Here is a 72,089-nt window from a genome sequence, read left to right on the forward strand (position 1 = left end):
CTCTTGTGCGCATGTATGCAAAATGCGATATGATGGAAGATGCTAATAATTTATTTAAGACAATTTCAAACAATAATATGATCACCTGGAACTCAATTATGTCCTGTATGCACAAAACGGACATGCCTATGAGGCTCTGAAAACTGTTTTATCATATTGAGATTAATATATTTGAGGCCAGATGCTGTCACACTAGTGACTGTCCTCTCAGTTTGTGCTTGTGTGGCTCCTCTTCATATCTGCTATGTTCTTTATCTACTAGTTCTCGAATGTTATGCTCCAGCAGGGATATTCTATAATTCAAGTGTCCTAGTATTATTACTCGGCTGCAATAATTTAATATCATAATTAATACCTCAGGAACGAGTCATTTTTAAAGTTATCACACCTCTGAATGTTTGTGATGGGTGTATATTCTATATTTATGGCATATTTGAAATAAGTTTTGACTTGAATTGGGTTACCGGAATATGCTCTGAATCACAAAATTCTAGAAATTTTCCAACTTCCGGTGAAATTCTTTCATAAACTTGTTTTAATTAATTCAACCAAAACTAGTTAAATGTAGAATCCTTATTTTTGATTGGATAAGGTCGAATTTAAGTTTTCGGAGGTTCTTCAAAAAAAATTCAGAAAATTCAAATTTTAGAGCGGGATTTTTAAATTTTAAGCGAAAATTTTACTTTCGACTGTCTTAGATCGAATTTGGACGGTCGAATTTAAGCGGTTGTATTCATCGGGTCGTAATTAGCCGGTCAAATTTAGTTAAATACGACTAAACTCCTAAATTCAAATCCTTTTGTGACAACTGATTCAAAATCGGTCGAATTTAAAGCGTAGTCAAATTAAGCTAAATTTGACAGTTTTTTCGGTCGAATTTAGCCTTTTTTCATGTGGTGTCTACTCTTCAAATTTATTTAAATATTTAATAACTAAAAATAATTAGAAAATACATTACATAAATAAATTTTAATGTTGATTAAATTCTAATCTTATAAATCTTCCAAGACAAAAATTTTAAAATTGAATATTATTACCGTTGGTTACTAATATTAAAAGACTTAGTCCAATCTGAATCGTGACATAATACTTTACTAATAATAATATATTTAATCTATTCTTATATAAAAAATTTAGCGTAAATTTGAGAATTCTTAAAAGTGTTTTTGGAAAGATATTTTATCCTTTTTCATAGCAATTACAATAAACCTATTTACTATGAGAACCTGAAACTTGGCCGCTACCAGACATGCCTAATCCAACTTCCAGTGCAGCCCTTATATCTCTCAGTTTGCAACTGCTCTTGAAGTCTCGAAACCTACAATGAGAAAGATCAAAAGTCAGTTGACGACACAATAATCCAGGTAATTAAGTCAAAATGCCAACTCCAAGAAACTGTGTAACGGGAAAGGAATCAGGATACAAGACGGATTGACAGGCACATCTTAAATGTTTTAATATGTTGATACTAATGCTTTCATGCTTGCTACCAAGTAGTTAGGTGAAAAATCACATCTCTGTAAAGCTCAGGATGAAGAAAGAGCATAAATCTCACGATGCATGTGTTGATTTGCAGATTTCTAATGATGACCTAATTCAAGATGTACGTGGAGAATGCAGATTATGGGTCTTAGTTGTTGTAAGTGATAAGGTTTGGTGTAATTCTATTTGACTGGGTAAACAAGTTTATCTCCAAAACAAACTCTATCTTGATAAACCTATTTGAACTATTCTAATCTTATCATTTCTAAGGTTTATCTTTTACAACCAACTAACGGGTTGTTTTACAAAGACTTATTCAAATATTTTCAAACAAATAGATTATCCAATCTTATCTCTTCTTTGTTTTGAAAATCAAACCCGTTAGATTTGTGTGTATAAATACACATCTTGTTTTCAAATTCAACAAGAGTGCTTATTCCACGTTCTATCTTTATTCTCTGAAAAACTCTTCTTATTTCATTCTCTTGAATATTCTATCAAAGAAGAAGACACATCTCATATTTTCAGATTACACCTAATGATTCCATGTTCTATCTTTATAATCTGAAACACCATTCTTGTTTTATATCTCTTGAATATCCAGTCAAACAAGAAGCCTAGTTTGAGTTGTAATCAATCTGTTTTTACTTGTACTCGTGTATTCATATCAACTTTGTGCCGGGTTGTGGCAAGCTTGATTTCAAAGTATAGCAAGGTAGCTAGAAGGCTAAGGAATAGCAGTGGGCTAGGTAGCAAGGTAGCTTGGGAAAGGGTTTCTTTTAGGTGCTATATTTGTAATCAAGGAAAAGACTGTAAGTTCTTTTATTAAAGTTGATATAATACATTCTCTATGCTAGTTGGCATGGGGACTTGGATGTAGGCCATAGACTAGGTGTAGGGGCCGAACCAAGTGAAAACTCTTGGTGTTCTGCATTGTTTAATTTCTTTATTACTGCATTTATATTTCAGTAATTTATTTTCTGTAGTTAAAAGAGACTGTCCCATACCCTGTCTCATTTGTAAAGGGACTGTCCCATTTGCATAAGAGACTGTCCCATTTGCCTTGACAGTTAGAATATTATATTATCTATCGAGCCATCGAATTTCATTTGGTATCAGAGCAGGTGCATTTAATTCTCTTTTTAGTGTTTATTTTGCTAGCGATCCATGGCTCAACCAGATAGGTATTCAAACAATTATCCACCACTGCTTCATGGTGCTGAAAACTACAATGACTGGAAGTTTCAGATGAAAATTTTTCTCCAACGTGATGCATTTGAATGGGATGCTGTAGAAAATGGTTTCACAATTCCTATGAAAGAAGGGAAGCCAAAATCTCTCAAGGATCTTTCTCCCGAAGAAGTGAACGCAATGAATTCCAATGCTAAAGCTATGAACTCACTTCTCAATGGCATGGTAGCTACAGAATTAAGAAAAGTATCAGCATGTACTACTGCCAAGCAGATCTGGGATACGATCAAAGTCAGCCACGAAGGCATGTCTAAGGTACGTGAAGTAAAATTAAGTATGCTAATGAGTGACTATGAAGGTTTCAGGTTGGAAAAAGATGAAAGTGTGCGAGATGCTCAAGGGAGGTTTCTGACATTGATGAACTCTATCTCACTTCTGGAAAGGATCATTCCTCAATCTGAGATTAATAGGAAAATCCTCAGAGCAATGCCAAAGAAGTTTGCTCCAAAAGTTACCATTCTGCAGGATTCTACGCTGCTTTCGACTATGGATACTCTAACACTGTTCAGTGAATTGGAAGAATTTGAAAATTAGCTACGCAGATATGATGAAGAAGATGAAGCTCATCGTAAGAAAACTTTTGCACTTAATGCAGATGCAGACGAGTCTCCTGACGATTCTGATGAAGAGATTGCTCTTCTAACAAAGAAGTTTCATAAATTTCTTGCCAAATGGAATGCCTCCAAATGACCTATGAAGTCACAGTTTCCAAAGAAAGACTTCAAATCTAATCCGAGCAAGGAGGTTAAAACGAATCAAAGCAAAGATACTTGTTTTGAGTGTGGAAAGAAAGGGCACTTCAAAAAGGACTGCTACAAGCTGAAGAACAAAAAGAAGGCATTAATTACTTGGAGTGATGATGAATCTGACGTGGAGATCGATTCAGACGATGAAGTTGCTCAACTTTGTTTTGCAGGACTAGAGGACAACTCCAGTGATAATGATGAGGTACAGAATATTAAGTATAATTCAAATATATATCCATCTATTTTAAATTTGCAGGTCCAGGTTAAGAAGTTGAAAGAAAAGAATGCTTATTTAAAGCAAGCTTTAAGTGAAGTTCTTAGTGAAATGGATGACCCCATGAAGGAAGAAGCCCTAGTTGCTGAGAACAAATCATTGCTTGAAAAGGTTTCAAAATTTACTGAAGAAAATCAATATCTCAAAAATGAAATTGAGATGAAGGATGTATGCCTTGAAGCCTTGAAGAAAGAATCAATATCTGTTGATCCAGAAACCGTTAAAGAAGACAGTGCTCCTGATCCCCTGGTTCCTGAATTAAAGCAGAAAGTCGAACAGCTTGAAAAGGATCTAGCTAAATGTTTCCATGGAGAAGGAACTTTGAATGCTCTTCTTGGAGAACAAAAATCTTCTCTTGATAAAGGAGGTTTAGGATGTGAATCAATCAAGAAACGTGCATTTCAAGGAGAGTATAAGCGAGCTCCTATGAAATATAAGATGTCTTATGAGAAATGTCGAGATTGTGGTAAAGCTAGCCACCCTACATCTGAATCTAGATTATGTGGTATCAAGGGCCACTCCTCTAACTCATCTTATAAATCGTCTGCTAGATATAAATCTGCTAATACTTCTGTTAATATCGTTCAGATGTGGATTAAGAAATGAGATAGACATTTATATAAGATTTGTGATACTAACCAACCAGGACCCAAGGTTAAGTGGGTACCTAAGAGATAAAGCAATTCTTGCAGGTTTGTTTGAAGGTCCATGTTCCGCGAAATAAATGGATCATCGACAGTGGTTGTTCACGTGACATAACAGGTGATAAATCCAAGTTTCTATCTCTAGTTGCCAAGGAAGGTGGCTTAGTTACTCTTGGAGATTCAAACACCGTCAGAATTATTGGAAAAGGTACCATTGGTAATGACAGGTTTGCTATTTCTAATGTTTGTTTAGTTGATGGTTTGAAATATAATCTTATTAGTGTAAGTCAACTCACTGATGCTGGTCATAAGGTTAAGTTCGATAAGGATGTATGTTATATTGGTACTAAGACTAACGAGTTTGCTTTAGTTGCCAAAAGAAAAGGAAATATTTTCGTGTTAGATTTTGATGAACAGCAGGAGAAAATTTGTCTTGCTACTGTTCAAGATCAGCAGTATCTTTGGCATCGACGTCTAGGCCATGTTCACATGGATCTTCTTCGGAAGATATCTTCTCATGATGAGGCCATGATGAGGACACTTCCTAAGCATCTCCTTGTAGCGCTCCCAAGCTTCACTTAGCGATTCTCCCATTTGCTGCGCAAATTGAGTAATAGCATTCCTGAGTGCAGCTGTCTTCGCCATAGGGAAGAATTTAGTAAGAAACTTCTAAGCAAGATCTTCCCAAGTAGTAATCGAACCAGCTGGTAGAGAGTGTAACCAGCTCTTAGCCTTGTCCTTCAGAGAGAATGGGAATAGTCTCAGCTTCATAGCATCTTCGGAAACACCGTTGAACTTGAATGTGTCGCAGATCTCAATGAAATCCCTAATGTGCGTATTGGGATCTTCCATTGGAGAACCCCCAAACTGGACTGAAGTCTGTACCCATTGAATTATGCCAGGCTTGATCTCAAAGGTATTAGCTGTGATAGCTGGCCTGACAATGCTAGATTGAATGTCATTGATCTTGGGTTGAGAAAAATCCATCAAGGCTTTCGTTCGTGCTGCTGGATCTCCCATTGTAATGAGTACCTGAAACACAAACAAATAAACCGTGAAAGTAAAAGAATCCGAGTCAGTGAACTTTAACGACCACTGATGACAAGCACATAAACTAAAAATTAACACCAAGTCCCCGGCAGCGGCGCCAAAAACTTGTTAGGGCGAAAACACGCGCTAATATTCACGCAAGTATACGCGTTCGCAAGTAGTATAAGATATAAATCAGATTCGTTCCCACAGAGACTAGTTTAGGTTAAGTTCAATTGATGCACCTATGCAACAATGTATGGTTATCCCTCAATGCTAAGACAAATAACAAATTAGGTTTTTATTAAACTAAGAGATTATATTAAATAATATTAACTAAGAGAATTGAAGTTGAATTACTATATATGACAAACATGGGATTCTAACTTCATTAAATACTTCATTCAATAGCCTTCTCGTTCTTAACCTTAGCATGTGATGGTGAGGACACTAATCAGATAACACGAAACTGATAAACGCCAACTTTTGTTGCACGAGTACCATTCTACCAGACATCCACAAAAGAGATAGAAGCTGAATAGGCACCAATTATATTGAGACCCTATATGTCTATAGAATTTGACAACATAATGGTTTAAGAACAAGTTATCTATCTTGATTACCTAGGGCAAGTAAAATGGTTAGAGTTACCTACGAATCATGCATACACATACATGAACCTATGCTAGCATGGCAAGTTCTAAACCTCTATATTCACTGTCGCTTCAATAGAGATTAACACGCTATCTTATATGTTAGCTACGCACATAAGACGAATAAGCACAACCAATACTAGGATATCAATCAATCACCACACACCAAGATATCGAAACAATTAATTATTGAAATCCATAAGTAAATCCGCTAGAATCCCATGACAACGATTAGCCCATAATCGAACTCATCGTCACCATGGGTTCCAATGAAAGCATGGTATAAACAAGGTCTTAATAAACTAAATAATAATCAAAGTACGAATAAACGAGATCTAGGTTCAACAAGAACGAAAATGAGCATCCAAAGTTACAACTAATTCAAAAAATCATAAGTTGAAAACAAGATCTTCTTTTTGGAGTTGTTCTGTGCTTCTAGGTCTTCTCCTTGGTATCCCAATCTTCCCGGATGATGAAAACCCTTTTTTTTAAGTATATATACGCTCCTAGTGGACCTGGACCCTTAAAATCGTCAAATTCTACTCAAAAAATGCTTTTTCAGCGAAATCAGCGACCAGCCGCGCCCCGAGCGGCCGCTCAACTCTCCTGAGCGGGCGCTCAGCTCTCTGAGCGGGCGCTCAGCTCTGCTGACTGGGAAAAATATTCTGATGAATCTTGTTTTGGCCATAACTTGAGTTCTACTCGTCAGAATTAGGCGATTCAACTGCCCACGCGAAGCTATTGAGATTCTCTACAACTTGACAATGGCCTTGGCTTCCAATTTTGATCACTTTTAATCATATTTCCTATAAAAGCTCTTTTCTTCATTTAACTGATACCTGAAATGCAATAACACAAAAACACATCAAAATACCAACAACTTGAGTCCAAAACACCAATTTATGCTTGTAATAAAGCATTCCAAGTGGATATAAAATCCACTTATCATACCCCCAAACTTGAATCGATGCTTGTCCTCAAGCATAAACAGACTCAAAACTATAAAACAAACCTAATGCATGAATGCAACTAAATGACAATGCAATCGATCCCCTCAGAATAACCATAACCAAATGAATAAGCCAATGCCTCTAAAAATGCAATGACTTTAAACAGAGTTCGAATAAATCCCACAAACCAAATCACAAACCAGAAACGTGTGTGTGTGGATGCTTAACAGATATACTCTCGATACTAGATCAATAACCATAACTTATCTATCATTGAAACAATCAAAGTTTATAAACAGAATAGACAATAAACGCATTATGACTCACAACACCTCCTTTATACTAGAGTTATACAAGGATTCACACTATTATTGAACACATAGCAAAGATGCTTATTTGATCGTGCAATGAATGAGGTCCCAAAAGACTTATACAATAATACCCATGTAGCGAGCGTTAGGTTAGCGCATCCCAGACTATAAAAGCCTTAGGTCACTAGGCACAAAGTCCCCTAGAACTTAATAACTCGAGTATTAAAGAGCTCACTCTTGATCAATTGTGCATAAACACATACTTTTTTTCTTTCTTTTTTTTCTTTTTTTTCTTTTTTTTCTTTTTTTTTCTTTTTTTTTCAACAATTTCTGAATGAGTGTGTTTCGCTCCATCTCATTCAACCCTAGACTACTCATAAAAATATGAGCCGGCTACTAGCCATTTGACACCTAGCCTTACAACAACTAGCAATGAAATCCAAGTTTTTCTCCAGATAAAAAAGAATCAGTGTTTTTACGTCACTACGAGAATATCACAAATTCTAAATATAACCAAGTGATTAAATCTCAAAAACAAACAAGTAAGATCATGATCTAGATCAAAAGCAACCCTATAAGACTTTGTGAAAATATTTGTTTCTGGCATGCAAATCAATTCATTAGGACTTAAACATCCCTCTATTTGTCATCACGACACTCAAATCAACATCAACTTATCAAATATCATAGTCCATCTTAAGGGATCATGCTAAATATGCATGCAAATGCAACTATATGAAATTGCATAAAAACAAACAAGTATGTCCTAAATGAACAGTCATACAAAAATATGAATGAACTATAACTAAACATGCAACATGAATCTATATGAATCTATATGGACACACACTACAAATCCTTACATTATCACCCCCAAACTTAAAATTTTCAATGTCCTCATTGAAGGCAATAATAAGGATTTCAGGCATACCTAGTCGTCGGAAAGATCACCCTCTTCGGGTGGAGGATCAGGTGGCCAATCAACCTCGCCACTAGTGTCTCGGAAAATAGTACCGAAAGCGTGTGTCAAATCTTCAGCAAAATGACGGTGAATATCGTGCATGGCCTCCATACGCCTAATTACTCGCCTGTACTGCTCGTCACCAACACCAGTCCTATCAACTACCTGCTGCACATAAGAAGAACCCTCTATAGGAACTGGAGGATCCGTTCGGCTACCCTCTACATTATCAAAGATATATCCCAACCCCTTGTCAGGGGGTGCACCTAAGAATGAATAACTCAAGTGATTTGGCAGTGGGTTGAGCTCAAGTGTAGGAGCATCTTCAATAGACGACTCGAGACGATCCTGAGAAATTTTCAGCTCTGCTAACCCAAGAGAATCGAATGGTACATCCAACTTCCTCTTCCACAGAGGTGCATTCAAAACCTGAATTTGCTCTACTTTAAAGCACTCCTCTTTAGCTGTGGGTAATTTTATTTCCTTGAACACATTGAAAGTGACCTTCTGATCATGAACCTTCATCGTAAGCTCTCCTTTTTGCACATTGATCATAGTTCGGCCTGTAGCCAAGAATGGTCTTCCCAAGATAATGGGAATCTTCTTATCTTTCTCGAAATCAAGAATTACAAAGTCAGCAGGGAAGAAGAGTTTATCCACCTTGACCAAGACATCCTCCACTATACCTCGTGGATAAGCGATGGAACGGTCAGCTAGTTGCAATGACATGTATGTTGGTTTCGGCTCAGGCAGACCAAGCTTCTTGAAGATAGATAAGGGCATCAGATTGATGCTAGCTCCTAAATCACATAAACACTTGTTGAACGACAAGTTTCCGATGGTGCAAGGAATAGTGAAGCTTCCAGGATCTTTAAGCTTCGGAGGCAACTTCTGTTGCAGCACAGCACTGCATTCCTCCGTTAGAGCAACGATCTCTAAGTCATCGAGCTTCACTTTCCGAGAGAGAATACCTTTCATAAACCTCGCATAGCTAGGCATCTGTTCAAGAGCTTCAGCGAAAGGTATGTTGATATGAAGTTTCTTGAACACCTCCAGAAACTTCTCAAACTGCTTATCCGGATTTTTCTTCTGCAGCCTCTTTGGAAAAGGAGGTGGAGGATAGATCTGTTTCTCCCCTGTATTACCCTCAGGAGGAGTGTGTTCCACAGTAGTCTTCCTTGGTTCCACCTCTACTTCCTTCGGCACATCTTCTTCAGCCAAAACTGTATTTTCTGAATCTTGAGATTTTTCAGGCTCTTCGTCTTGCTGAATTTGGGGGCTTGCGACCTTTCCAGACCTTAAGGTGATGGCGTTCACATGTTCTTCAACTTCCCTCTTTCCTGGATTGGCTTCTGTATCACTAGGAAGCGTTCCTGGTGGTCGATTCAATAAGGCATTAGCAATTTGCCCTATTTGGTTCTCCAGAGTCTTGATAGAAACAGCTTGGCTTTGGCATATAAGAGCCTGGTTTTTGCATATAAGCCTCAACTCCTCTAATTCAGATTTTTCATTCGAAGATAGACCTGCATCATGAGTTTGTTGTTGAAGTTGGAGTTGTTGCTGAAAACCAAGAGAGTTGAACAGCTTATTTCCAAACGTCTGGAACGGCTGTTGCATCACATTCTGATTGTTGCTCCAGCTGAAGTTAGGATGATTTCAGTTGTCAGGATGATAAGTGGCAGGAACTGGCTGTTGCGATCTCTGAAAGTTGCTCACAAACTGAGCTGAGTCGCTAAATATAGCGCATTGTTCTGTCGCATGCGGACCTGCACACAGCTCACAAACACTAATTATCTGCTTAACACCATAGTTATCCAGAGAATCGATCTTCATAGACAACGCCTTTAGTTGAGCAGTGATAGCCGTAGCTGTATCCACCTCAAGTACTCATGCTACCTTGCCCTGTGGATATCTCTGGGTTGGATACTGATATTCATTAGCAGCCATCAGTTCAATTAAATCATAAGCTTCCTTATAGCTCTTTGCCCATAATGCTCCGCCTGATGCTGCATCGAGCATGGGTCTGGACTGTGCTCCCAACCCATTGTAAAAACAAGTGATGATCATCCAATCAGGAATTCCATGATGAGGACACTTCCTAAGCATCTCCTTGTAGCGCTCCCAAGCTTCACTTAGCGATTCTCCCGTTTGCTGCGCAAATTGAGTAATAGCATTCCTGAGTGCAGCTGTCTTCGCCATAGGGAAGAATTTAGTAAGAAACTTCTAAGCAAGATCTTCCCAAGTAGTAATCGAACCAGCTGGTAGAGAGTGTAACCAGCTCTTAGCCTTGTCCTTCAAAGAGAATGGGAATAGTCTCAGCTTCATAGCATCTTCGGAAACACCGTTGAACTTGAATGTGTCGCAGATCTCAATGAAATCCCTAATGTGCGTATTGGGATCTTCCATTGGAGAACCCCCAAACTGGACTGAAGTCTGTACCCATTGAATTATGCCAGGCTTGATCTCAAAGGTATTAGCTGTGATAGCTGGCCTGACAATGCTAGATTGAATGTCATTGATCTTGGGTTGAGAAAAATCCATCAAGGCTTTCGTTCGTGCTGCTGGATCTCCCATTGTAATGAGTACCTGAAACACAAACAAATAAACCGTGAAAGTAAAAGAATCTGAGTCAGTGAACTTTAACGACCACTGATGACAAGCACATAAACTAAAAATTAACACCAAGTCCCCGGCAGCGGCGCCAAAAACTTTTTAGGGCGAAAACACGCGCTAATATTCACGCAAGTATACGCGTTCGCAAGTAGTATAAGATATAAATCAGATTCGTTCCCACAGAGACTGGTTTAGGTTAAGTTCAATTTATGCACCTATGCAACAATGTATGGTTATCCCTCAATGCTAAGACAAATAACAAATTGGGTTTTTATTAAACTAAGAGATTATATTAAATAACATTAACTAAGAGAATTGAAGTTGAATTACTATATATGACAAACATGGGATTCTAACTTCATTAAATACTTCATTCAATAGCCTTCTCGTTCTTAACCTTAGCATGTAATGATGAGGACACTAATCAGATAACACGAAACTGATAAACGCCAACTTTCGTTGCACGAGTACCATTCTACCAGACATCCACAAAAGAGATAGAAGCTGAATAGGCACCAATTATATTGAGACCCTATATGTCTATAGAATTTGACAACATAATGGTTTAAGAACAAGTTATCTATCTTGATTACCTAGGGCAAGTAAAATGGTTAGAGTTACCTACGAATCATGCATACACATACATGAACCTATGCTAGCATGGCAAGTTCTAAACCTCTATATTCACTGTCGCTTCAATAGAGATTAACACGCTATCTTATATGTAGCTACGCACATAAGACGAATAAGCACAACCAATACTAGGATATCAATCAATCACCACACACCAAGATATCGAAACAATTAATTATTGAAATCCATAAGTAAATCCGCTAGAATCCCATGACAACGATTAGCCCATAATCGAACTCATCGTCACCATGGGTTCCAATGAAAGCATTGTATAAACAAGGTCTTAATAAACTAAATAATAATTAAAGTACGAATAAACGAGATCTAGGTTCAACAAGAACGAAAACGAGCATCCAAAGTTACAACTAATTCAAAGAATCACAAGTTGAAAACAAGATCTTCTTTTTGGAGTTGTTTTGTGCTTCTAGGTCTTCTCCTTGGTATCCCAATCTTCCCGGATGATGAAAACCCTTTTTTTAAGTATATATACGCCCCTAGTGGACCTGGACCCTTAAAATCGTCAAATTCTACTCAAAAAAGGCTTTTTCAGCGAAATCAGCGACCAGCTGCGCCCTGAGCGGCCGCTCAGCTCTCCTGAGCGGGCGCTCAGCTCTCTGAGCGGGCGCTCAGCTCTGCTGACTGGGAAAAATATTGTGATGAATCTTGTTTTGGCCATAACTTGAGTTCTACTCGTCGGAATTAGGCGATTCAACTGCCCACGCGAAGCTATTGAGATTCTCTACAACTTGACAATGGCCTTGGATTCCAATTCTGATCACTTTTAATCATATTTCCTTTAAAAGCTCTTTTCTTCATTAACTGATACCTGAAATACAATAACACAAAAACATATCTAAATACCAACAACTTGAGTCCAAAACACCAATTTAAGCTTGTAATAAAGCATTCCAAGTGGATATAAAATCCACTTATCAAGGATGAACAAGGTACACCTGTAGATGTCACTAAATTTCGAGGTATGATTGATTCATTGTTATATTTAACTGCCTCACGACCTGACATTATGTATAGTGTATGCTTGTGTGCTCGTTTTCAATCTCAACCTAAAGAATCTCACTTGAATGTCGTTAAACGTATTTATAAATATTTGAAAGATACGAGTGACTTGGGATTATTTTATCCAAGTTCCTCTTCCTTTGACTTAATCGGTTTTTCAGATGCTGACTATGCAGGGTCACAGGTTGATAGAAAAAGCACAAGTGGTGCTTGTGAATTTTTAGGAGATTGTTTAGTTGCATGGCATAGTAAAAAGCAAACTTCAGTAGCTCTCTCTACAGCTGAAGGAGAGTTCATTGCAGCTGGAAGTTGCTGTGCTCAAATTTTGTGGATGCAACAAATATTGCAGGATTTTGGTATTTCTTACTCAAATATTCTTATTTATTGTGATAATACCTCTGCAATTAATATCTCTAAAAATCCTGTTATGCATTCTCGTACTAAACATATTGATGTTCGTCACCATTTTCTACGAGATAATGTTTCTAAAGGTAATATTGAGCTTATTTATATTTCTACTGAGAAATAGCGTGCAGATATCTTCACTAAGTCCTTAGCTGAAGATAGATTTTGTTTGATGCGTCGAGAACTTGGTATGTGCTCCTTGTGTGATTAATTCTTTTGTCCCTTTTATGATGTTGAGGGGGAGAAAGAGTTATTTTTCGATTTTGATATTTTTCGATTTTGATTATGTACTAATTTCATTTGATTCTATACTTATTGTTATATCTGTTGCATAACGATATAATCTGCATATGCTATTTTCTTGTTACTAACATCTTGAACAGAGCTTAAAGTATTTTTGATAGGGGAAGCAATTGTTCTCTTTGTCATCATCATAAAAGGGGGAGAATGTTGATTTGCAGATTTCTGATGATGACCTAATTCAAGATGTACGTGGAGAATGCAGATTATGGGTCTTAGTTGTTGTAAGTGATAGGGTTTGGTGTAATTCTATTTGACTGGGTAAACAAGTTTATCTCCAAAACAAACTCTATCTTGATAAACCTATTTGAACTATTCTAATCTTATCATTTCTAATGTTTATCTTTTACAACCAACTAACGGGTTGTTTTACAAAGACTTATTCAAATATTTTCAAACAAATAGATTATCCAATCTTATCTCTTCTTTGTTTTGAAAATCAAACCCGTTAGATTTGTGTGTATAAATACACATCTTGTTTTTCAGATTCAACAAGAGTGCTTATTCCATGTTCTATCTTTATTCTCTAAAAACTCTTCTTATTTCATTCTCTTGAATATTCTATCAAAGAAGAAGACACATCTCATATTTTCAGATTACACCTAATGATTCCATGTTCTATCTTTATAATCTGAAACACCATTCTTGTTTTATATCTCTTGAATATCCAGTCAAACAAGAAGCCTAGTTTGAGTTGTAATCAATCTGTTTTTACTTGTACTCGTGTATTCATATCAACTTTGTGCCGGGTTGTGGCAAGCTTGATTTCAAAGTATAGCAAGGTAGCTAGAAGGCTAAGGAATAGCAGTGGGGTAGGTAGCAAGGTAGCTTGGGAAAGGGTTTCTTTCAGGTGCTATATTTGTAATCAAGGAAAAGACTGTAAGTTCTTTTATTAAAGTTGATATAATACATTCTCTATGCTAGTTGGCATGGGGACTTGGATGTAGGCCATAGACTAGGTGTAGGGGTCGAACCAAGTGAAAACTCTTGGTGTTCTGCATTGTTTAATTTCTTTATTACTGCATTTATATTTCAGTAATTTATTTTCTGCAGTTAAAAGAGACTGTCACATACACTGTCTCATTTGTAAAGGGACTGTCCCATTTGCATAAGAGACTGTCCCATTTGCCTTGACAGTTAGAATATTATATTATCTATCGAGCCATCGAATTTCAGTATGAACAACTAAATCTTTCATGGATTTACACTTTCGACATGTTTATAGCTGGTATCCGGCATGTAGATAGCTGGGTGCCGCTTATCCAATCTCATTTTATGTCATTGGTGTTTCTGTTTTTCTGAATATTGGGTTAATCATAGTTTTTATGGATATGGTCAATTGCGATATTGTTATTTTCAGAGATGTTTGTGCAATTTGGATGGCTTGGGATGTTTTTGATTTTGTTTTTATTTTGAAGAATTTTAAAATTTTATGTGTTAAATAATAGAAAATAAATCATCTAATTGTTTTTAGTATGATATTTATTTTACCACGTGTTGTATCAACGGTTGGGGTTTGTCCGGGCTGCACTATATTTAATTTAATGAAAAGTGAAAACTTTCTATATTTTGTCAAAAAACTTGAAAGGTATATTGAATATGTTATGAAATGAAACACAGTCAGATTTTTATGAAACAGTTGGTAAGATTGAGAAATTACATTTCATAATTTGGATATTAGTAAATTTAAAAAGTTGATTCAAAGAAAAAAAAAGATGCCTTTTAAATTTGGGGTCCCCTAGAAAAAAATCAGAAGAGCCTGTTTGCAAACTTCAGAGTGTCCATCGTTCATAGTATACTAGTTTTAAACCCTGATCTTAATATTTTAATATGAAGTAAATATTTAATTCAAATGTAGTTATTAGATTTGAACTTAGAAATATTTAAGGACTTTGATTATTTAGTATAAAAGATGCTAACGTGTTATTAAAATAAAATATATGAATAATTAACATATATCAAAAAAATAATTAAAAGTACAAATATCAATTAAACATTTAACTTAAATTCTTTAAAATTATGTTTATATGAATAATTAATATGAATGATAATGTAAAACAAAGAATCAAGGAAGCATATTTTTTTGTAACTGGTGGGTGTGTGCAAGGCAACACAGTGTATATGTGTATGAGAGTATGAACGAGAGAGTACCGCTTGACCTTTTTTTTTGCTTCGGGCCAGGCCAATGATCATCATGCGAGACTTGGTGTTTTTGTTATGGCCGTGGGACTGCATTGTTCGGCCGAACTGAACCGGAACTAAATCCTGGCTCGCTAGATGAGTCCTGGATCATTTGTATCCTAACATATTTTCAGATGCCTTGGAATAACTTTTCTTTTTTCAACTTTACTTTAGAGAGATGGCTTGGAATATATTTTTCAAACTTTGTTTTACTTTTGGTTTGTTAAGTGTGTGGTTTGAATCCAGTACTTATGTTTCAGTTTGACAATGTCTAGTTTGACAATGTCGGAAGACACACACTCAGATCGACTCTTCATCCCAAACCCAGCTCTCAATTCATTCAACTCAATCACCACACCTCAGTTTTAACTTAAGGCTTCACTCAACAAGGCCCGTCTTGATTTCTTCTTCTTCCAGGTTCTCCTATGGGTAGTTATTATTATAAAATTTAACATTTTCATCATGATTTATTAAATACACTTATGGGTGCTTTGTTCAACAGAATCTATCTGTCATAAATTATCAAACAAAATTTATATGTACGAAAATTCTGTGATATGGGCAGAAAGAATGTAAATCATATATGTCCTTCAAAAAATTTCAGGATCTTGTGTCTGTGCTACCTTTTGCATAATCACTATCTCACTATCCCCTCACTTGATTCAACTATCTAAATTCACCTTCATTGTTTGTATTATAGCTCATTCCAACCCTGTGATGAGTATTATAGGTCTGAAAGCCTGTGCTCCAAGGATTTTTTATTCGGTGATAAGGCTTTTGTTTTCATTTTCTAGATGTTTCGAGGCGTAAGAGGATTCTACCTGCTCCCCGTTCTGGTATATCTGCCTGCTTTTATAGATATAACTGTCTATTTTTGTTGAGTTTGTTTTTATTCTGTTTTGTGTATTTGTCTATAATTTTAGTTACTATTAATTGTGTGTTTGCTGTGCTGCTATTTTATATTGATCCAGCGGTGTCAATTTGTTTTGCTTGGGTTGATAGTTGTGTTTCGTATTCTGATAACAATTTTGTTATTTCCTAAATGATTTTTTAATTAATTAAATGAATAATTAATCACGTCTCTCGGAGTAAGATGAAGGTGGATGGTGTTTAGTTTGTCTGATATGACTATTACTTTCTTTCGGAGTTGCTGTCTTTCCTGTTAAGAGATTATTGAGAAGACCTTCCTTTAAGAGCTAAACGGAACAAGGAGTTCCGTGTTTATGGGAAGTGTATCACTCATTCATTTATTGTTATTGTTTGAAAGTGTTTATTAATAGGCCGATTGTTCATAATCGCGTCGAAAAAGAAATCTTAATTAATAGGAACATTCTTTGTTGACGTGTAAAACTTTATGACGATATTGTCTTAATACTGATAAAATTCGCTTAGAGTTGGCCCCTCTTATCCAATGTTTTTGGCCGTATCATGTAGGAAATTTGGGTTTCCACGGATATATTTACAACTGGACACCTTTACAGTGCACAGGAAGTATATCGGTGATGTTTTTTCAGTTATCATCGTTCTCATTTGTGTTATTAATGTTATGTCTGAAAACTTATTAACAGAAAGCAAAGAAGATGTTTAGCAATACCATTTAATTGTGCGATATCTTCCGATATCCAAACTGACAATATAGTCTATTTCTATGTTAGGGGAAGCAATGGCAGTAGCTGTGCAACCTCTGATGGTAGATGTTATAAAGAAGAAACCACCTACAAATCACAGACGAGTTGTTGTGACTGGGATGGGTGTGGAGACTTCGATGGGTCATGACCCAGATGTATTCTATAACAATCTGCTTGAGGGTGTCAGGGGCATCAGTGAGATTGAGGGTTTTGATTGTTTCAACTATCCTACTGTATGTATATTTTAAACTCACCTTTTTCGTTAATAGCTTAATGATTTGCATTCTGACCATAGTATTTTAACTGCATAAAATTGTAAATTGTGTTGTGTTTGTAAATTTTGGTTTATAGCAAGTATGATATGTTGGGTTTTTTCGTAGGAACTGACCGAATCAAGGACTGAGCTTATAAGTAGGATTCGGAGCTTCAAACTGGTGAATTCTCAGAAGTTGGTTAATTTTAAGAATCGATCGACTGTTGCTGCCTCCGAACACCTTTTCTCCATCTCAGACTCACGTTCTTCCCTACCATCAATCTCTTCTCCACGGTATGTTACCTTTCTTTATTTTTTTGGTACCTTTACTATTTTCTTGGTATTGTGGTTTTTGCATTTTGATGGGGCTTTTGAAAAATGGGTGTTTTATTAGGGTTGATTTGATGAGAATTTTTGTTTATTTTTATTGTTTTGCAAGTATGTTTATGTAGTTTATGTGCAATGCCAACATAACTTGGTGGTTGATATAGCCCACTAGAACAAATTGTAGGCCTTCATTTGCTTAGATAGCCTTATAAGTAGCAAAAATCTGACACTATCACTGTTAGCAGAGGCAAGTGAGTATAGAAGTGAAGTAAGATAATCCTAACATATTGTTTAAAAACGGTTGTGAGGCTCCTGGTAGTTTATAAGTTTTGTTTTCTTAATCTAGATTTAAAGAAGGGAAGTTATGAGTTATTGTTAAGACTCTGCTTTCATTAGCTGACTACTGGTAATAATACATAAGTGCAAAAAACATTATGCAGTATAGCTCAATTTCAACCTAAGTACAAAATTAAAACAAGGACAATCATGAGAGTGATCATAAGCTCTGCATACTTCTGGGACGTACCAGCCAATCAATTCCTCTCCAAGCATCTCTTACTTTGATTTAGAGTAGTATACTGAGCATTTCAGAGACATGCCTATGTCCTACAATGGTTTTCATATTATGCTTTTCATATTTTGTACTCTCAGTTACTCAAGTGTAGAAATATTGGTTATTTCCTGGAGAATCAAACCACCAATACGATTTCCCAAAAGTGATCTGCGGAAAGAAGAGTTCTAAACAACTACTCTTACATTTTACTCTTGGAATTTAATTTAGGATATGTTGAGAGAAGGGGGGGGGGTGCTTTAATGCAGTAGTGAAGAGCTCGATTTCTTTTGCATAAGACGTATTAAATCAGTGTTTGTAAATTGATATTTCGGCACAATGACAGTTTTAATCTTTAAATGCCTGTATATTGCCATTTGACCAAACAGGTTCATGCTAAATGCTGAAGACATGATAGGCCGCTTATACAACATATGGGCATTCCAATTCAAGTGAAAGAAAGATACTTATATTGCAACCAGATTAGTCAGGTTTTCAAATTCATCAGGTAATGCTTCGGTCAGATAGAAACCCTTCAATTCGCTGCACATACGTATACAGTAAACCTTAGACTGAATAAACACTGAAATATTCTACAACCGCTATGTGCGCAAGCAATAAGCAATTAAATTATATGGAAAGGGTACTTGTGCTGAAGATTATTTTATAGTTAAATCTAAAAATTGACTTGAATCTGATTAATATTTGTCAAATTGGCACATGAAATGAAAGCATAACTAGATACCTAAACAAGCTTTTGGTTCCAGAAATTAGCTCTATGGCAATAATGTGTTAATTATATAACCAAAACACTTCACTGTAAAGGTTACACCTTTGCTACCAAGAAGAAATACAGAAGCTTTTACTATATTTAAAAATAAATAGGAGGAGAATAAAATTTATGAGTAGACTAATACCCTGATTTTGAATAACCCGGCTGTTTCAAATACATGCCCTGCTTCATATTAGTTTTCCACAAAGGCTCCCCAAGCCACCATTTGGTGTCAAACTCTTGATGCTTGAAAGTGTCAACAGTTTTTGGATCAATAAGTTATTAGCGACAATTCCATGATAAGATGGATACAAGCCAAATACAATTGAGTTATGATTTGGAAATGTTGATGTTGGGAAACTGGAATTAGCCATGTTTTGGCTTCTGTCCCTTCACGAATCAGACGTTTGATATTGGACTTGGTTTCTTGTGTTGGTACCCAAATCAAAAGCCATCGCGATAAAGAAAGATGACAACTGGGTGAGGAAATTTGTTGAGTGGCCGCAGGGGCGGATTTAGGAATTAAATCTTGGGTGGACATCGACTATATTTTGTGAATACCTCCTTATATTTTTGAATTCTCGTGGGGACACTTTGGCAAATTTTCAAAAACTTTAATGGTGAAAAAACTTAAAATTATATTATACATCATGATACATGCACAGAGTGCTCTTGGCAAATTAGGCTTTTGGTGGTTTCTATGCTTTGTAGTGGGATGAATTTCCGTTAAATAGTGGGAGGTTTGGATGTTTCTCCATTCAAAAATAAGATTTTTTTGGCTTATTTCTTAGTACTGTATTATATGAAATGAGATATTTGACGAAGGTTAGCTAGGAAAAAAAAGCCACCGGATTACCTTTATTACAACTTGCATATATATGTCAATAGATTAGCTTTATGTTTATTTTGATTATAGGCCATGTATATACATTAAAATTTCATCCATTCGGTTTTATTGTTCCTGTATATTATTATGAAACCAGTGAAAATGATGTTTTTACAGTGTCAAAAAAGAAAATCTTTTTTGCACCGCGGAAATACACACAACAATAGGTTTTGTTGTGGTGCCAGCATCGTAAGCTGCCTTTGTCACTTGTGCTTTCGTGTGATCTCCCAGTGTGAGGTTGAATACTGCACACATGCATTTTGTTAAACACTAACATATCATGAATTTAACAATTTTAGTAAAAAAGAGACCAACTATCATGCAAATGTTATCTGTATCGTGCAAAATATATCCATGATGTCCTCTAGCATGTTTCCCATGTTACAAGAATTCGAAGGGAAATTAACGTAGAACTAAAGCACATTATACTAATCAAGGTAAATGATGTTCTTACACTTGAGATTATCTTCCTAAAATCTCAATCTGCATATTAAATAACTTTAATTTATGCACAAAAACCAAGATAAAGCACCAATGCCTTCCTACAATCATATAATCTACATATGTAATAACTTTAATTTATGAACAAAAAATAAGAAACACCACCACAGAAAAAACAACAAAAAATATTCGCAAAAAATTGAAGTTATAGAAAAAACAAGAAAAAAAACCCCCAAATATTCAACAAAATCTACAAAATTATTGACTAAAATGTAAATAATAACACATAACTAAATTGTATAAGAGTAAAAAAATTGAATAACAAACTTACTCAAAACTCATATAAAAGATAATGAATGCTTAATAAATTAAGCTAGTTACTAGTTAGCCCGTGCATCGCACTAGTTATAAGCTAGTTTGGTTAACTTAGAGAATTGAATAATTGATAGGCTTTTTGTAATACATATGTGTTTTTGCTTGTTACATATATGGGATAATAACGGATATCAGTTGTTTTTTTTTTATTCTTTGTGTATTTTGATTCTTAGGATTTGCAAGGGTGGAGGTTGAAGATGGACACTCAAGTTAAGAATCATCGGACTGTATGTACTATCCGGTGAATCTAAGTTATCTTAGAGTACACATTAGTTCTCATTAAGTAAATTATGTTTTGTAGTACATAATTGAATAGTTTAGTACTCGAAATATATGTGTATTCCTGTTTATTTATCCACAGGGATGTGCTTTGTGATGTGTCTACATGGAAAATTATAGGTACACAAGATTGTGGAGTTTAATTTTCCAAAACTGAAAGAAATGGTGAAAGTTAAGGCTGGAAACACGTTCGTCGATGCATATGAAAGCATTGACGAAAGGTAACATTGATGTCTATCAGATATGATATGGTATGATATGATAGTCTTGTACTTTCCATCTTACTCAGTGACAGCTTAGCATTATCATTGCAAATGACATCAGGAGATGATATTTCTCGTTGTCTCCAGGATCATAATATCCTCCTGCAAGCCCTTATAATTTTATTTGAACCTCCTACTATTGCCTCTACAATTGTGTTTGGATTCGGCTCACGACTCCGAAACCACGTCCATATGCCTTTACACGAGTATGTCTTGTTGTCATTAGGAATGGATGTTCCACGGTGATGAACATATTTGGAGTAGTTGTTTCATTATCCAACTACATAGCTCATATTTATTGGATTTGCTCCAAGAATGTAATTTACCTATCATTGAAAAGTAGAAAATTGTTGGATGCATCTCGTATGGTATTGAAGATCGAATTTTGATAAAAGTTTGCAGAAGTCATATATTTAATTTGTGAGGAAGCCGGACTATGCAGATCATTAGCTAAGATAAAATCAGATCCACAATACCAACCTAGAGCTCCCACGGTATTTAGATAATCCGTAAAAAGTGATACTAAAAAAGCTGCATTTGCCACATACTGGAGTGGATGCCCACGTCCATGATTTTATTGAACTAGGCCCCCTGATTTTCAGACAATGGTTAAATTAATATTTGATACATGTATTAATGCGTAGTTTAATTGATGCCTTATTTAATGAACACTATTATGTTTGCTTAAAGTTTATTTTCTAAGCGCGTATTGTAAATGTGTAGTGTCTTTAGTTTGTGCTAATAATTAACTGGAAAATCTAAAAGCTGCCTCGAGTCCAGTTGTAGACATATTAGTGTTGAAGATAAGAGCACCCGGTAAGACCACAAATATTGTGATAGTTTCCGAGCATAGCCTCGTAGGAGTAACGAGGATTCAAGAAAATGTGCGGCCTAGTTACAAGCATTTGCAGCTTCCGGTAGATTTGTTGTTATTCCAACTCAAAACCCTCGACTCAGATACATAGAAAAGTTATGCGGCGGTTCTTGATCAGTTGCAAGCCCTAAATAACTTCATTTCCCCACGGCATAGTAAAGTTCGGTTGCTCCACAATTGTACTCATCATAGAAGTCACTGGAATTAGAATGTTCAATCATTGGGTCTGTGGAGTTATATATCTTGCGTTTGTTTTGCTCTGGGGGAATAGGAATTCGAAGACTGTAGTTGGCCCTTTTGATCAGTTTTTTAGAGTAGGCATTGTTGTCACGGAAAATTATTGACAATGACAACAATGTGCATTAATAGTTTTCTGTGACAACAGTGCATACTAAAAAAAAGTGGTCAAATGGGCGACTACAATCTTTGAATTCGCCCGAGACCAAAGCAAACGCAAGACATACAGCTTTAAAGACTCAATGATTGAATATTATAAGTCAAATGGCTTTTACGATGATTACATTTGCGGAGCAAATTGGCTTTACTATGCCAAAGGGGATTGGAGTTATTTAGCGCTTGCAATTGATCAAGAACCGCCCCATGACTTATGTATGCATCTTAATTCGAGGGTTTTAATTTGGGATAACAAGGTACCAACAGCTGCAATGCTTCTAACTAGGCTACGCATTTTCTTGAATCACGGTTACCCCTATGAGGCTGTGGTCAGAAGCTATCACAATATTTGTGGTCTTATCATGTGCTCATATCTCCAGCGCTACAATGTCTACAACTGGACTTGAGGTAACTTTTAGATTAACTTGTTATCTATCAACATACATTAGAGACACGGAACATTTACAATACATACTTAGAAAACAACTTTTAAGCAAGCTAAATAGCGCTAATTAAACAAATTATCAATTAAACTACGCAATAATTCATGTACCGTATATTAATTTAACTACTATCAAAATTTTAGAGGGGCTAGTTCAATTAAATCACGGACGTAAGCCACTTCAGTATGTGGCAAAAGAATCTTTTTAGCATCACTCTTTGAGGATTATTTAAATATCGCTGGAACTCTGGGCTGGTATGGTGGATCCGTTTCATCTTAGCTAATGATCTGCATAGTTTGGCTTCCTCACTAATTAAATATATGAAATCTGCAAACTTTTATTAGAATTTGGTCTTTAAAACCACGAGACGAATTCATTTTTAAGCAAATTACATTCTTGGAGCAAATCTAATGAATATGAGCTATGTAGTTGGATATGGAAAGTTGGAAACAACTATCCCAAAATGTTCATCACCGTGGAGCATCCATTCCTAAAGACAACAAGACATACTTGTGTAAGGATTGGTGGTTTCAGAGCTGTGAGCCAAATCCAAGAACACAATTGTAGGGCCAATGGTAGGAGGTCTTAATAAAATCGATGAGTACAAGGACGTTCACTCCGAATACATCTACACTGAGAGATTACTTGCCGCACTTGTCTCGCTCACAGCAAGTGGTGGTCACGCAATCGAGAGGAACACCATATTCTCCGCAGTTCCGCCTATCTTTTCACCAAGTCCACCACCCCATCACCATGGAAGCCTTGAAGTAATTAAAGAAGTTCTTGAGTGAGACAAATTTAATGTTTATTTTTACAAGTATTCTAGCCAGATTATTCATATTTTGTGTATATGTATAAGATATGAGAAGAGTTCATAATATTTATTTAAACTGAATGGTATTTATCTTGTTTTAGAACTATATATCTGAAAGATGCTGAACTTCCAGAAATTCTCGCATCAATGACCTTTGCTATTGACGGATGCAGGAAATTTTCTTAGGGGATGTCTATCATATTTACACTAATTAAGAAACAAAAATGTTATATTTCAGATTTTATCCTAGCATCAGCGAGATATTATGTGCACTACATAGTCTGTAACTGTTTCAGGGCATAAACGTGGTAAAACACCCCTCTGAGTATTCATATTCCGAGAAATCTGGATAGTTACTTATTATTAATACTTGTGGAGAGCGTTTTATTATCCTATGATTCGATTGTTGCAATCTTTAACCTCATTGTATCTCCGGAATGTTTATTTTGGTGATCATAATCTGATTTGTAAACTTGAAGAAATTGCACAGACTTTTTGGGGATTCAAGGACAATTTTAACATTAGCTGTGAAAATCTTCAAAGTCTTGCCTTGAGCCAAGATTTGTCACATTGAAATTCAGTTGTTCCCATGCCAAAAACTGTCTTGCTTCATATTTCGTTCCAGTCATATAGCAGAATTCTCAGCAGGGGATAGATTCTCTTGTATAAAAAAAGTGAAATATGACATGAAAATTAAGGATGACTGATAGAGATTTACAAGTAGATGCCGAGTGCAAGATAGCGGCTGCTCTGCAGAATTTTATTACTTTGCGGAGAGTCATATGTAGTTTCAGGCATTCTATTTTCCCTAGTTGTATTAACGATGGCCCAAATCAACGCAAAGCTCTATAAGTTGTGTTATAAAATACCTCCCTTAGCTTTTCCAATTTTGCTGAATTTATCCTCTCAATTTTCATAGCATCTTTCTTGGTTTTCCTTGTTTTACCAATCCTGCCAACTAACCAGTTTGGCCCATGACCATTGATAAGTGGATTTTATATCCACTTGGAACGTTTTATTACAAGCTTAAATTGGTGTTTTGGACTCAATTTGTTGGTATTTTGATGTGTTTTTGTATTTTTGCATTTCAGGTATCAGTTAAATGACGAAAGGAGCTTTTAAAGGAAATATGATGAAAAGTGATCAGATTTGGAAGCCAAGGATATTGTCAAGTTGTAGAGAATCTCGTTAGCTTCGCGTGGACAGTTGAATCGCCTAATTCTGATGAGTAGAACTCAAGTTATGGCCAAAATAAGATTCATCAGAATTTTCCAGAAAGGCTGCACGCGGCTGCGTCAGAAGTGCATGCGGCCGCCTGCTGACACGCGGCCGCCTCCGACCCGCGCACGACCGCCTGCTGATGCGCGGCTGATTTCGCTGAAAAAGCCTTTTGAGTGGAATTTGATAATTTTAAGGGTACATGTCCACTAGGGGCTTATATAAACTTTAAAAAAAAGGTTTTCATCATCCGGGAAGATTGGGATACCAAGGAGAAGACCTATAAGCATAAAACAACTCTGAAAAAGAAGATCTTGTTTTGAACTTGTGATTCTTTGAATTAGTTGTAACTTTGGATGCTCATTTTCGTTCTTGTTGAACCTAGATCTCGTTTATTCATACTTTGATTATTATTCAGTTTATTAAGACCTTGTTTTATACCATGCTTTCTTTGGAACCCATGATGAGGATAAGTTCAATTATGGGCTAATCATTATCATGAGATTCTAGCGGATTTACTTATGGATTTCAATAATTAATTTATTTTGATATCTTGGTGTGTGGTGATTGATTGATATCCTAGTATTGGTTGTGCTTATTCGTCTTATGTGTGTATCTAACATATAAGATAGCGTGTTAATCTCTATTGAAGCGACAGTGAATATAGAGGTTTAGAACTTGCCATGCTAGCATAGGTTCATGTATTTGTTATGCATGATTCATAGGTAATTTTAACCATCTTACTTGCCCTATGTAATCACGATAGATAAATTGCGTATTAAACCGTTATATTTTCAATTCTTATAGACATATAAGGACTAAGCATAATTGATGTCTATTCAACTTCTATCTCTTTTGTGGATGCTTGGTAGTAGGGTATTCGTACAACGAAAGTTGGTGTTTACTAGTTTCGTGTTATCTGATTAGTGTCATCGCCATTACATGCTAATGTTAAGAATAATAAGGCTATTGAATGAAGTATTTAATGAAGTTAGAATCCCATGTTTGTCATATATAGTAATTCAACCTCAATTCTCTTAGTTAATGTTATTTAGTATAATCTCTTAGTTTAATAAAAACTCTATTTGTTATTTGTCTTAGCATTGAGCGATAACAATACATTGTTGCATAGGTGCATAAATTGAACTTAACATAAACTGGTCTCTGTGGGAACGAATCTGATTTATATCTTATACTACTTGCGAACGCGTATACTTACGTGAATTTTAGCGCGGGTTTTCACCCTAACAAGTTTTTGGCGCCGCTGCCGGGGACTCGGTGTTAATTTTTAGTTTATGTGCTTGTTATCAGTGGTCGTTAAAGTTCACTGACTCGGATTCTTTTACTTTCACGGTTTATTTGTTTGTGTTTCAGGTACTCATTACAATGGGAGATCCAGTAGCATGAACGAAAGCCTTGATGGATTTTTCTCAACCCAAGATCAATGACATTCAATCTAGCATTGTCCGGCCAGCTATCACAGCTAATACCTTTGAGATCAAGCCTGACATAATTCAATGGGTGCAGAATTCAATTCAGTTTGGGGGTTCTCCAACTGAAGATCCCAATATGACATTAGGGATTTTATTGAGATCTGCGACACCTTTAAGTTCAACGGTGTTTCTGAAGATGCTGTGAAGCTTGGACTGTTTCCATTCTCTCTGAGGGATAAGGCTAAGAGCTGGTTACACTCTCTACCAGCTGGTTCGATTACTACTTGAGAATATCTTGCTCAGAAGTTTCTTACTAAATTCTTCCATATGGCGAAGATAGCTGCACTCAGGAATGCTATTACTCAATTTGCGCAGCAAACGGGAGAATCGCTATGTGAAGCTTGGGAGTGCTACAAGGAGATGCTTAGGAAGTGTCCTCATCATGGAATGCCTGATTGGATGATCATCAATTGTTTTTACAATGGGTTGGGAGCACAGTCCAGACCCATGCTCGATGCAGCATCAGGCGGAGCATTATGGGCAAAGAGCTATGAGGAAGCTTATGATCTAATTGAACTGATGGCTGCTAATGAATATCAGTATCCAACCCAGAGATGTCCACAGGGAAAGGTAGCAGGAGTTCTTGAAGTGGATACAGCTACGGCTATCACTGCTCAACTGAAGGCGTTGTCTATGAAGATCGATTCTCTGGCTAACTATGGTGTTAAGAAGATAATTAGTGTTTGTGAGCTGTGTGCAGGTCCGTATGTGACGGAGCAATGCGCTATATCTAGTGACTCAACTCAGTTTGTGAGCAACTTTTAGAGATCGCAACAACTAGTTCCAGACACTTATCATCTTGACAACTGGAATCATCCTAACTTCAACTGGAGCAACAATCAGAATGCGATGTAACAGCCGTTCCAGCAGTTTGGAAATAAGCTATTCAACCCTCCTGGTTTTCAATAACAAATTACACCAAAACAACAAACTCTTGGTGCATGTCTATCTTCAAATGAATAATCTGAATTGGAGGAGTTGCGGCTTATGTGCAAAAACCAGGCTCTTATATGCCAAAGCCACGTTGTTTCTGTCAAGACTCTGGAGAACCAAATAGGGCAAATTGCTAATGTCTTATTGAATCGACCACTAGTAACGCTTCATAGTAATACAGAAACAAATCCAGGCAAGAGGGAAGTTGAAGAACAGGTGAACGCCATCACCTTAAGGTCTGGAAAGGTCGCAAACCCCCAAATTCAGCCAGACGAAGAGCTTGAAAAATCTAAAGTTTCAGAAAATGCAGTTGTGGCTGAAGAAGAAGTGCAGAAGGAAGCAGAGGTGGAACCAAGGAAGACTACTATGTAACACACTCCTCCTAAGGATAATACAGGGGAGAAACAGTTATATCCCCCACCTCATTTTCCTAAGAGGCTGCAGTAGAAAAAGCTGGATAAGTAGTTTGAGAAGTTTTTGGAGGTGTTCAAGAAACTTCATATCAACATACCTTTCGCTGAAACTCTTGAACAGATGCCTAGCTATGCGAGGTTTATGAAAGGTATTATCTCTCGGAAAGTGAAGCTCGATGACTTAGAGACTGTTGCTCTAACGGAGGAATGCAGTGATGTGCTGCAACAGAAGTTGCCTCCGAAGCTTAAAGATTCTGGAAGCTTCACTATTCCTTGCACCATCGGAAACTTGTCGTTCGACAAATGTTTATGTGATTTAGGAGCTAGCATCAATATGATGCCCTTATCTATCTTCAAGAAGCTTGGTCCATCTGATCCGAAACCAACATACATGTTATTGCAACTAGCTGAGTCCACGAGGTATAGTGGAGGATGTCTTGGTCAAGGTGGATAAACTCTTCTTCCCTGTTGACTTTGTAATTCTTGATTTTGAGGAAGATAAGAAGATTTCCATCATCTTGGGAAGACCATTCTTGGTTACAGGCTGAATTATGATTGATGTACAAAAAGGAGAGCTTACGATGAAGGTTCATGATCAGAAGGTCACTTTTAATGTGTTCAAGGGAATAAAGTTACCTACAGTTAAAGAGGAGTGCTTTAAAGTAGAGTGGGTAGACTCTGTCGTGAATTCGGAACTTGAGCAATTGCCAAAGTTAGAGACCTTAGAGAGATCCTTAATGGGGAAATCAGTTATTGATGACAAGGAAGGAGCAGAGCAATTGCAGGTTTTGAATGCACTTCCATGGAAGAGAAAGTTGGATATACCATTCGATTCTCTTGGGTTAGCAGAGCTGAAAATTTCTCAGGAACGTCTCGAGCCGTCTATTGAAGATGTTTCCACACTTGAGCTTCACCCAATATCTAATCATTTGAGTTATGCATTCTTAGGTGCATCACATGATAAGGGTTTGGGATATATTTTTGATGATATAGAGGGTAGACGAAAGGATATTCCAATACCTACAGAGGGTTCTTCTCATGTGCATATGGTAGTTGATAGGACTGGTGTTGGTGATGAGCAGTACTGGCGAGTAATTAGGCATATGGAGGCCATGCACGACATTCACCGTCATTTTACTGCAGATTTGACACAGGCTTTGGGCACTATTTTCCGAGCCACTGGTGTCCAGGTTGATTGGCCACCTGATCCTCCACCCGAGGAGGGTGATCTTTCCGACGACTAGGTATTCCTGAAATCCTTATTATTACCTTCAATAAGGACATTAAAAATTTTAAGTTTGGGGGTGATAATGTAAGGATTAGTAGTGTGTGTCCATATAGATTCATATTGCATGTTTAGTTGTAGTTCATTCATATTTTTGCATGATTGTTCATATAAGACATATTTGTTTATTTTTTATATGATTTCATATAGTTGTATTTGCATGCATATTTAGCATGATCCCTTAAGATGAACTATTATACTTGATAAGTTGATATTGATTTGAGTGTGGTGATGACGAATAGAGGAATGTTTAAGTCCTAATGAATTGATTTGCATGCCAGAAATAAATATTTTCACAAAGTCTTATAGGGTTGCTTTTGATCTATATCATGATCATACTTGTTTGTTGTTGACATTTAATCACTTGGTTATATTTAGAATTTGTGATATTCTCGTAATGACGTAAAAACACTGATTTTTTTTATCTGGAGAAAAACTTGGATTTTATTGCTAGTTGTTGTAAGGCTAGGCGTCAAATGGCTAGTAGTCGGCTCATATTTTTATGAGTAGTCTAGGGTTGAATGAGATGGAGTGAAATGCACTCATTCAGAAATTATTGAAAAAAAATGAAAAAAGAAAAAAAAGAAAAAAAAGTATGTGTTTATGCATAATTGATCAAGAGTGAGCTCTTTAATACTCGAGTTATTAAGTTTTAGGGGACTTTGTGCCTAGTGACCTAAGGCTTTTATAGTCTGGGATTCACTAACCTAACGCTCGCTACATGGGTATTATTGCATAAGTCTTTTGGGACCTCATTCATTGCACGGTCAAATAAGCATCTTTGTTATGTGTTCAATAATAGTGTGAATCCTTGTATAACTCTAGTAGAAAGGAGGTGTTGTGAGTCATAATGCGTTTATTGTCTATTATATTTATAAACTTTTGATTGTTTCGATGATAGATAAGTTATGGTTATTGATCTAGTATCGAGAGATATCTATTAAGCATTCTACACACGCACATTTCTGGTTTGTGAGTTGGTTTGTGGGATTTATTCAAACTCTATTTTAAGTCATTGCATTCTTAGAGGCATTAGCTTATTCATTTGGTTATGGTTATTCTGAGGGGATCGATTGCATTATCATTTAGTTGCAGTCACGTAGTTACATTCATGCATTAGGTTTGTTTTGTAGTTTTGAGTCTGTTTATGCTTGGGGACAAGCATCGATTCAAGTTTGGGGGTGTGATAAGTGGATTTTATATCCACTTGGAACGCTTTATTACAAGCTTAAATAGGTGTTTTGGACTCAAGTTGTTGGTATTTTGATGTGTTTTTGTGTTATTACATTTCAGGTATCAGTTAAATGAATAAAGGATCTTTTAAAGAAAATATGATGAAAAGTGATCAGATTTGGAATCCAAGTCCATTGTCAAGTTGTAGAGAATCTTGTTAGCTTCGAGTGGACAGTTGAATCGCCTAATTCTGACGAGTAGAACTCAAGTTATGGCCAAAATAAGATTCATCATAATTTTCCAAAAAGGCTGCACGCGGCCGCGTCAGAAGTGCACGCGACTGCCTGCTAACACGCGGCCGCCTCCGACCCGCGCGCGACCACCTGCTGGTGCGCGACTGATTTCGCTTAAAAAGCCTTTTTGGAGTGGAATTTGATAATTTTAAGGGTACAGGTCCACTAGGGGCTTATATATACTTAAAAAAAGGGTTGTCATCATCCGGGAAGATTGGGATACCAAGGAGAAGACCTAGAAGCGCAAAACAAATCCAAAAAAGAAGATCTTGTTTTCAACTTGTGATTCTTTGAATTAGTTGTAACTTTGGATGCTCGTTTTCGTTCTTGTTGAACCTAGATCTAGTTTATTCGTACTTTGATTATTATTCAGTTTATTAAGACCTTGTTTTAAACCATGCTTTCATTGGAACACATTGATGACGATGAGTTCAATTATGGGCTAATAGTTATCATGGGATTCTAGCGGATTTACTTATGGATTTCAATAATTAGTTTGTTTCGATATCTTGGTGTGTGGTGATTGATTGATATCCTAGTATTAGTTGTGCTTATTCGTCTTATGTGTGTAGCTAACATATAAGATAGCGTGTTAATCTCTATTGAAGCGACAGTAAATACAGAGGTTTAGAACTTGTCATGCTAGCATTGGTTCATGTATTTGTTATGCATGATTTGTAGGTAATTTTAACCATCTTATTTGCCCTATGTAATCACGATAGATAACTTGCGCATTAAACCGTTATATTTTTAATTCTTATAGACATATAAGGACTAAACATAATTGGTGTCTATTCAACTTCTATCTCTTTTGTGGATACTTGGTAGTAGGGTATTCGTACAACGAAAGTTGGTGTTTACTAGTTTCGTGTCATCTGATTGGTGTCATCACCATTACATGCTAAGGTTAAGATCAATAAGGCTATTGAATGAAGTATTTAATGAAGTTAGAATCCTATGTTGGTCATATATAGTAATTCAACCTCAATTCTCTTAATTAATATTATTTAGTATAATCTCTTAGTTTAATAAAAACCTAATTTGTTATTTGTTTTAGCATTGAGCGATAACCATACATTGTTGCATAGGTGCATAAATTGAACTTAACTTAAACCAGTCTCTGTGGGAACGAATCTGATTTATATCTTATACTACTTGTGAACGCGTATACTTGCATGAATTTTAGCGCGTGTTTTCGCCCTAACAACCATCAAAGTCCAGCTGAACTTCTTCCGCTTCACTGTCACCACCAGTTTCTGCTGCATCACCTTTAACCTATGAACGATCCAAATATGAGTGTGTAAAAATTACAATTCATGCATATTTGTGACAAAAAAATAACTGATGTGGTACCTCAGTAGGATTCTTGCGAGTCTTAAGGTAGATATGTCATTTTCTACGGGTCTAATGCATCTTCTTTTTATTTTTCTAACATAAAAGATAGAGTGTAGCAGAAAAAATTATACGACTTATTAGTATTTGCAGATTTAAATTAAGTGTAATTCTTAAGATTCTCAAATATTGGTATACCATATTTTTTCCAATCTGTGTGAAACTTGTGCGACCAGCATTGTGCACATCAGTGACCTTTTTCCAATTTTCGGCATTTGTTACAGCTTTGATGTGCACATCTTCATCACCCCAATACTCGAGCAAAACCTTGAACTTTTCCAATGGAATCGAGGCAGGCCTGTTCTGCAGTCTTTCCACATCAGTACTGTATTTTGTATAATATATTGCCTTGACACGACTCTTATGAATCCTCCATAACTCATCCATAGTCCTAAGTACCCAGCCTTTACCTTCCTCAGGAATGATATACTTTGTCTATACAAAATATGCAAAATATATCCAATTGAACAATGATCACAAAATAACAAAACTCAACATGTAAAACAGAAACTAAGAAAATATATTTGATGGTGTTCACCTGGACATACTCCCACCAACTAGTTTTATGGCTTTCAGGAACCACACTTCAATTAATATAATCAAGTGGCACACATTGCCTTGCTAGAGTACCCACAAATCTACTCAACTCGGCTCTTATTTTACTACTTTCAGCCATCAGTTGAAGCTTTTTATTCAAGGTAATCACCGGTCTGTCTTCTAATTTTCTTGTGAAGACACGGTTCATTTTTGAAGGTCCTCTACGCCTCTTGGGTTTAGTTGTATCTATCAAAGAAGATAAACAAAACTATAATCATAAATTGCTAGAAAATATCTAATCTCCTAGGTATGTGTTGAATTATACCTGTAACAATTACAACTGTGTCATCAATCTTCCCCAAATCTTCTTCTTCAGCATCAATGACATGTTTGGCTTCCTGTTCCAGCTGAGTTTTTTCAATGCCATATATGCGCCCATCGTACCAACTCCGTCATTATCCATTGCCCTTTTTAGTTTTTAAAATTGTGCCAAATCAGTAGGTAGCGGTGGGGGAGGTGGTAATGGTCCCAGATCACCATGTACCGGTTGCACAATCTCTTCCACATTACCTTGCAAAAAGTAAGGCAAATAAATTGGAGGGTCATGTTTTTATTAATGTTAAAACAAGCTAAAACCAGTTAAATACCACTCATTGGATTATATAATTAGTTAGTTAGAATATTTTACTTAATCTCAAAGCAAAACACGTGTAACAAATTTTCATATCGTCTTCTTCACTCTGTAAAATAGTTTTCACACTATTATATATAAAAAGATTATTCAAGTTTAACATAGGGTCATTTTCTTATAAATGTTAAGATGCATATTATTCGAAAAAAATGCTAAAATAAAATTAAAGTAAACTTATCGTACCTCATGTGTAATCGTAACATTATTCAATGTTTGTGAACGCGTCAAATGCGTCGATGGCTTGGTGACAGCCTTCACCTTCTGCACTTTTTCTATTTTCTACATAAACATAAAACATAGACTAAATTAATCAATTTCCATAGAAAATATCATCATGAAAATATAAACAAATAATTAAAACAAAACATGTATTTGATAGTGATACATGTACCGTAGGAACTTCTTCATTTTCACTATTTTTCAAGCTATCATGGCCTGGAGTATATTCTCTGACACACTCGGACCAGTACTCATCAAGTGATTTTTTTGCTTTTTTTAATTTCTCAGAAATCGAACTACCAGCCAATTTTTTTAGTCCGGTCTCTTCTAAGTACCTCAGATTTTTTGCATCCCTTTTTCTTCTTTTTTTCCTCCATTAAATCAATCTAAAAAAGAGGAGTAAAATGACAGAGAAAACCTTAACAAACAGATAATAATCTAAAATACTATGGTAAATAAATTAGAAAAAATAGAGCATTCAACATATTATTTTTAAACTAAATTACCTCCGAGTGAATTGCTTTTTTCAACATTTCCTTTTGCATTCTTTTGTTTTATCTTTTTGGTTGCCTTTTTGGTTGCGTGATTCCCTTCACCTTCAACAATCAACATGCAATCAGTCGGATTCTTCTTCTCTGCATTTTTTTGTACAACTGCAACTTCTTCTCTCGCTCCCGACTTCTCAACGACCAACTGTTAGCTATCATTTGCCAATTTCTTCTTCTCAGCATGTTCTTATTGAAGCCCTTGTATTGTGTAATGCCTCCAAATCCGGGGTCAGGAATCTGGGTCGTCACGCCATCATTCACTCATATGTAACCAGTATAGATTCAATAATCCAACATACCCCAATCTCATGCACACACACACAAGTTATAGCCTTACAAATGATGTACACAATGTAATCTTCTTTTATTACACTCAAATGTACTTTACAGGATCTCAAACAATTATTCATAACCTCTACATGAAGTTACAATAATTACGACTGATATCTTATACCTATCTGATACTCTTGCCCACCTGAGACAAAGCTGCCAGGGATTCTCCCCATGACTGCAAGCGACTAAGTCCCACACCGGCATACTGGTTATCTATTGTGTTGTATCATTTAAAAGAAAGCAAGAGTGAGCTATAATGCCCAACATAATAATATACAGTATGAAATGACTGTATGATAAACTCAAGTAAAACGTCATATATGATAAATATGTTTTATTCAAAAATAGTTTTCCTTGGTGATACACACCTTCTTTTGAAAACAATTCTTTAGTGGATTTATTATCCTGCGAATACCTTAATGGTAAACCCAGCACTAAGCTTGGGTTACGGTATTGCATCACAATTCCAGTTGGAAGAATATGACGTTAATTGGAGCCGCCGCATACGATGATCAGTCGTACTACGGGAAAATAGTAACCTTTTCTACTAGTAGAAGGACGACACCATCGTATCCCGATTATCACCCTGGCCGCATTCGGGCTACGTGTCCCATTTTGGGTATACACATACTTCACAAGTTCCTGAGTACACAGAGTACCTTCGTCTGCGGTACCTTTGGTAGTCCATCTAGCACACATAGTACTAGAGTCTAGCCCTCCCTTGTCCTTTAAAAGAATTCTATCATATCTCGACAACTCGAACCACATCGAAGTTCCCCCAAGCGTTTTGCTTGTTGAAAGACACAACTTGTTTTATTAGCATATATATGTATAGGTATACGTACTTCTGAATTTTCGGAGGAAGTACTAAGGATGTGAGTTGACCGTTGTCAACAGATAATTAAATAAGGGGAAGTTTCTTTTGAAACTATATTCAAAATATTTAAAATAAGTCGAGATAATATTCTTCGATGATCTAAAATTATTCGAATAATTTTCCGAAAATTAGAAAGTATTTTAAATCGGGTTTTATAATTTTTAATCATAAATAAATCATTTAATAAATAATAAATAATTAAATATTAATCTATAAATAATTAAACCTTGAATAGTTACACTTTAAAAGAATATCGAAATAATATTCCCCAACTTATTTATGTTTAAGTAATTTAGTAAACCTTAATATTTAATCGAGTCTGAAATAAATACTCACTGGAGAATACTTCTTCCATAATAAATGAATAGTTAATAAATATTTATTAATCGAGCGATAAAATATAGTTGAGGGAATACAATCTTTGGAAATCGTTTTTAATAAAAGTTCGAGGTATTTAATATTTTGCAAATGGACATCGAGTCCCTTGGAAGAAAATAAATACGGACTTTTAATGGTCCAAAATATTTTCGGGATGATTCTTGAGTTTATACTTTATAAAAATTGACCGACTCTCGGTCTTATAACTTATATATCATGATCTACTATAGTGTTTGTATTCTTAAATAAAACACCTCCGAAATACTTCCGAGTTTTCATAAAATCATACTGACCTATCCTTGGTCTAAAATATACTCCTCATAGATACAACGCTACTCTCTAGCATTATCGATTGTAATTCGGTAATATTCATATACCAAAATCATTATCATATCGTATGATATTATATAACATAATTCGTACATCATCGTAAATATAGCATCATGTATATATTGACATTATTTGAAAACAAACACAACACAACAATTTCAAAAAGGTAGGGTTTGAAAACTTGCTTGGAGTCCAAGACACGTTTCCCGACTTCCTCTCATTCCGGGTTTTCTAATCAACAAACATCATAATATTAATCAGTATTCCTACTCTCATCACCAACTAATAAGTTCAATACTTCATAAATTTCATCATTCGACCGATTCGAAATAAGTATCACTCCTTGGTCGAAACGGACGGTCAAAGTGGTCTTCTAGATTTGACTTTACCGAATATTACTATTACGCGACTCGCACTCTATCATTTTTAATAAATAGTAAATTTAATATTTTAACACGAAACCACCTCGAGAAGCTTCTTGAATGCTTTTAATATTTATCCTAAAAGTTTCATTTTGATAAAATGAATTTAATTAGTATTTCAAAAGTTCGGTCAACTACGGAGTTTTAATATTCAAACCGCTTTCACTAAAATATTGATATCTCTCAAACCGTTAAGTCAATTGATGCACCGTTTTCGCGTGCGTGATCTAGAAAAAATTCATAACACATCAATTGTAAATGGTTTTCTAGTAACAGGGGTCAAAATTCCGAAGTGGCAGTTTCCAAACAGGGGGGTTGTTTTTGGCATTCGTACTCCGCGCGACCTCGGCTCAGATATTTTTATAAAATTGAAAAATCAACATTTTTTCTTGAAATTTTTATGGAAGCTAAGAAACTCTATTTATTACTCTCTGAAAAAATTTCATGATTTTTAAATATTTTTAAATCGATCAGTTATATTTACAAAGTTCGTAATTTGTAGCAGTTTTGTCGCGTAAATCTCTTTTACTAAAACGGTCATAACTTTTGATCCGTAAATCGGAATCAAACGATTCACATGCCTAAAAGATCCTCATAATATTTTCTATCATAATCAAGTCTCACTTTTCAGAAAACTACAGGTTTATACATTTGGGAACTTCTGCAGAAACTTAAGTTGAGTTTTGTTCGTTTTAACGAGGTTACAATTACGATTCGAGTTTCGTTTACGTCTTAAATCATTATACCACCATCAACAATCATCAAATCATCATCTCAACACTAACTCCTCTCAAGAACATCATGTTCTTGAGGCAACAATCATCAACCTTAAAACTAATTAATTAAACATCAAGATAATATCAAATCAATCATCAAAACCATACTTATATCCAAGATCCTTACTTTTCTTGAAACTTAAAACTTAAACAAAGTTTGGATGAATGTTTATACCTTCCTTGAAACTTTTTAATACTTCATAAAGTCGTAATATCCTTGATGAAGCCTTGGTCTGGCTTTAGGAGTCTTAAACTTTCATGAAAAATCAAAAAAACAAGTTAGTGATTTTCGAAGTTACTATTCACCACCAATTTTGAGCAAGGATTTGACTATGCTATACTAATTCAATGGCCATGAAATTTTGAACGTACCTTATATATGGTATGAGGAAGCTTTGATTAAAATTTGGTGATTTTTTAATGAATAGATCATGAGATTTAGATTTTTCTTCCCTTGGTGTTCTTGGAAATCAGCATTGGGTTTTTGGAGAGAGAGAGAGAGAGAATTGCCTTGCTTGCTTCTTGGAAATGTGGTGGAAATAAGATTTTGTGACTTTAGAAAGTGTGTAGGACAAGATGCTTCTCATTTTCAAAGGCTACGCTTAGCTAGGTGTCTCATTTGTCAAAGCTTGCATGATAAGCTCCTTGAATTTATGTTTATCAAAATTTGTTATTTATTAATTTTTATAACTAGCTTCCTAATTTATTACTTGTTGAATAAATTTATAAAATACTTAATTTCCTAGGTTATCACTTTATTTTTTCATCCTACATTATCTCGCTTTCGTTCACGTACGTTTAAATCAATTCCCGTAAATGATACGTCGAAGAATTCCGCTAATCGTAAATCATTACCATTTCCAGTGCTCGTACATGGTTATGAGTTATGAAATTATAATTCTCAAGATTTTCTTGGTCGTAGTATAATTCTCTTATTCCTCGATGGCTCGTAAAATAATATCATTTGGATTATTAGTTTTCTTTGAAAACTCACGACTCTTACATACACTCATTTAGTACGTATAACCACAATATGAACTCGGAAACTTAAATTAAACACTCATATATGGTGTGGTCACAAAAGTTTTTAATAAACCGCAAGGTTACTATTCCTAAAGGTCTTTTACTGACGTCAAAAATTTGGCTTCTTACAGTCTTCCCCCTTAAAAGGATTCCGTCCCGGAATCAGTTCAGAAATAGGCGGGGACACGCTTCTCACAGGACCACCTTGAGTTCTCACGTTAACTTCACAGTATTGGATCTTTTCATAAAATTTCCACTCATCTGTCAAATATATTTCCGGGTACTCGTTTTAAACTTGGTGACTGTTCGATGTTGGTGCTAATTTATACGCCAAATCTCTTATTCCTTTAAAGATTTCAACCAGTCCAATAATCTTTGGTTAAACATTCTTTCCCTTTCGAATCTCATCACTCCCTCCTCGGGAGGCACTTTAAATAGTACTTGGTCTTTTAGTTCATACTTTTCGTCTTTATAGATCTAGTCCACATATCTCTATTGTTCATCCTGGGCTTCTATTAGCCGGGTTCTGATAAGTTCTAGGAATTTCTTTGGTCTGTAGACTCAACTATGGTCCAGTATCCTCCGCTTACCAATTTCTTCCCAACCTAAGGGAGAACGATTCTTTCTTCCGAACAAAGCTTTGTTGTCGTTCCAATGCCCGCATGATAACTCGTTATTATCAGTAATTCGATTAACGTCAATTGGTCACTTCATTTTCCTTAGAAAACTATAATATGGACTATTAGTGCATCTTCTAGTGTTTGGAATGCTCCTTCAACTTATTCGTTTCCCCCTCTATCACTCTTACTAGTGCTAGAGTTTCGTTCCTTAATGTTTCTCATTTTTGCGTATCATCTATGTTGATTATTTTATGTAAGAAGTTCTCGTCGCATTTCTACACGCTCGTCTCATGTTACACGCTTAGCGTCAGATTTAACATTTATTCTCGTAGTAACGTAAGGCACATCATCATCATCTTGCCTTCTTGAAGGAAGCACCATTTCATACGCAATTGATTGACACATTTTAGGATCGTGGAACGTTCAGCTTCCGTCATCGGTCGGACTTCTTTAATCATTCCCCGTATAATATCTATAGTACTACGATACCTTCTGGGTTGTACTTGTTATTCTCGCTAGTGCCTTAGACGTATTCACATTTATTGGTACCTGCTACCAGTGGCCTTTATAGGGCGTGTACGATCTTCTTTTCCTTCTATCAGCTCTGACAATGACATCCTTCATTCTTTCACGTTGTCCTTCGTAAGGGATATCGGCGACTATTTTCCGTATGTTAGCGTGGTAAGTACATCTACACGAATTATATGTCAACAATAGCGATTTCCCAAACCGTTCCAGATAAAAGGCAAGCCGCTAGACGTATCTTCAATGGTCAGGATAGTCCTCTCATTCTACTTGTCGATTTGAGAACTCAGAGTCATTCTTCTGTTCGTCCTTTTTCACAAAATATCTTGAGAAATACACCCGTTAATTAAATCTTGGGTCCTTGCGCGGCGCGGTCGTCACAGGGTCTCTCTGTCCCAATTATCTCTTCTGTGTTCATAACAATTTTGTAGAGTGGACATTTATCGTTTGCATAATAAAATAAGCGGTCTTATTTAATCTATCACTCAAAATCCTCAAATAGCATGACGGCTAAATTGGTTCTTGATAATCCTCCTTCAAAATTTATTATAATTTACTCTTACTCCTATTTGGGTCATCTACAAGTCATAATCGCCAAAATTTTAATCCTCGCCTTTCCGTTTTCATTTTCAACCATGTCGAATACTTACTTACCTACTCAGTGACATCCATTTTCATATTCTGTCATGACTAATATCCGTTTACATTTTTAGGCATCTTTAAGTCTTCCTGTTAAGTAATAAAGCGTTCTTTTCATGCGATCCTTCTCATCAGTTATTCTGAGATTTGTCATCCTCAATATATCTTTTCCTACTTAAAGTGTCGGCCACCACATTGGCCTTTCCTTGATGATAATAGATCTCTCAATCATAACATTTGATCAATTTGACTATAGCCTCTATCTCGTGTTCAGTGTAAAAAAAAATTTAAAATTTTCTCATAAGTAAACTCCTTATCCCTTTCAGTCCGAACCTTATCACAATTATTCTAGATCATTATTAGGACGCCTTATATCACGATCCTTAAGTTGCGTAGATGTATCATTACATTTCATACAAAATCCTGTTTTATCGCCGAGTATTTCTAACAAGAGGTTATTACTAATCTTATGTTCACTTTTTGAAAATCTTATTCCTCGAATTCATACATAATTGGTCTTTCCGAATTCATTAGTTCTTATCCCAATAGTATTTCACAGAAGCGTACCTCACTAATCACGTTATATCTCTATTATCGTTCTTCTATAACCATGTTAAAGATCCTTATGATAATAACTAAATATGGTATTCCCTTTTTAAAACAACTTACTCATCACGATGCTCCGATTTCACCATCATAGCACTGAGCTTTCAGTCTTATATTATAACAATCGGTTCTCAAATATACCTCTCTTTGTTCGAAAGGCAATTAGCCTTGGAAAAATGATTTTCACGATATCGATGAAATTTAGAAAATCTTAACAAGATTTCAAAATCTAACATCTGAACGAATAATGAGCTCTGAATAAAAGAGTCACAACACTCAGAAAATTTATAACTTGGAAGGAAGAATAAAACAAGGATTATCCTTCCATGTCCTTAATATTTTATATTGTGATATTATAGAGAATATCCATTGAAAGCAATGATTGCTGAATAATAACATCATACGAATGATACTTGTAAGATTTTCCCATTGAAAGAAAACTTTTCTTTTCGAATAACGAAGGAAATTTGAAATAACATTCTCAACCAAAGGTTAATCATTAAGCTTTCAAAATGATGTTATTTTGAAGGAAGGAATTTTACTCAATGATTAACAAATAAGGAAGTATATTGTTCTTCAATCACTTTATGATTTTATTTGGTTATTCTTTATATAAATGAAAGAATAGAATATTTCATGAACAAAATATTTCATAAAACTGAATATGAATTCTCGTTTGAGTGGGCGACCTAGTTAGGTCACAATTAAATCATTCTTTGAAAATTTCATCAACAATTAAATTTTGCATATGTAATGCACTATAGAATAATAAAAATTTGATTGGAAGTGGAACTAGCAAAATAATAGCTAGTCCATATCAAGCAATATTTATAAACCGACTAAGAAAATGGCCAGCTCAATTGGTTTGGCCTATAGCAACTAGCTAGGACGATTAGCTAGGCTTTCGTCGTATTAATTGAACTTTCGACTAGTTAGGACAATTAACTAGTCATTCATGAGAACATATGCAACTAGGCATATTTCAGTTTGTTTGAAAAAAATCTCAACGTCGTAACCACTGAAGAAATTTGTGGCTACCCGGATGATGATTTTGAAATAAAGAGTTTTCAAATTTGGGCCGAGAAAGATAATTATAACTCTGAATCGAGTGGTCTTGGCATCGGAACAATCGATAGCCTCTTATCAAATATTTCTTGCTAAATAAAAGGGTACACTCAGAGGTGTCCTCGTTCACATACTTTATCAGATTCTCAAATAGAATTGAATTCGGAATACCAATATTAAATTGATACACTTACTATGATTTCAAAGTTCAATATACAATTTCATCCCGATTAGAAGAAAAGGATTCCCGAGGAATATATGGATATTAGATCATCCATTTTTTTAGCAATTTGTTAGATATTTACAATCTCGACTGAGAAGAGTAAGTAAGAAAGAAGAATCAATTGAAGATACTCATTATGAATATTCATCGATGAATTGAGGGAAAATTTATATATAAAAACAATCTCTTGGATAATTGAAATGAAGTATAAATAGCTCTGAGTTGAACAAGAAGATCATAATCTATGAATGAAAGTTCATGGATTAACTAAAAGAATTGAACAAGTCCTGCTGCAGAGAAAGACTATTCAAGATGGTCACATCGAAAGTTCAAAGTAGGGAACGAAAAGGATTGCCTGATATGACTTATCAAGGCAATACGAATGATCAACAGTTTGGAGGGAGTAGCATGACAATGAGTAGGTGCCAAAATATTTTACAGATTATCCTAACTCTCGTTATTATCCGTCTGAGGATGATACCACCTCTTCATCTTTGTAATTCCTTATTTCAGCTAGTGTCTCTTTCAAATCATTTTAAAATCGCTTACTAACTTGACTTTCGTACGTATATCTGTCATTCAGGTATTTTACCTCGAAGACCTTACTCAGAAATATTCCAAAAGCATTTTTAAAGCCGATAGGGGCCTGTTACACGCATCTGTTACCAACTACAAGTGGCCAGTTCTCCCTGGGAACAGATCAAAGAGATCTTTTAGGGATCTCAATGCAGTCCATAAGTTCGGTGGCATGTGTGTGTAAGTGAACATACATTACCGAATATATTAGAGGTCTACGAGTATATATACGTAGTCTCTGACATCATTTCTACCGAAAAATTCCAGTCTAGACTCACTGGTCTATCCTTTTAAAAGGTTTTAAGATCGAACTATAGCTCATTGTAATCTTACGCCATTCAATTATAGACATGCCATCAATTCTCGATGCTCTCGATCTCTGAGCTAAACCATCATAACCTTACAAGTTAAGCGCACTAATAATATCACGTAGTGTACTCGTCTTACGATAACATTCTTATATTACATTCAAATATTCCGTAATAGAATTAAAATCCTTAAGGGTATATTGGACACTATCTCTGGTGAATTCGTGATTAATACGACATTCACATCCTCATTGGTAAAATGATACCTTCAACTAGTTTGGGTCAATAACCTCAACTGTATAATAATTAGACTTTATAGTTCTCACATGTGATGCCCCTTCATGGGCAACCTATAAAGAACTACGAGTAACAACGCTCGTGTTATCAAAATTTACATATGGTGTTGGTAATATCGTCTTTACCCCAAATGCCCTGGAGACTCAGCTCCGAGTTCTACATCCACATCCTTGCCAAATCATATATGATTATAATTTTTCTTCTCATCATTCTGATAATCTCTAATGGTTCTATTAGTCACACTTTAATACCTCAAATATACATTTAATCTAACCTACACATTGAGGCTACATCCGGTAGTCCAATGATGAACTCTATATGAGCTCTTACGAAATCTCACATCTAGACAAAATCCTAACACTTTCGTTTTTAAGTACTATAACTTAATGCTCTGATACCATTTATGTAACGCCCCCAAATCCGGGGTCAGGAATCCGGGTCATCACGCCATACTTCACTCATGTATAACCTGTATAGATTCAATAATCCAACAGACCCCAATCTCATGCACACACACACATAAGTTATAGCCTTAGAAATGATGTACAAAATGTAATCTTCTTTTATTACACTCAAATGTACTTTACAGGATCTCAAACAATTATTCATAACCTATACATGAAGTTACAATAATTACGACTGATATCTTATACCTATCTAATACTTTTGCCCACCTGAGACAAAGCTGCCAGGGATTCTCCCCATGACTGCAAGCGACTAAGTCCCACACTGGCATACTGGTTATCTGTTGTGTTGTGTCATTTAAAAGAAAGCAAGAGTGAGCTATAATGCCCAACATAATAATGTATAGTATGAAATGACTGTATGATAAACTCAAGTAAAACGTCATATATGATAAATATGTTTTATTCAAAAATAGTTTTCCTTGGTGATACACACCTTCTTTTGAAAACAATTCTTTAGTGGATTTATTATCCTGCGAATACCTTAATGGTAAACCCAGCACTAAGCTTGGGTTACGGTATTGCATCACAATTCCAGTTGGAAGAATAGGACGTTAATTGGAGCCACCGCATACGATGATCAGTCGTACTACGGGAAAATAGTAACCTTTTCTACTAGTAGAAGGACGACACCTTCGTATCCCGGTTATCACCCTGGCCGCATTCGGGCTACGTATCCCATTTTGGGTATACATATATTTCACAAGTTCCTGAGTACACAGAGTACCTTGCCTGCAGTACCTTTGGTAGTCCATCTAGCACACATAGTACTAGAGTCTACCCCTCCCTTGTCCTTTAAAAGAATTCTATCATATCTCGAGAACTCGAACCACATCAAAGTTCCCCCAAGCGTTTTGCTTGTTGATAGAAACAGCTTGTTTTATTAGCGTATATATGTATAGGTATACGTAATTCCGAATTTTTGGAGGAAGTACTAAGGATGTGAGTTGACCGTTGTCAACAGATAATTAAATAAGGGGAAGTTTCTTTTGAAACTATATTCGAAATATTTAAAATAAGTCGAGATAATATTCTTCGATGATCTGAAATTATTCGAATGATTTTCCAAAAATTAGAAAGTATTTGAAATCGGGTTTTATGATTTTTAATCATAAATAAATCATTTAATAAATAATTAAATATTAATATATAAATAATTAAACCTCGAATAGTTACACTTTAAAAGAATATCGAAATAATATTCCCCAACTTATTTATGTTTAAGTAATTTAGTAAACCTTAATATTTAATCGAGTCTGAAATAAATACTCATTGGAGAATACTTCTTCCATAATAAATGAATAGTTAATAAATATTTATTAATCGAACGATAAAGTATAGTTGAGGGAATACAATCTTTGGAAATCGTTTATTAAAAATTCGAGGTATTTAATGTTTTGCAAATGGACATCGAGTCCATTGGAATAAAATAAGTACGGAATTTTAATGGTCCAAAACATCTCCGGGATGATTCCCGAGTTTATACTTTATAAAAACTGACTGACTCTCGGGCTTATAACTTATATATCACGCTCTACTATAGCGTTTGTATTCTTAAATAAAATACCTCCGGAATAATTCCGAGTTTTCATAAAATCATACTGACCGATCCTTGGTCTAAAATATACTCCTCATATATACAACGATACTCTCTAGCGTTATCGATTGAAATTCGGTAATATTCACATACCAAAATCATTATCATATCGTATGATATCTAAAATATACTCCTCATATATACAACGATACTCTCTAGCGTTATCGATTGAAATTCGGTAATATTCACATACCAAAATCATTATCATATCGTATGATATTATATAACATAATTCCTACATCATCGTAAATATAGCATCATGTATATATCGACATTATTTGAAAACAAACACAACACAACAGTTTCAAAAAGGTAGGGTTTGAAAACTTGCCTGGAGTCCAAGACACGTTTCCCGACTTCCTCTCGTTCCGGGTTTTCTAATCAACAAACATCATAATCTTAATCAGTATTCCTACTCTCATCACCAACTATTAAGTTAAATACTTCATAACTTTCATCATTCGACCGACTCGAAATAAGTATCACTCCTTGGTCGAAACGGGCGGTCAAAGTGGTCTTCTAGATTTGACTTTACCGAAAATTACTATTACGCGACTCGCACTCTATCATTTTTAATAAATCGTAAATTTAATATTTTAATACGAAATCACCTCGAGGAGCTTCTTTAGTGCTTTTAATATTTATCCTAAAAGTTTCATTTTGATAAAATGAATTGAATTAGGTGAAAAGCATTTAAAAAGTTCGATCAACTACGGAGTTTTACTATTTAAACCGCTTTCACTAAAACGTTGATATCTCTCAAACCGTTAACTCAATTGACATACCGTTTTCGCCTGCACGATCTAGAAAAAATTTAGAACACATCATTTGAAAGTGGTTTTCTGGTAACAGGGGTGAAAATCCCGAAGTGGCAGTTTCCTAACAGAGGGTTGTTTTTGGCATTCGTACTCCGCGCGACCTCATCTCCGACATTTTTATAAAATTGAAAAATCAACATTTTTACTTGAAATTTTTATGGCATCTGAATAACTCTATTTATTACTCTTTGTAAAAATGTCATGATTTTTAAATATTTTTAAGTCGATCATTTATATTTACAAAGTTCGTAATTTGTAGCAGTTTTGTCGCGTAAATCCTTTTTACTAAAACGGTCATAACATTTGATCCGTAAATCGGAATCAAGCGATTAAAGCGCCTAAACGATCTTCATAACATTGTCTATCATAATCAAGACTTATTTTTTATGAAAATACAGTTTATATATTCGGGAACTTCTGCAGAAACTTAAGTTGAGTTTTGTTCGTTTTAACGAGGTTACGATTACGATTCGAGTTTCGTTTACGTCTTAAACCATTATACCACCATGAACAATCATCAAATCAACATCTCAGCACTAACTAATCTCAAGAACATGATGTTCTTGAGGCAAAAATTATCAACATCAAGATAATATCAAATCAATCATCAAAACCATACTTATATCCAAGATCCTTACTTTTCTTGAAACTTAAAACTTAAACAAAGTTTGGATGAATGTTTATACCTTCCTTGAAGCTTGTTAATACTTAATAAAGTCCTAAGATCCTTGATGAATCATTGGTCTATCTTTAGGAGCCTTAAACTTTCATGAAAAATCAAGTAAACAAGTTAGTGATTTTCGGAGTTACTATTCACCACCAATTTTGAGCAGGGATTTGACTATGCTATACTAATTCAATGGCCATGAAATTTTTAACGTACCTTGTATATGGTATGAGGAATATTTGGTTAAAATTTGGTGATTTTTGAATGAATAGATCATGAGATATGAATTTTTCTTCCCATGATGTTCTTGGAAATCAGCATTGGGTTTTTGGAGAGAGAGAGAGAGAGAGAGAGAGAGAGAATTGCCTTGCTTGCTTCTTGGAAATGTGATGGAAATAGGATTTTGTGACTTTAGAAAGTGTGTAGGACAAGATGCATCTCATTTTCAAAGGCTAGGCTTAGCTAGATGTCTCATTTATCAAAGCTTGCATGATAAGCTCCTTGAATCTATGTTTATCAAAATTTGTTATTTATTAATTTTTATAACTAGCTTCCTAATTTATTACTTGTTGAATCAATTTATAAAATACTTAATTTCCTAGGTTATCACTTGATTTTGTCATCCTGCATTATCTCGCTTTCGTTCACGTACGTTTAAATCAATTCCCGTAAATGTTACGTCGAAGAATTCCGCTAATCGTAAATCATTACCATTTCCAGTGCTCGTACTTGGTTATTAGTTATGAATTTATAATTCTCAAGATTTTCTTGGTCGTAATATAATTCTCTTATTTCTCGATGGCTCGTAAAATAATATCATTTGGATTATTGGTTTTCTTCGAAAACTCACGACTCTTACATACACTCATTTAGTCGTATAACCACAATATGAACTCGAAAACTTAAATTAAACACTCGTATATGGTGTGGTCGCAAAAAATTTTAATAAACCACAAGGTTACTATTCCTAAAGGTCTTTTACTGACGTCAAAAATTTTGGTTCTTACATATTGTCACAAACTAGCGTTTCAATTACAATTCTTGACCTAGAAAAATAGCAAAGACAAAAAACAAATGCATTGGTGTGGTCGCAAAATTTTTTAATAAACCGTAAGGTTACTATTCCCAAAGGTCTTTTACTAACGTCAAAAATTTGGGTTTTTACATATTGTCACAAACTGGCGTTTCAATTACAATTCTTGACCTAGAAAAATAGAGAAAAAAATAGATACATTTTACAACTCAAATGCATTTGTAATAAACATGATTTGAGAAATACAATTTTACCTTGAAAGAAACTTGTTCGTGGTCATATTATCACATGAGGCTGCATTTGTTTTGTCGGCTCTATTATTTTGTCAACAACAGTATCGATATATAGATCTAAATATGTTCATCAGCCAATCCATTTACGAGTTCATTTGCCTCAACATCATTACTAATAATTTTCCAACCACCTCCAGCTTTCTTGACATAAAGTCCTCCAATTTCGATGTATTTGCAGTCTTCCATTACATGCTCCATAATTTCCGAGAATGAAAATTTATCAGCTTTCATGGCAGTAGGAATTTTTTGTACAAATGCCACCTAGGTATTTAGTTTTCAGAAACTGACCCTTGTTATGAAACCTGGGAAAGAAATAGGCCGCCATCCTGAAATTAAAATATAAAAAAATTAATTCGTGAAAGAACTGATGGCATAATATAGAAATGACTAGGGGAAATAATTACACAAAATACAAGTAGCAACAAATACAAAATAATAGTGTTGATATTAATATCAGAATTCATTACATTAATTTAAGTACGATAAAAAAACACAATACAAGTAATAACAAATACAAAATAAAAAGTGTTGATATTAATATCAGAATGCAAAAGTAGCAGCCAATGCAAGATACAACTAATTCAAGTACTGATAAAAAAGTCACATTACAAGCAGCAGCAAATGCAAAATACATCAACTAATTCAAGTCCGGTCATTCTCCAAGTTCTTCAATTTCTTGCTCATCATTAATAGGAATATGTCGTCTTGGCACGTCGTCTCTATACCAATTGACACCATCAGCTGTCTGATTTTCCATATCAAAATGTATTGGCACATCATGCATAGTAGGCCCACTGACTTCCTCAAGAACATCACTTCCTTGTAATTTATCATTAAACTCCCTCGGCATTTTTTTAATAACATAATAGAAATGTTGTTCCGTACAAGCTTGAATATAAAAAATTTGTTGTACTTGCGTAGCTAAAACAAATGGATCATCTTTTTGGTATAGTCTATTGAAATTGACTCTTGTGAGCCCACAACAATCTTTGTCCTTACGATACCAACAACACTTAAACAAAATTACATTCAATGCACCCCAATAATCAACTTCAATAATTGTAAGAGAATATATTATTCATTACTGAAATGATACGATTACAAGATTCAATAATATATCTCATTTTATTCCTTGTTCCTGATAGCAGCTTGCTGATAACACATGTTCCCTTAAATGAATTGCCCTTTAAGCCTTATATCAAACATGTATAGCCTTCTCTAACAATCTAATTCCCTGAATTGTTGTTATCCAAGTTCAACTACTCAGCAACAAATGTTTACACCGTGAACAATACAAGTTTAAATGAAAATTACAACTGAAACTAGAATTCTATGAATATAGATATACATGTATAAATTAGAGCTCATAATAAGAATATTAAATGAATGCAAAGTTGTATTTTCTCAGTTAGTTGTACTGTATACTTTGTGGATCAACCTTGAAAACAATATATTTGATTATATTTATGGATTAACTTAACTCTCAAAATAAAACAGTAACTTTTTTCGTTCTTGACCAAGTGTCATGGTTTGATGGTTATTATTTGAACGTTAAGATAATCTCAAATATCTTTAAACTAAAGATAAGATAGATACGAAAAGAGTTTGAAAACATCTATGTTTAGTTTTAATTCAAATACCAAACGATAAAAAAGTTATTTAAAATAAAATGTTTAAATAACAACTTCCTAGAAAATAGCAAATGATTTTGAATAAAGAATTTAAATATAAGACGAGCTCTAATAAATTTATGGGAAAATAGATTTTTTCGTCACCCAACTTATCATGTTTTTTGAAACTTACCATTCAACTATTATTTTTTTCTTCTACTCACTAATGTTAGGTTTATATTGGTTTTTAGTCACTAATGTTAGGTTCAGATTTGATTATTAGAATTATGTCAAATTTTTGTAGCATTTTAAAAATATGGTGGTAGTCTATAATATTTTAAATTTTTTAGATATGTCTATATCTTTATATATAGTACTTCATATGTCCCCACCACGTTTACTTTGATGATGAGAGTTTGACAAGTATTTTAAGGCTCCTAAAAGATGTTTGATGAATTATTTTAATTTTTTTATGAATAATAATTTAACGTTTAAATTTTTTTATACAAAAAAATCTTAAAAATAAGTTATAAAACTATGTTTGTAAGAAAAATATCTTGTGAGAGTTTTTTGATTTAATATCAAATTCACATTATTAGAACATTATTCTATTTTTGTGTTTATATATATACTTGTTTTACAATACTATTAGAATGGATGAGTTTATAGTTATGATTTTGGGTCAGTAAGAGTTGCATTAATGAGTTGTGATTAGTGATTTCATTGGGTTTTTGAAAGTATCGTTTGGTTAAATATTGATATATAATTTTTTAGTGTTTTTAGTACTTTATGATCAGTTTTCTAATTTGATTATATTGAATTTTTTTATTTTTTATTTCCTAATAATTTTAGTATGGATTGGGATGCCTTTTCCTAATAATTTTGGTTTTGAGTTTAGTACCCTACCTAAAAAGTAACACACGTATATGAACCGATTTTATGTGTCTGTTTACAATGTATATATATTTGTCCCGACAAGATATTCAAAACAATACAAGTCCTTCCTATAATATAGGTTAGACATTATACGACTCCTCCATATGCATTTAGCAAACTCAAACTCATATAACCTTTCTTATAAGACACATATGACACTTTTTGTACTAGTTATCACTATATTTTAATAATGCTATAGAAAATTGACAAAATACTAATAATCAAATCTGAACCTAATAAGTAAAAAAAATATGAACCTTACATTAGTGAGTAAAACAAAAAAAAATTATAGTTGAGTGATAAATTTTCAAACGCACAATAAGTTGGGTGACGAAAAAATTCATTTAAATCTGCAAGATATGTTTATCCAAATAATTTTTAGGCGGAATAATATTAGCTTACTTATATGTTAAGTCTGTCATAATATAGACTTCTGCAAAACAAAGTTAGTAACACTGAGTTTGCTAATAAAATTTCATCACAAGTTAACAAGTTAACAGTGTGTGATTATCAAAATCATAAAGTATAGAGAAAACATAAATTATTATTTGTAATAAAAGTTTTATCATGTCATTAATATATAATAGATGTTCTCACTTAAATTTTATTAATTTATCAATTATTAGTAATCCGAAAATTTCGGGTAATTACATCACAGTTCATGATAAATGTAACATATTATGTAACATTATATTTTTACAAATATTTCAGAATAAAATAGCATTTTTACCAAAAAATAATCAGAAATTAGTAAAATCACAAATAATTTTACGAAAAGAAATATTTGTTTAGTTAAATAATACAGTAAATCCAGAATTTTATATGTAATAAATGCAAATGTGGGCGTTATGATATAGTAGGATACATATATCCGGTGTATTTGTTTGTTGAATAAATTCAAAATATTTTGGGGTGTGATTCAGTTTCTGGGTGAGTCAGTGTTTTCTCCGGCAGCTCTCCTCCTCATGGCTTCTAACAATCGGTACAAACTCACTCTCCTTTTTTCTATCTATTTATTCAATTCTTTTCATATATTTCTTCATGTTATATATTATATTTAAGTGCATTTGCCCTTTCTTCATTCTACATCTGTTAGTTACTGTTTTCTTTACTCTAAAAAGGGTTTAGTAGAACCCTAAGTTTCTTGAATTGTGATTTATTTTATACATAATTTTGCTACAGCTTCTTTAAGGGTAATTTTCCCATTTGGTGGTTGATTGTGGAACTCCTTTTGGTACTAGTGTGTAAAGATTCAATTTTTGTGCATGTTAAGTAATATTATAAAAGAAGGCACTTTTTTTTGGAGGGGGGAGAATTGGAGGAAATTCACGGTGGCAATCTGTTATTGCTGTACATATGAATTTCCCCCTAATAGATTGCAATTTTGGCGGTTGGTAGGTGGGTTATGTGAGGGTTGTCTCCGGGGCAAGAATGATGGGTGCTTTTGTTCAGTGCCAACGCCGCATATAAATTGAAAAGTACTCTAAAAAAATATTTAAATTTATTTAGGGAACCATACTTTATGGGAGTCTTGAAATGCGTGCCAATCCCCCGGCCCCCCAGTGTAAAGAACCTTTCTGTTTTTCACATCTCTCTATACCTGTTACCATCTGCCCTCATTGTCTATTTTTATCTAGAAATATAGTAAGTTCTTGCTGGTTTTTCTGAAGACTTTTTCCCTTGCCACATTTTCATTAATTATTTCTGAAAATGCCACAATTCTATATTTTGTCATTTTTACCACAGAATATAGGATTTAAAAAATGTGTATCGCCAATATAAGAGCAAGTCCAGTGCAAGATGCAAAATAGCCATAGCTATTGTTATAATTTGGCATCAAAAAGGTCTTTTGATGGTATAACAAAACTTCAACTCCAATGCTAGATGCATTTTGAAACCAAATATTTCCTAATTTACTTAAATTTTGTCACTTTCCCCTAAGTTTCATTTGAAGTACAACAACATGCATCTCATTTATAGTAGTTTGATGATGTGGCTAGATGCATAAATGCATCTTTGGTTTCAAATTTAAAACCAAGGATGCATATATGCATATTTGCATCCAACTATAGAACTCCTTTGGAGTTGAAATTTTTGACATTTGATTTCAAATTATAGAAATGACACCACTTATAGCATTGCATTGAACTTGCTCTAACAAATTGTGACTTTGTCTTGGTGGTCAAGGGTCCTGGTTTTAATAGGGCACTCACCAGGGCAAGTCTACTTAGACACAGAAGTTTTGTTAACTAAGGAAGCATGGAAAACTAGTAGGAGTACAGTTATTATCCTCAATTGGTGGATTGTGGTGTAATCTGTGCTTCTGGGTTGGACACTGTAAATAAATTTGGCATTATAAACTGTTTTTTCTTTCTCGTCAATATTTGTTTGATAATGTTTTTTCAGTCATTACTGAAAAGCCTACCACTCTTGTGAAATTTTATTTCCCAATTCTAGTGTTTCGGAACTATCAAAGTATCATATATTTGTAAAATATTGAACTGTTAGTTCAATCCCAAGGCACTGGCTTTTTTTTCGTTTTTGCTATTGTAGCTAGTTGAATGGTCATTTACTTGCTCCCAAGTCCCAATGCTTTGAGTTGGCTATTCAACCATTAGCTGAGCTTTATGCTCTAGCTATTTTTGCCTAGGTTCACTGAATCCCCACCCAAGATATTATAATTTTCTCTCTCTTGCTTGCGTATTATTAACAGTTATCACTTATCAGTACATTTAGCCATTATTACAGATGTGTTTAATAACAAAATAGTGCCATAGCCAGCAAATTTAGCTTGTGGGTTGGAGCAAAATCAATGTTTGGCCATTTCTTTTAAATTAGTCATTCGTTTCTATTTGTTAGCTAGTAATTTCTCTAGCATGGTTGGAGTTTTTACAAATTTTTGAAAGTTTTGGAATTTTTAAACCCCTAGTTTCGGATTCGTTTACCATAATATAAGTCAATTTGGTTACTAGAGTACCCATTGGACAGCCCTAGATTGGATCTGCACCCTATTGACAGACCTAGAACGATGTTTAAAATGAAGGGACAAAACCATGAGTTCAATCTATACGAACCAAGCTGCATGCAGGTCAAACCCTAAAAGTGGACAATATTTCCTCTCAGCTGATACCTATCTTCCTGTCCCATAAATTCTAAAATCTATTGAAGATTATAAATTAAATAGAACTCGTAGTTAGTGTCACCCTTGACATGTGACACATTGCCTTTAATGTCGGTTCTTTGCTCATGACTATTGTCGAAAGCGTTATGCGCAGTTGCGCACTGAGGCACAACAATCCATGGAGCCTAGGCGCAAAGTGTGAAAGCGAGGCAGACACTTCACTGAAGTTAGGCCCACAATTTATAATTTTTTTTTAAATATAATACTTGGTTTATACATATAATTACTTAAGTTTATGACATAATTTATACTTCATTATATATTAAGTCACATTTATAGGGCAAATAACATAATTTATACACTTTATAATATTTTATATTATACTTGTACTGTAGAAACAATCCTAAAATTTAACATCTCTATCAAAATTTAAAGTTCATAGCCAACTTCCAGGCTTCCAGCTTTCCACATTGTTACTACTTACTAATACAAATTTTATTCTTAACTTTCATCTTAAAATTCCTCATCCAAAACATCTTCCAGATATTTCAAACTCTTATTCTTACTCCTCTTCGCCGTCCTCTTGTAATAAACGTCGGTGTCTTTTACCTCTACTAGAAGCATACAGTTGATTTTGACTCTGACAAGATTCAAGGATGATTTTGATTGTGGCATAGAGTTATACATAGGCTCGCCAACACCAGAAGCTTTTGCAACTATTGTCCATCCCAATCCATCATCATTTTTATCAGAGAAGATGAGACAGGATTGTTATTTTAATCAATTTCACATCTAGATTACATTTAGGTTTCTAACCAACCTCTCGCTGGTTTCATCAACATCAAGCAATGATTGGCCTTTGATATTTTATTCTTGTTTTCTATTATATTCCTTGAGATTTAAACTGACCCAGTAACATTAATTTTTATTATAATTTTCAAAGCTTCACTAAAACGTGCTTTTTTTTGTGCTTCACACTTTTGCGCACCTCGCGCTTTCAGGCTACGGGCTCACGCTTCACCTTTGTCGAAGCGTGATTATATTAAAGATTAAACTCAAATCACCGACAAATGTTGACCATCATTTTAATAATATCCGTACCTTGTATAGGATTCATGAATCTTCGGTATATGATTGAATATATCTACATATGATATCATCCGGTCTTTAAGGTGAGAGTAATCCTGTTAACAATAATATTTTGGTGCATCTGATAGTGTGACATTAGCCTTCAATAAGATGCTAAATTGTAATATCTTGAGCTAACTTGTGCTTTCTACCAATAAATGCAGAGCTTATAACTCATCTCGTGCAAGTGGAGATCATGCTGCGAGATCACTGGATCCTCAACAACCTGTCATTGCAGTGTTGCCTCTTAACAGTGTTCCCTACACGAGCACACCACGACCGCATATGAACAGTTCTGCATCTCAAACGAATGTATTCTCTACTTCTATAATCAATCACCCGGCTATGGTATTTTTGCCTTCTCAGTCAAATGAGGGACATTTGGAAAGAGTTCTAGGGGCCACCAGTCATGGGGTTGCTGTAACAGGAAGTGCTGCACTAGGGAAGGTAGGACATCCTATTGGATCCATTGACATTTCGGAATCTAACGATACTTACCTTTTCCGTGTCGCTCTCCCAGGTGTCGCAAGAGATAGCAGTAAGTACTTATTTAGACTTGTAGTTTCTCTGATATTAATTCCTGCCAGTGTGTCTAGAAATTAAAATTCTGAAAATAGTTGAATCAGACTGTGCCATCTATTTCTGCATAAGAATTTGAGCAAGCTTCTTGAGAATTTAAGATTCTGACAGAATTATTAAATCAGTCATTGAGTGAATTAAATATCTATCCATGTATCAGTTTAGCTGTTGTTTTTGGCTTCATTATAAAATATACTTGTGGTGATCGAGATTATCTAAATGTATATTGCTTTAGGGTAATTAAGAAACATTTTTAGCTCTTGTATATAGAAATCACTTAAGACGGTGACATGGTGTCAAATCTAAGCTCCTATTAAGCTATTGTGTATATCCATTATATATTTCAACGCAGGTATATTTTCCATGTGTACTATATACATAATTTTCTGCAGCACTGTTAAGTACTTGCTAAAGTAGTGAATTCTGACAATATATAACATTTTTTGCTTTATAAAAGTTGACATTACCCTTCCAAATTCCAATGCTGGAATTTATTGTTAAATTTTCTAATCTAAAATATCCAATATGGTACATGTATTGCTATTAATATTCATGTGACTGCTTTTTATAATTGCAGACACATTTAGTTGGTTTGTCGAACCCAATGGGAAGATATTTATTAAAGGAATAACGACCACCGGTGAGAAAAAAGTTCTCAAGCACGGTATGGTATTTGAAATGCTGACACAAAATCTTTGTCCACCGGGAGAATTTTCCATCTCATTTCAGCTGCCGGGCCCAATTGATTCTGAAGGTGTTCATGCTGTTTTTGGAACTGATGGCATGTTTGAAGGAGTTGTGAAGAAGATGCAACCACAAACTGTTTATTAGTCCATCTAGAACTCTAGACTTAAACATTTCTCTCGGTAAATGCTTTGAACATTTTGAATCCACCTAGTTTTACATAGTGCCATGATCCCGTTTTGTGGCACAACAGATTAATGTTCTTATACCCAATTTCAGAAATTTAGACCTGTACATTTTATCTCAGTGAATGCTTTGAACATCTTGGATCCATCTAATCTTACATTGTGCCATGGTATGGCTGTGGCACATCAGATTAGTCCTTATACCCGATTGACTCCGGAATAATTAATTTTTGTTTTTCCATTATGACAACCGTAGTGTGTTATCATGGTGGTTTGTTATGTAAATTAGAGTATCATCTTACATTATTTTGTGGATATAGATGAGTGTGCTATGATTTTGTTTCCTGTATGATGTTTAGCGGGGCAAAACATAGGAGAAGGGCCAGGCAAATTCGGATTTCATTTGCTTTTCTCAGTCAGAGGCTATATGTAGTTACTACACTGAAAACTCCTTTGAAAATTCAGTACTCACAGGCTTGAAGATGCATCATGATTCCTAGTGCCTTTTTATAGATGTGTCTGAGGGCTGGTATTTAATTTGTCATCCGTGGATCTTTAGCAAACAAAATATGGATGTTAATTATATTTTGAAATTTCTTGACAGACAAATAATTCCACCGAATTAGAGAAACATTTCTGAATAAGATGTATTTTATTAGGATGGGTACACTTCCATTAATTGAAATCTGTGAGAGCAAATATACATGATACACACTCATCTTGAATTAGAAATGAAAAAAAGATCGTAGCAGATGGTCACTTGATGTTGTCCATGTAGAATAATGTTGAAGACGTGAGGAGGATCCAGGTAGTGAAGTCGTCGCCCTCGGGAAAAGAAGTATGAGTGAGCATGAAGAAGTGTCATCTGTTGATACATCAGCTGCTACTGAGGTTCCTCCCATACATACAAAGTGACATACCAGATCATTCTCATTTGGGAAATCCTATAAATGTTTCACGTGCTTTATTTATTTTTTTGTAATTTTTTTTTTATTTTTAAGCATAATATCCAATTTTTTAAATGCGTAAGGTATACAGAGGTATTTCGCAGGATCGATAATTATTATAAAAAAGTGAATAGATCAAAATATATTAAAATTTTAATTTTTCATGTGATAAACGAGTAGACGATAGAAAATTCCATATTCCATATTTAAAAGGGGAGAGCCGAGCCGACTTAATAGATAGGAGTTGAGACAGTGAGGGAGTATCAAGAGAAGGGGGGGATGCCACTGGGGAAGTACTACTGTGACTACTGCGACAAGGAATTTCAGGACACATCTTATGCAAGAAAAAGACATCTCCAAGGTGTTCAACACCAGAGATCCAAATCTCTCTGGTACCATTCTTTACGGACTACTTCTGGAGATTCTTCATTTGCTCCTACTCTAGGACTTTGCAATCGCTTCCTCACTTCTGTATGAATTGAATTATCTCTTTCCTTTCCCTTTTGTTTCTTTATTCAACTTTATTAAATACTATGATGATATAAGTTATCCAACCACCGTTTAGTTAATGGTTAATTACCCCGGTTAATAGCAAAATAATCCTCCATTTGCCCCCAATAATCTTTCACATTTTCATAAATCATAGTACCGGAGTTGGCTAAATATCTTATCATTCATGTTGCTGCATTTGTCTCTTCCCCTATCCTAATTGGAAGAAAATTTGCCCGAATAATCACGGACTAGTTTTGCTAATTTAATTTTCCACTGGGCTTGGGCTCTTAAATAAATATTCAGTATTCAGTATTTATTTTATAAATACGAATATGAATTGATTTGACAGTTATAATTCGATTCAATTACGGATAATAATTGACTCTCGAATTAAATTTAATTAACGCGTTTAATTAAATAAGAGAAATAGTGCACACGTTTCTCCAAGCCTATATATTTTCGCTATGTTTAGGATTTACTCACTCAGAATACACAGCCGTCCTCCTAAACACAAACCTTACCTCTCTCTCGCTCTCGGTGATAGTTTCATGCCCGTTCAAGCTCGCTGAAGGTGCTCGTTATCCGTAACGCCGCCGCTGCCTCGTTTTATCCTGGGAGGCTATCGACTCGCACATACGGTGAGAGGCGAAATAACTTTAAGGAGACAGTTTCAACTGGACTCGAGGATCTCCCTTTGTTTATATCCTTTCTTTCTCTGTTTGATTTCGTTTACTCACACACACACTTATTTGATTTATATGTGTTAATCGCAGATTGTATTCACAATCTTAAAGCGAGCTTATTTTATACATTTGTGACTGATACATCTGTATCTACTTGTTTTGTTGAGTAACAGATCGATGGAGAGCCAAACTGTGAACGATCCGATGAACATGACGGCTGATCCCAACGCACAGATCACTGGATCTGATAGGGTGCACCAGCAGGCGATTAACCCTAACGCACAGATCGTACGATCTGATGGGGGTCAAACACCTGTTGGACATGTGCCTTCTGGACATGTGCCTTCGGGACATGTGCCTATAGGACACACTGTCAGTGGACAGTTTAGTGTTCCTCTTGGACAGATATCGGCAGGATTCACTCCTCCGATCATACCTGCGGTGCCTACTGGTGTGCATACACCTGTGGTGCCTGCTGCACCTGTTATGCCAACTGTGCCTGCTGCACATGCTGAAAAACCTGAGAAGCTCAACAGAACGAACTTCAAACGTTGGCAACAAAAGATGCACTTTTATCTGACCACGTTGCATATGGATCGCTTCCTTAAGGAAGAACCACCATTGCTCACTGCTGAGAGTAACATGCAGACTGTGTATGTTGCTGATGCTTGGAAGCACTCCGACTACATCTGTCGGAACTATGTGCTAAATTGTTTGTCTGACTCGTTGTATAACGTATACAGCGCGAAGCCAACAGCTAAGGTCTTATGGGAGTCACTTGACCATAAGTATAAAACCGAGGACGTTGGGGAAAAGAAATGGATTGTTGACCGCTTTCTTGATTATAAGATGGCAGACTATAAGACTATGGTCAGTCAGGTGCAGGAACTGCAGGTGATCATTCATGACATTCATGCTGATGGAATGGTCATAAGTGAATCTTTCCAAGTCACTGCTGTTATTGAAAAGCTTCCACCTAGATGGAAAGATTTCAAGAACTACCTTAAGCACAAGCGAAAGGAGATGTCTATGGAGGATCTTATTGTTAGATTTCGTATTGAAGAAGACAACAGAGGGTCCGAGAAGAAAGTTAATGTTGCCACTGAGAAGGCAAACATGGTGGAGCATGCTCAAATCTTCAAGCCCAAGAAGACTAATTCTGGTAAAGGGGCAAAACTGGCACCCAAGGGAGGGATTTCGAAGTCGAAATTTCAAGGGAAGTGCTACAACTGTGATAAAGTTGGTCATAGGTCTTCTGACTGCAAGAAGCCCAAGAAGCCCAACAAGAAGAAAGAAGCAAACATGGTAGAGAATATCTCCAAGGATATGGGTGATATAGACCTCTTGCTACGGTCTCTGAAGTGAACCTGGTCGGTTCTAATCTACGTGAATGGTGGATTGATACTGGTGCTACTAGGCATGTTTGCTCAGACAAGGCGATTTTCTCTAGCCTCAAAGCTTCCGATGCTAGTGAGAAGCTCTACATGGGGAATTCAGCAACGTCTACTATTGAGGGTGAAGGCATGGTGATCCTGAAGATGACCTCTGGGAAGAATCTGACTTTGAAGAATGTACTTTATGTGCCTGATATTCGCAAGAACCTTGTGTCTGGTTCTCTGTTGAATAAGCATGGCTTTCGCATTGTAATAGAGTCAGATAAAGTTATTTTGTCTAAGAGTGGTATGTTTGTAGGCAAGGGTTATTTAACCGATGGGCTTTTTAAGCTCAATGTAATGTCCGTTAAGGACGATAATGAAATGAAGAATTCTTCTGCTTGCTTCAGTCTCCTAATTTATGGCATGCTAGATTAGGACATGTAAATTATGACACTTTACAACGTTTAAGTGCAAAAGAATACATACCTAAACTTACTACTGATTCAAAACATAAGTGTGAGACTTGTGTTGAGGCAAAATTAACGAGATCATCATTTAAACGTGTGGAAAGGAACACCAAAGTGCTAGACCTAATACATAGCGACATATGTGATTTAAAATTCGCTCCAACAAGAGGAGGAAACAAGTATTTTATTACATTCATTGATGATTGTACAAAATACTGCTATGTATATTTGTTGAAAAGCAAAGACGAAACTATAGATAAATTTAAAATCTATAGAGAAGAAGTTGAGACACAACAGACTGAGAAAATCAAAACGATACGAAGTGATCGTGGAGGTGAATATGTTGAACCATTTGGGGAATTCTGTTCACAACATGGTATAATCCATGAGGTCACTGCACCTACTCCCCTCAGTCAAATGGTGTGGCTGAAAGGAAGAATCGCACTCTGAAAGAGATGATGAATGCGATGTTGTTAAGCTCTGGGCTTCCACAATCGATGTGGGGAGAATCCATCTTAAGCGCAAATAATATTTTAAATATTACGATGCGCAAGAATAAGGATGTAAGTCCTTATGAAATGTGGAAGAAAAAGAAACCAAGTTACCAACACCTAAAAGTGTGAGGTGCCTTGCAAAGGTACTGATCCCTACACCGAAGAAGGTGAAGATAGGTCCTAAGACTGTGGATTGTATCTTCATCGGATATCCTCCACACAGTACTGCATATCGGTTTCTTATTCATGAATCCAAGATTCCTGATATTCAAAAGAATACCATTATGGAATCAAGGAATGCCTCATTCTTTGAGACGATGTTTCCCTGTAATCCAGGAAACCAACAACCTACGACGTCTAAACGATCTCATGAGTCTGTAGATGACGATAATGAGAGTGACGAAAGTGAAGACGAAAATGTGGGGGTAGTGAGAAGGAGCAAAAGACAACGAACGGAGAAATCCGATGGGTCTGATTTTATGACCTATTTGCTCGAAGGTGACCCAAAAACCTATAAGGAGGCGGTTACCTCACCTGATGGGCCTATATGGAAAGAGGCCCTCAAGAATGAAGTTGATTCAATTATGCAGAATCATACTTGGGAATTAGTGGACTTGCCAACTGGTTGCAAACCATTAGGTAGCAAGTGGGTTTTCAAGAAGAAGTTGAAAACTGATGGCACTATTGATAAGTATAAGGCCAGACTTGTGATTAAAGGATACAAGCAACAAAAAGGCCTTGACTACTTTGATATATATTCTCCTGTAACGAGAATAACGTCCATAAGGATGATGTTTGCTATTGCTGCAATACGTAATCTAACTGTACATCAAATGGATGTGAAAACAGCTTTCCTAAATGGAGACATAGATGAGAAAATCTATATGGAACAACCCGAAGGGTTTGTTGTCCCAGGACAAGAAAGAAAAGTCTGTAGATTAGTGAAATCATTGTATGGTTTGAAGCAAGCGCCTATAAAATGGCATGAAAAATTTGATGAGGTCGTGCTGGCCAATGGCTTCAAAATTAATGAATGTGATAGTTGTGCCTATTACAAGGATAACGAGAGTGGCTATGTCATGGTGACACTATATGTAGATGATCTACTTATTGCCGGAAGCAATGATAAAGTGATCAAATCTACCAAGGACATGTTGAAATCAAGATTCGACATGAAAGACATGGGACTAGCAAATGTAATTCTGGGAATTCATATTTCTAGAACATAAGAGGGTCTCGCATTAAGTCAACCACATTATGTTGACAAGATCCTTGAGAAGTTTCTTAAGGATGACTCTGAGAAAGTTAGGACACCTGTGGATATGACTTTGCACCTATCCAAGAACAAAGGTGTAGCTGTTTCCCAATTGGAATACTCGAGGATAATTGGTAGTCTGATGTACCTCATGAGTTGTACAAGACCAAACATTGCATACTCAATTAGTAAGTTGAGTAGGTTTACGAGTAATCCGGGAGCTGATCACTGGAAAGCGATCATAAGGGTACTAAGGTACTTGAGGGGAACTCGAGACTATGGACTGCACTATGGAAGATACCCAGCAGTATTAGAAGGATATAGTGATGCAAACTGGATATCTAGCAAAAAAGCACGTAAGTCTACGAGTGGCTATGTGTTTACATTAGCTGGAGCGGCAATATCATGGAAATCCTCAAAACAAACGGTGATAACTCATTCCACGATGGAAGCTGAATTTGTGGCACTAGATAAATGCGCCGAAGAGGCTGAATATCTACGTCAGTTTCTGGAGGATATTCCAAGATGGCCAAAGCCTGTAACTGCAATAGGGATTCACTGTGATAGTCAATCCGCTATTGGCAGAGCACAGAGCACGATATATAATGGAAAGTCTCGTCATATACGACGACGACACAGTTCCATTAGACAATTGATCTCAACCGGAATTATCAGTATTGACTATATACCGTCAAAAGATAATATCGCGGATCCACTAACCAAAGGGTTATCAAGAGAAGTGGTTGAGAAATCATCGAGAGGGATGGGCCTTAAGCCTATTTCTTAACGGCATCATGGTGGACACCCAACCATTGCTGACTGGAGATCCCAAGAACTTGGTTCAATGGGACAACTAAATCATGATGACCAAATCATTGTGGGGGTAACCCCTCGCCTGTTCCTATGATGAGGAAACAGTGAGACCCGTAAGGTACGAGGTTGAGCTTTGAGCTTTTAATGATCTTTGATGAATACATGGAGTTCAGGAGTGAACGCATGGAATTCAGTTGAGTAAACGCGGGTTACTCTATAAGATAAAGATCACCTATGTGGGAGAGAAGTGGGGCTGCTTCAAAGGAGAATTGCGAGACACGATTCTTTAGAAACTCCTACAGAACCAGGACGATGTTCCATGGCCAAAATGGACATACTCATGAGAGCTGAACGAGTCAGAAACGATATAGTGATAAGTATATCATCGTTTACACAAACGGTCGAACAGTTCAAGGACAAGCACGTCTACTGTCTACCAGTAAAGTCGGTATGCTTAGTCGAGCGAAGGTTCAAGGAGCATTCTCTACCTATCGTATGCTATATCTGATCGAAGAAACTATCACCAAGTCAAACTCCGTGTCTGTCTGTCTGGTGTGTGCTACTGAAATATCAATTTCATCCATGTGGGAGATTGTTGGAAAATGTGGGTATTGAGCCCCACATTGTCAAGTCATTTTGAGCCGTTCTTGAGTGGGTGTCGCTTGGAGTATGTTCTCCTTCGTGAGAGCTTTTCGAGGCACTTTGAAACACTCAAAATGGTTAAGGGATGAATGAGATACGATCATTCAAAGTTGGTCCCTTGAAGGTGGAATTTTAGATGTGAAAACTTGTATCCCACGTTGAAATGGAAAAGGGGTTTCCATTGCTTTATATAGCAAAACACTTTAATAGTGTTTAAAAGTGTTAGTAAGGTGTTGCTCCATCTCCTACGTGCGCTCGCAAGGGGGGTGCAAATTGTGTTCGAGGGATAATCCGAGGCTTGCGAAGCCTTCGGGCTTGCCCGCGTGTGCGACGTGCGGACACGAATGTAGCAAAAAATTGGTCCGAATAATCACGGACTAGTTTTGCTAATTTAATTTTCCACTGGGCCTGGGCTCTTAAATAAATATTCATTATTCAGTATTTATTTTATAAATACGAATATGAATTGATTTGACAGTTATAATTCGATTCAATTACGGATAATAATTGACTCTCGAATTAAATTTAATTAACGCGTTTAATTAAATAAGAGAAGTAGTGCACACGTTTCTCCTAGCCTATATATTTTCGCTATAGGGTTTAGGGTTTACTCACTCAGAATACACGGTCGTCCTCCTAAACACAAACCCTACCTCTCTCTCGCTCTCGGTGATAGTTTCGTGTCCGTTCAAGCTCGCTGAAGGTGCTCGTTATCCGTAACGCCGCCACTGCCTCGTTTTATCCTGGGAGGCTATCGACTCGCACATACGGTGAGAGGCGAAATAGCTTTAAGGTGACAGTTTCAACTGGACTCGAGAATCTCCCATTGTTTATATCCTTTCTTTCTCTCTTTGATTTCGTTTACTCACGCACACACTTATTTGATTTATATGTATTAATCGCAGATTGTATTCACGATATGTTGCCTTTTTAATTACAAATTGAGGATGATCTTCTTGTTATATTTACCCTTCTGTTACTGGATGGTATACTTCGCACTATAAATACAAAGTTGATGATAATTATATGAAATCAAAAACGTTGGGTTTCTTTGCTTTTATAATTTTAGATTCTGGTAGTGAATTGATGCCCCTCCTAGGATTATGTCTTCAACCTTTTATTGACTGTGTTTGTTTACTTGCATTTTTTTCCCTTGTTGTATTAATGTTTTGACTAATTATCTTGCAATGTTTAAAGGGATCATGTCCATATGGAGATTCTTGTAAATATCTTGATCCTAAGCAGAACCCACACAGTACTAATACTTCAGGCACGACGGGTAACATTTTTTTCTATACTTCTGTTCATTTTATTCTTAAGCCTTTTGTTGCATCTACATACTTTCTATAAATTCGTAAATAAATGCCTTTGTTGGTGACACGAAAATGGGCAGCTTCATTTTTTATAGGCTCAAGTCTGACAGCATATCGTAGAATTTAGCAGGATCATTAAAATAATAAAATCCAGTTCTTGAAGATTTTGTCATACAGTCGGTTGAATTCAGAATATGAAATCATTATAGTGTCAAACTTCATTCCTTTTTCTTCTTTTTTTTTCTTTTTTTTTTTAATTTTGCATTTATTTTATTGTCAACTAGTGACGAACTACACAGACAATACGCGGTCACTTGATCTGATGGAGCATCAACAAGCTGGAGGAGCCTCTTTGCAAAGTAAGTTTCTGTTACTGGTTGGACTCCATTATCTTGTTTTGTTTTAAGGAGATGCTCTTCACTACCCTCTTTCTGAATCTAAATAATTTGGGCAGCCTCTTTCCTGTTTCTTTCTTTGTTTTTAGTATAAAAAAATCATAATATTTTTCCTTGTTTTCTAATATCACCAGGTAGCATCTTAAGAGATGGTTTGGGAATTTCACTAGGAAACTTACCTCCGTCGCTAAAACCTCCTCCAGAAGGAGGGTACCCATCAGTTCCGTTTGTGGATTGGGGATAGACTTGACTTCATTCTTATGTTGAGAGTAGATTTTGTGGACCTTGTATTATCATTGTTTGTTGTGCACATCCATTTTCTTGCACTACGTTTGGCCCTATATCTAATCAACTTAATAAGAAATGAGATCCCCCCAGTTCCGCCCCTCATAATGTCTGTTGACATGGGATGTATGAAAACAAGGAGTTTAACTAGCATCAATTATCCGAGAATCATAGTGCTTGTATTTGAGTCTACCGTCCGTAACTAAGTACAGTCAGTCAGTGTGTTTGCCGCATGGACTAATAAGACCAATTTTTAAGCAATTACAACCAAGACATTTGAGAGAAGGCAGCTATCAGTCTTCTGGGTTGTGAAATGCATCAGAAATCAGACATCTTACTTTTAATAACTGAAGACTTGGGAATGCATCACAATTGCAGATTCTTTCTTGTTTTGGCAAGTTTAGACAAAACTTTAAGATTGTTATAAAATAAAAACTTGCGAGATAATTATGAATAATTATTTTTCAAGAAATAATCAGTTTTTAAAAATAAATTGATAAATTTTACTTTGAAGTAGTTTTTTTAAAAAAAAACACTTTAAGAAGTAGTTAACTCGCAGAAGATGAAAATCTGAAAAAACAAAAAATGTATTTTTAGTTCAGATAAATAATATACAGTAGGATGGAAACTGCAAATAAATTAGGTATGAAGGTTAATATTTCAAAGATTTCTGCGTGGCCCGGAACCATCTTTAACATACAACTTTTAGGAGATGTGGAAGTAGTCGACCACTTCCCGATTTCATGTGGTTCATGTGTAAATTGGCACAAGTCAAATTTAAAAAGCTACTATTCAACATTGGAGCGCAGAGGTAAGCTTAATTTCTTCGTAAAATTTCTTGAACAGGGCTTTTTAAATAATCTTCACTGTTTTGAATGTATTACATTAATGACACCAGCTACACTTAAAAATAATTGTATACCAGTGTCGAGAGAGTCAAAGGAATGTACAAAATATTGTCGAGAATAATCGGGAGAGTGTTGAAAGGGCAGACAATAATGTCAAAGGAATGTACAAAATATTGTCGAGAATAATTGGGAGAGTGTTGAAGGGCAGACAATAATGGATAAATTGAAACTTTGTGCTTTTAAACAACAGGAGTGGGGTGGAAAAGCTAGCAGGGAGTATAAAGAAAAAAAAAGGAATACAGAACTAGATTACAGAAGTTTCGAATTAGCCTAGACGTGCAGGGTATTCAGGTCCATAATGCTCTAAGGTTGAGAGATTTACCTGAAGCAGCGGGCTAAACAGTTTTGACTATACATGAAGGAATCAAAATATACGCTTTTTCCATAAACATGCCTCTGCCAAAAGAAAAAAATAACAATGTGCTTGCTACCAAACTAGAGTAAGACTGATTTGAATATTTAAAACTACTTTCTTAGGGATTGCTTAATGCCAAAACATGATCAGTTCACAAATAAGAACATTAGATGAGTAGTTTACAATTCAAATGACTCCGGAAGACAATTAGTTTAAACCTCCACCTCCAATTCACTATCTAAGAAAACATTAGTGGATCAATTACTACCTACTGCCAATATGATAAAGAGCACCCTGAGAATATACATTTTTGCACCTAGTCCAAATGTCTCAAAGTAATTAAGTCGTTCTATGACTAAATCTCCTAGCCACTAGTAGTGCCTTGTACCTTTCTACGGTACCATCTTGATAGGATTCAACAGTAGAATGGGCTAATATTCTTTACTATTAGTTTCCTGAACAAGGCTTTTGGAAACTCAGCGGTAAATTAAAGATATCCGCGCCACTTAAAAATAATTGTATACTAGTGATGAGATGGGCAACATCAATGTAACTTGTCGATATCAAAAGCTGAAAGAAAATTACATTTAAGAAAAAACAAACACACTTTTGCAACTCATAGAAAGTAAATATTTCAATTCAAACAGGGCAAGTAAGCTAAAACAGGCAAAAAGTTAACAAACAAGATAACAATAACAATGTATGTACCAAAACCTGCTGACTAATTAAGCAGTCCCTGCAATGTCATGTCGATTGAATGTCTGACACCAGCAACATCGCTTGTCCGCCAGATGATCAAGCTATAACCTTGTTGACTCTAAAAGAATCCAGTATCTGACGCAGATCAATTTCCTCTTCAACAAAAACCTTTTCAGGTACTTGCAATCTTAATACGTATAACTGATTGTTTTCAACTCCAAGAACGGAAAGGTAGTGTCTGTCCCACTCCAAACGAGCAACTCTGTCTTGTGGCATAACGGCCAACTCATTGTTGTTTGCATATGACTTTATGTTTACCTGATCATAGTACAGCAGATTTTCTTTGAATGTGAAGACATAAAGAAGACAAGGCTAGTACATTTCTGGTTGTTTTTAACAACCTAGAAGCTGAAAGTAAATGCAGTTAATGCTAATAATATTTATAACCCCTTACCTCAACTTGATAGTACATCTTTCCATCATCAGCCACTCTTGAAGAAGTAGAAAGAATACTAGACTCACGCCTAACCCCAAGTCTGGTAGACATGAATTCTGTCAAGTACTGCTTCAGAACATTCTTTCCAGCTACCTCCGGTGGACCCAGATCTTCAATGCTCTTGTAATTGGAGGATGAAGGGGAGGACAACTCTAAAGAGAGATTCTCATCAAGAATAAAAGGATCCCTAAAAAATATGTCTGCATTGGCACCTCGAACTTGAATCCAGTTTTTAGGATACTTGAACGAGTAACCATCAAAGGTATCTATGTATTCCCTTAACCCAACAGATTGTAAGGCACTTGCAGTATTAACTGAATTAGCTTGTGCAAGTACATAACTTGAAAGGAGTATGGTCATTATTTGCCTCCTCGGGACTGCAAAAGCTTTAGTCTGATTATATATTAGAAATGACAAGTCATGCTATAAAACATGTTAAATTGCATTAATGCACATATATTTTACATGCTGAACCATAAGCTAATGTACATAAATATATGGATCGTAAAACGAAACCAGATTGACCAAGATACTAGTAGAAATTACTCTGCATAACCATGCCCATGGAGTCGTTAGGTTAGTCATATTAAGGGATTTACGTGAAGGTTACCATTACATACAAATTTAATTTAAGGTTTTAAAAAATTGCATTGTCTTCATTATAATAATAAATAGAACAATACAATGTAGAGCTATAGCTTCTTTTATCTTTTTTTGCCAGAGTTCTCTGTTCCTGTATGATTTATTTTTCATCATTTGATCTTATACTTATACATACACGTCTTCTATTCCGTGGGAGCCATGGGTCACTATTATAATTATATTGCCCAGTAGGCCACCATTAAACTAATATATTTCTACTATTCATACATACAAACCGAACACTAACAGACACACATGCCCAAAACCAACAGACTTTGGTTCGGCTAAAAGAATATCTCATCTCCCGTATATGCAGCAACTCGACTGACCATAAAACTAATTCTTAAGCTTCAGTAAGAACCATCAACCATACATACTATTTATACAAATAGTCGTATACATACAGTTAAAGTTGAGATTATTAATATCCAATTATAAAATTTAAAACATCTCCTTCAAATTCTGTCGCATCTAAAGTTATAGTTTATTTACCTACAAGAAAAAAATTCAAGAAATCTCCAAATTACCACATATCCACATACAACCATTTTTGCATGTAATCCGTGGGTGGGTTGCAGATGTATGCACTAACCTCAAGTAGAGAATCTTGAATCTCCTCCTCTACTTGTTCGGTCTCAGTAATTTCATCAGATGAGGCAAAGCACACTGAATCAAGAACAAAAAGCGGTGTTTTAGTAACTTGGGAGAAAATTGAACATTATGCTATTGCAATGAGTTTTTGAGTATACTTGTCTCCTTGTTGAAGGAGCAGCTATTCTCAGCACTGTTGTTGGCGACATAGGGGGGGGGGGGGGTATGTAAATGTCTTTCTATATGCAAATAGAGAAGATGATAATAAAATGCTGATTCAACAATTATAATGGATTTGGGGAAGGGTGTTTGGTTTTCCTAAGGTAGCTCACTGATCTCTTCACTATTACATTCTAGTTGGGGCAAAAAACACAAGAGGTGGCAAAACAACAGATCCAAAAGAATTCAGAATCAAAAACAGCATTCTTGCAACAATTTGACACAAAACTTGCTCTCATTGAGACTTGAATTCGGCCCAATGAAAAGACTCGGAGAACATAGATAAAATCAGTAAGATTAGTTCTAGAAATGCATCTCCTACTGATTAAACCAGGGCGGACTAGATAACATCACTCAGATTAGTAATACAAAATGAATATATTATGAAAACGTTAATGGGGGGGGGGAGTTACACCCACTACACATAGTGTAGCGACGTCCCTGTACATACTAATATCTTGTTAATTATTTGACCACATTCAGCAATTTAAACCTCAAAATCAACTCAAAAGTTTATCAAGAATTTTCACAACTACATTAAACTTGATATTTTAATTTTTCTACTAAAACTAAATTTCTAACTTACATATTAAACTTTACAAAAAAAGTTGAGCTATTTCAAAACACTTGATAAGCCTATACACTATAGATTAAACGACCCCATTTCCGTTTAAAAGTTTCTCATACATATGCATGTTATTACTTATAGAAAAGAAGGGTACCAATAAGAAACACCAAAAGCCCCTATTTGAAATCCGATACTTTGACTACAATAAGTACATTTTATAAGTCTGTTAAGTTACAGTTCTCCTAAAACCCTTAAATTGTTAGGAATTGGGGTTTCGAGGATCACATTCTATCATCAACACAGTGGAGAAGTTGGGGGGCAATAGTAAAGCATGAAATAAATAGTAAAGAGGAGGATATGAAATAGTATAGACCTGCCTTGATACACCTCCCTGCTTGCTCACTTGCACTAACTGCTTTTGATTCTGCATATTTACACAAGAATCAGATTTTAAGTAAAGGGTCGTGTTAAAATACAACATTGTTCATATGTATATATACATGATGCATTCTTAAAAAAGGAAAAAAGAGAGAACGTACCTGGGATGGCACAAATGATTTTGGGGCTGGAGTGAGAGGAGTTGCATGTTGATTTGGTTTTAAAAGAGAGTGAGATTGAGGAGAAAGATGAGACAGAACTCAATATGTGAATTGCAGACATATCTATGTCTGTATTGATAATGATGATGATGATCTTTACCAAAATGTATGCAACCTATTATGTACAGAAGATAGAGAGAAATGTACAGATTTTGGATAGATTCATAGATAGCATACTAGATAAGGGGGGTGTTTCAACTCTTTTTCTTTTTTATTTTAATATAAAATAACAGAAATAATAATATAATTATTCTTCCTATTTTTTATTTTTTCCCCAAAAACGAACAAAATATCTTCTTCTTCTTTTTTTGGAGTTTCTTGCCCCTCCTCGTACTGATTATTATAGAATCGAAAAACTTAATTTTAGAAGGATCATATGTACATAAAATTGCTTCTCCCACTGTAATAGAATGAACTAGCCCTAATTATAAGTGTGGCCAAATTGATCTTTTTGCTTATTATTTTTATAAAAAAACTAGATTTATCCTTGTTCAATGTAATAAAAATAATCCTAATTACGGAGTTAATGTCGTATTAATTAGACCTGATTTGATCAAAGGGAAATGCCCAATTAATAAGACCCAAAATCCTAATTATTTCGTAATTAATGAAAGGGCTAACTAAACAATCCAATAAATGTGTTCAAATAAGTAACCACTTCTATAAGAAGTAGCCTCCAAGCAACCTAAATTCAGAAGAAAACTGTTTCCTACTTTCTAGGACTCCAAAGTCCAATCAGAGGTGGAGACTTCCCATCAAGTCATCCAATTCTACCCTAACTCTTAGACTCTCAACGTCTATATAAAGGGTCTTACCCATTTAACTTCAGCAGAACGTTTTGGGATAAGAGTTCCACACGTCACAAAGCCGCGAAGGCATCCTACAAGCCACGAGACCATTACCTGTAACGACGTTTTGGACTCAGCCCTCGAAGGACATGAAAGTCACCACGTCCTTGGTGAGCTCTCGCTGTCATAGCCCTGAGGGCAAGCATCACCAAGAACTACGTTTTGACTTGATCATTGGCATATGCCAATGTACGTAAGCATCTTGTGAGGGCAGATTTAAGCTACGAAATACAAGCGCGGCCATTAAAACTCGAAACTTATCAAACCTTAACATTAAATATACGTAATAAATAAATACATGTTTTTTATCCATAACATTTGGCGCCTTCTATGGGACGAAGATGACAACCATGAAAGCGTGAAGAAGTACTGAGAAACCACCTGATGAGATGTGCAATATTGCGTCCAACGTTAAGATTCCATCACAGTCAAACCTCAATATCTGAGGGACTAATCTCTCAGGGACGAAGATCCACATTACCCAACTGTTGAATCAAAGAACAGTCTCCAACCTCAACGGATGTATAATTAAGGGAAGAGTCCCAAACTATAGATGGTGCTCGCACTAATGAATACCCGAATTTCAGATGTTAATAATTGTACTTCCATCAAGAGTGAATGATCACCCATCTTATGATATGCATAATTTTGAGAAGAAACGCAACGCCGAGTGCATGAGAAGTACGAACCTCAATATTTGCAAGGGCTAAACCTTATTGAAGGGATCCTCATATCGGGGATAATGATTGTTCATATGAAGAGGAGATCGCCCCAAGAAGGGTGTAGCCGATTAAGAAACCTGTTGTCAAATGGCGTATTTAGCCCCGAATACGGGAAACGATTAATCCCCAAGTCATAAAGAGGAGGATCCGTGTTCATGAAGCACACATCCGGGAACCCCAAAAGATCTGGAATCATAAGGAAATCACGATCTACCAACCACAAC

The 72,089-nt window shown here is 35.5% G+C and overlaps 4 protein-coding genes, 1 long non-coding RNA gene and 3 other non-coding genes across 18 annotated transcripts; 5 read left to right on the forward strand and 3 right to left on the reverse strand.

Annotated features, from left to right (window-relative positions):
• Window positions 1–4,920: 4,920 nt before the first annotated feature.
• Window positions 4,921–5,027, forward strand: LOC141688584 (small nucleolar RNA R71). Its single transcript, XR_012562018.1, has one exon. It is a non-coding gene; the product is annotated as a small nucleolar RNA R71 (small nucleolar RNA).
• Window positions 5,028–10,378: 5,351 nt separating this feature from the next.
• LOC141687644 (small nucleolar RNA R71) lies at window positions 10,379–10,485 on the forward strand. Its single transcript, XR_012561134.1, has one exon. It is a non-coding gene; the product is annotated as a small nucleolar RNA R71 (small nucleolar RNA).
• Window positions 10,486–15,393: 4,908 nt separating this feature from the next.
• On the forward strand, window positions 15,394–25,350 carry LOC141684863 (uncharacterized). Of its 5 annotated transcripts, none has more exons than XM_074490001.1 (8): window positions 15,394–15,867; window positions 16,245–16,286; window positions 17,106–17,311; window positions 17,459–17,625; window positions 18,598–18,716; window positions 20,856–20,909; window positions 21,082–21,212; window positions 21,312–23,851. In XM_074490001.1, exons 3-5 carry the CDS (start codon window positions 17,114–17,116, stop codon window positions 18,662–18,664), a joined length of 432 nt encoding a protein of 143 aa, XP_074346102.1. In that variant the 5' UTR covers window positions 15,394–15,867; window positions 16,245–16,286; window positions 17,106–17,113; the 3' UTR covers window positions 18,665–18,716; window positions 20,856–20,909; window positions 21,082–21,212; window positions 21,312–23,851. The 5 variants fall into 5 exon arrangements, with proteins under 5 accessions (XP_074346102.1, XP_074346099.1, XP_074346098.1 ...); XM_074489998.1 differs by having other exon boundaries at window positions 15,395–15,867; window positions 16,151–16,286; window positions 21,044–21,212; XM_074489997.1 differs by having other exon boundaries at window positions 15,395–15,867; window positions 16,151–16,286.
• A 1,391-nt stretch (window positions 25,351–26,741) lies between these two features.
• Window positions 26,742–26,848, reverse strand: LOC141687561 (small nucleolar RNA R71). The gene has a single exon (XR_012561056.1). It is a non-coding gene; the product is annotated as a small nucleolar RNA R71 (small nucleolar RNA).
• Window positions 26,849–31,658: 4,810 nt separating this feature from the next.
• On the reverse strand, window positions 31,659–33,457 carry LOC141683053 (uncharacterized). The gene is made up of 6 exons (XR_012560086.1): window positions 33,360–33,457; window positions 32,811–33,055; window positions 32,487–32,731; window positions 32,087–32,383; window positions 31,910–31,984; window positions 31,659–31,831 (listed from the first exon to the last, which is right to left on the reverse strand). It is a non-coding gene; the product is annotated as an uncharacterized LOC141683053 (long non-coding RNA).
• Window positions 33,458–51,223: 17,766 nt separating this feature from the next.
• On the forward strand, window positions 51,224–56,257 carry LOC141684334 (alpha-crystallin domain-containing protein 22.3). The gene is made up of 3 exons (XM_074489252.1): window positions 51,224–51,341; window positions 54,773–55,146; window positions 55,765–56,257. The coding sequence occupies exons 1-3, from the start codon at window positions 51,325–51,327 to the stop codon at window positions 56,016–56,018; spliced, it is 645 nt and encodes a 214-aa protein (XP_074345353.1). The 5' UTR covers window positions 51,224–51,324; the 3' UTR covers window positions 56,019–56,257.
• A 938-nt stretch (window positions 56,258–57,195) lies between these two features.
• Window positions 57,196–65,386, forward strand: LOC141687073 (zinc finger CCCH domain-containing protein 3). 2 transcript variants are annotated; one of them, XM_074492223.1, is made up of 4 exons: window positions 57,196–57,474; window positions 64,423–64,495; window positions 64,823–64,897; window positions 65,068–65,386. In XM_074492223.1, the coding sequence occupies exons 1-4, from the start codon at window positions 57,283–57,285 to the stop codon at window positions 65,175–65,177; spliced, it is 450 nt and encodes a 149-aa protein (XP_074348324.1). In that variant the 5' UTR covers window positions 57,196–57,282; the 3' UTR covers window positions 65,178–65,386. The 2 variants fall into 2 exon arrangements, with proteins under 2 accessions (XP_074348324.1, XP_074348322.1); XM_074492221.1 differs by having other exon boundaries at window positions 57,204–57,474; window positions 64,423–64,504; window positions 65,068–65,319.
• Window positions 65,387–67,014: 1,628 nt separating this feature from the next.
• LOC141684338 (psbP domain-containing protein 1, chloroplastic) lies at window positions 67,015–70,466 on the reverse strand. 6 transcript variants are annotated; one of them, XM_074489254.1, is made up of 5 exons: window positions 70,236–70,466; window positions 70,070–70,120; window positions 68,911–68,984; window positions 67,635–68,069; window positions 67,015–67,498 (listed from the first exon to the last, which is right to left on the reverse strand). In XM_074489254.1, exons 1-5 carry the CDS (start codon window positions 70,354–70,356, stop codon window positions 67,277–67,279), a joined length of 903 nt encoding a protein of 300 aa, XP_074345355.1. In that variant the 5' UTR covers window positions 70,357–70,466; the 3' UTR covers window positions 67,015–67,276. The 6 variants fall into 6 exon arrangements, with proteins under 6 accessions (XP_074345355.1, XP_074345361.1, XP_074345359.1 ...); XM_074489260.1 differs by having other exon boundaries at window positions 67,635–68,053; window positions 70,074–70,120; window positions 70,236–70,327; XM_074489258.1 differs by having other exon boundaries at window positions 67,635–68,062; window positions 70,074–70,120; window positions 70,236–70,327.
• Between the last annotated feature and the right edge of the window lie 1,623 nt (window positions 70,467–72,089).

The sequence above is a fragment of the Apium graveolens genome, chromosome 9, assembly GCF_009905375.1.
Source record: "Apium graveolens cultivar Ventura chromosome 9, ASM990537v1, whole genome shotgun sequence".
Lineage (NCBI taxonomy): Eukaryota > Viridiplantae > Streptophyta > Magnoliopsida > Apiales > Apiaceae > Apium > Apium graveolens.

Bases quoted from the DNA above. Each gene is read 5' to 3' on its own strand.
- LOC141687073 (XM_074492221.1), top strand. From the start codon at position 57,283: ATGCCACTGGGGAAGTACTACTGTGACTACTGCGACAAGGAATTTCAG. The intron at 57,475-64,422 runs GTATGAATTGAA...CAATGTTTAAAG, and splicing joins GCAATCGCTTCCTCACTTCT to GGATCATGTCCATATGGAGA. The intron at 64,898-65,067 runs GTAAGTTTCTGT...TAATATCACCAG, and splicing joins TGGAGGAGCCTCTTTGCAAA to GTAGCATCTTAAGAGATGGT.
- LOC141684338 (XM_074489254.1), bottom strand. From the start codon at position 70,356: ATGTCTGCAATTCACATATTGAGTTCTGTCTCATCTTTCTCCTCAATC. The intron at 70,121-70,235 runs GTACGTTCTCTC...GTAAATATGCAG, and splicing joins AATCATTTGTGCCATCCCAG to AATCAAAAGCAGTTAGTGCA. The intron at 68,985-70,069 runs GTCTATACTATT...TTCTTGATTCAG, and splicing joins AGGGAGGTGTATCAAGGCAG to TGTGCTTTGCCTCATCTGAT.
- LOC141684863 (XM_074490001.1), top strand. From the start codon at position 17,114: ATGGCAGTAGCTGTGCAACCTCTGATGGTAGATGTTATAAAGAAGAAA. The intron at 17,312-17,458 runs GTATGTATATTT...GTTTTTTCGTAG, and splicing joins ATTGTTTCAACTATCCTACT to GAACTGACCGAATCAAGGAC. The intron at 17,626-18,597 runs GTATGTTACCTT...TTGACCAAACAG, and splicing joins CCATCAATCTCTTCTCCACG to GTTCATGCTAAATGCTGAAG.
- LOC141684334 (XM_074489252.1), top strand. The intron at 55,147-55,764 runs GTAAGTACTTAT...TTATAATTGCAG, and splicing joins AGGTGTCGCAAGAGATAGCA to ACACATTTAGTTGGTTTGTC.